General features: G+C 41.1%; 6 protein-coding genes across 6 annotated transcripts; all 6 read left to right on the forward strand.

The window, feature by feature from the left end:
• The first annotated feature begins 6046 nt into the window (after positions 1-6046).
• Positions 6047-6997, forward strand: LOC130684716 (olfactory receptor 56A3-like). Its single transcript, XM_057506617.1, has one exon. It carries the CDS (start codon positions 6047-6049, stop codon positions 6995-6997), a length of 951 nt encoding a protein of 316 aa, XP_057362600.1.
• A 7799-nt stretch (positions 6998-14796) lies between these two features.
• Positions 14797-15747, forward strand: LOC130684717 (olfactory receptor 56A3-like). The gene has a single exon (XM_057506618.1). The coding sequence runs from the start codon at positions 14797-14799 to the stop codon at positions 15745-15747; it is 951 nt and encodes a 316-aa protein (XP_057362601.1).
• A 7802-nt stretch (positions 15748-23549) lies between these two features.
• On the forward strand, positions 23550-24500 carry LOC130684718 (olfactory receptor 56A3-like). Its single transcript, XM_057506619.1, has one exon. It carries the CDS (start codon positions 23550-23552, stop codon positions 24498-24500), a length of 951 nt encoding a protein of 316 aa, XP_057362602.1.
• Positions 24501-32299: 7799 nt separating this feature from the next.
• LOC130684719 (olfactory receptor 56A3-like) lies at positions 32300-33247 on the forward strand. Its single transcript, XM_057506620.1, has one exon. The coding sequence runs from the start codon at positions 32300-32302 to the stop codon at positions 33245-33247; it is 948 nt and encodes a 315-aa protein (XP_057362603.1).
• A 7803-nt stretch (positions 33248-41050) lies between these two features.
• Positions 41051-41998, forward strand: LOC130684720 (olfactory receptor 56A3-like). The gene has a single exon (XM_057506621.1). The coding sequence runs from the start codon at positions 41051-41053 to the stop codon at positions 41996-41998; it is 948 nt and encodes a 315-aa protein (XP_057362604.1).
• Positions 41999-49801: 7803 nt separating this feature from the next.
• LOC130684721 (olfactory receptor 56A3-like) lies at positions 49802-50752 on the forward strand. The gene has a single exon (XM_057506622.1). The coding sequence runs from the start codon at positions 49802-49804 to the stop codon at positions 50750-50752; it is 951 nt and encodes a 316-aa protein (XP_057362605.1).
• The last annotated feature ends 7526 nt before the right edge of the window (positions 50753-58278 follow it).

Genomic DNA, 58278 nt, shown 5'->3' on the forward strand with positions numbered 1-58278 from the left:
TTGGACTACTACCTCTTAGGAAATACTAAATATCAACCACTTTTAACAATATTACATATGGACATCCAATCATCAATCGCATACAGAGAATGATAATGGCCCTTGAGGCCAACATCTAACATATTGTCTAACAAGTGTGCATTTACAGCAAATATAGACAAAGTTTTGTTATGGTTCTGGGGTTGCAGCAATGAGGAACATACTCAAGGTCCATGCTTATAACTGCAAAGGCTCTAAACCTCTAAGAAAGAGGAGTCCAAGAAGCAGTGGAAAGTGTCAATAGATTTCATAACAGTTCTCCCAACACAGCAGCAGAATATGCCAATAGGAAGGACATAGCCAAGGAGCACCTAAGGCAGAGGTCCAATACTATGGCCATTAGGCAGAAGGCTGGGGTGCAAATCTACAAGAGAATTTGAAGGACTAAGCAGAATATGATAACAGGAACTTGAGTTTGAACCAAAGCAGGAACACGATCCTGTGAACTGAAGACATACGGAAGAAAATGGGATTGAAGAAGGGAGGCACTTCATCAGACCAGCACAACCCACAGAAAACGTGTCTGCTTTCTAAAATATTAATCAAAAATAAGTACATAATTACGCCAGAATTTCTAGATGAAATACCAAGCTGTTATTTCTTATCTTGTTGATACTAGCCATTCTGGCTAATGTGAGGTGATATCTCATTGTGTTTTAATTTGCATTTCCCTGATGATTGATGATGTTGAGCATCTTCCCATGTGTCTGTTGGCCACCTGCATGTCTTCTTTGAAAAAAATGTCTGTTCAGGTCCTTGGACCATTTTTAAATAAGGTTATTTCAGGTTTGCTGTTGAGCTTATGAGTTCTTTATACATTTTAGATACTAGCCCCTTATCAGATATATCACTTGTAAATATATCCTCCCATACAATAAATTGTCTTTTCATTTTGCTGATGGTTTCCACTGCTGTGCAGAAACATTTTGGCTTGATATAGACCCATTTGTTCATATCGCTTTCATTTCCCATGCCTCAGATAAATATCCAGAAAATGTGAGTCTAGGAATCACAGGAAAAACCACAAAGCTAGTTCAGCCTCAACACTGGCTCAGGTTGGAGAAATGTCTGTAAGGCTGTTGCAAGGAGTATGGGCCCAGGTGAGTGACACTAGGCGTTTCTATTAACAGCATCAGTATCCAAGACAGGCTGAAACCCACACAAAACACAGATGCAAAGAATTTTCTTAGGTGTAATTTATAATTTTTCTTTCTTTTCTTTATTGACTTTCCCCTTTCCCCACGTCACCCCATTCTACCTCACTAGGTTGTTATGAGGACTAAAGGAAATATCAGGTAACAATCAGAATAATATGACACGGTAAGAAGATGTATGATAATTGCTTCTAGTGTGGTTCTTGAAGTAGCTGTAAGTGTGGTCTCCTTCTCCTAAGGAGGCAGAAAATATTCTTTGATGTGCTGTATTTCTAACACATAGTATAATGCTTTCTACACAGTACGATCAAAATATTCATTCAGTAAAAAAGTAAAAGTAATTTTACCCATGCAATAATCCTGTGTCAGAAAATTTATTATTAAAATATTATCAAACAAACATTAACAAAACAGAAACACCTTGGTGATCTTGTGGAATCCCGAAATAAGATCTCCAGGGATAATCCATTAATAGAACAATAATTTGACTTGATCAAATTGAAAGATTTCCATTGAATAATGGACAGCACACAGTAAATTTGGCAAATACATGTCAGACTACAGGAGACCTTAGCAAAATCAAGCCAACAAGGGACTCTAGTGTTTAAACTTTGCAAGGAGATTTTGTAAATATGCAAGAAAAAACAAAAATAAATAGGAAAAGATGGAAAGGGATGTGAACATGTATGTGAACACTTATGGTTTCACAGCTTCAAAACCAAAAGTGGCTAAACAGAATATGAAGGATGCTCCCTGGTCAGAAGAAATTAAAATTAAAATAATGAGATGCTACTTTACATCCATCAGTTTTCAAAAGACAAGCATCAAATGGTATAAAGAATGTAAAAAATAAAGAAACTTCAGAAATTTCCAGTGGGGTTATATATATTTGGGAGAGAAATTCCAAGTGAAGTTAAATTTTTTTATATGCCACAACTAAAAAAAGTTCCTGCACATGTACCTTCTTGAGGTCCATAAGTAAAGGTGGACCAGAGTATTGACAGTAACATTATTTCTGGTAACAATTCATCTTAGATCACATGCTGTTAGCTACTTACACAGAAAGGGAAAATGCACAGAATGGAAACTGCACAGCAGTCAATAATGAAGATGACTTACACACTGCAACATGGCAGACTTTTAAGATTTAGTCTTAACTGAAAATATAGAACAGTATCAGATACAGAACCTGATGACAGTTCTATAAATTTAATGCCAAAACCACAAATAAGTGAATATATACCTAAACAGTCACATTGCAGATTAATTAGAAAGAAATATGGAAGGGATCCTACAGTTTCCATTTAGCTCAAGGGAAGATAAATAGCAGCAATGTTGGAACATGCAGAAGAAAAAGATATAAACAATAGAGCAAAATATGGGAGGACCTTAAAGAAACAGATGGTGCGTTTTCGATAACTTGAGGAGCATGAATGATTCACATGAAGCTCAAGGTGAAAATAAAAAATAAGGAACAAATCATGTTTCCTAATTTCCACATGTATATAAATATGATTTTAAAATCTTTCACTGTAGCAGAAATTACTACAGGATTTTCTCTCTGAAAATTACAGTGCATTTTCTCAGTAATTCTCTCTTGCTTATTTATCATTGCAATGCCATAACAGAAGTCATGATAAGTTAACATCGCTCCATCCAATAGCATGATTTGGGAGGCTATCTAACAAGCACATAGAGGAAGCCCACACATGGAAGTTTCTGAGTGTGGGTGTGCAAATGAGTATGAACATGTGTGAATGGATATAAGACCCCAAACCTAGGAGAGTCACTAAGTCCCTACAGGACACATAGCCAACAAAGGGCTAAATTAAAAGGGCTTTTTTCTTTTAGAGACAAAGGAAATCATTTTCTTTTCCAATGTGCCTGACTGTCTGTCCCAGGAGGATCCTTTGAGTTCAAGGAAGGAAGGATGGAGAAGTTCCTAGAGGGAGACATCCCTTAGGCTCCAGAGTAATAAATACCCCAGATACGTTGGGACCTAACCAAAACTCCAGGATCAGTGGAGCCAGAGCCTGTGCTTCACACCCTCCGAAAGTACACCTGGGTAGAAGGTACCTGAGATCCAGCTATACCATCATTAGCAAGAAGACAGGAGAGAGCTTGCTCTTCAGTCAGGAGCTGCGTTCCTGTCCATTCCGGAGTTGGCACCGCGAAAGCAGGCTGAAAACAGGGCCGTGCAGCCTGCAGCCTCCCTCAGGTCAGAAGGCACCATGAGAACATCTGACATTCTCTTGCCTTCTCTGAACTTTGCTTGGCACTGCCAGAGATGCAGAGAAGTGGGACTTTGTCCCTAGGAAAGGAGAATAATGCGGGGTGGGGGGGGAGAGCTCTGGAAAGTGTATCATCTGGACCCCAGTGAGAGCATTGGGGTTCTCGATTGTGAGTGTGGGAATTTAGGAGACTTCAGGCAAAGACTCTGCCTACAAATATTTCACTCCTGGGGTTGGAATTAAATTTACTCTAGTTCACTTCAGAGGTTGAGGGTAGAGGATGCAGGTGGGGATCAGAGGGGCTCAGAAAGTAGTTCCTCAGCTTGCAGCTCTATCTAAGGAATTTCTAAATGCCACTGCTGCCAAAAGCAGAAAATTATGTCCATAGGATCCACGAGGTTTCAGTCACTGGGGGCACGCAGTGATGTCCAACACAACACTGGGAGACAGGTCTGCAGGTCACTCTTCTGGAACTCTGTGGAGCTGGGGGGACCCCTGGACACAGGAATACCACAGTGCTGCGCTGTGGACCTTCCCTGCAACCCGGGGAAAAGCCTGGGAGGCTATAGGGTCTCTGCTTTATTCTTGACCTTCAGCATCTCTGGCTTCTTCAAGGTGTCCCTCTCTACAACCAGCCAGTCATTAGCTCTAGGTCCTCAGCCCAGACGGTGCCGTGGAAAGCTCTGATTGCAGACTGACACTGGAAAAGGACAGAGGAAGAAAGACTTATGTGTTCTCACATGCTCTGCTGCTAGGGCTCAGTGGGTAGCTCAGTGTTTGTTGAGTGAAACATACCAACAATAGTATGTTTCTAACGGTATGAAAATATTGGTCCACTCTCCATATACCATTTTATGCAATCTTCCTTACCACACTGACCCCACTCCAAAATTATTTCTCCTCCATCAGAGTCCCTGTCAAGACTCTTAATCGTGTCCAGGGGGAAGTTTGCTTCCTTTTTAATAGAATTGATGGGGAAAGTACACTTTTCATAGAATTACTTATCAAGTCCAAAGGAATCCTAGAAATTACTCCAATCCATCCCACGGTATTAGGCAAGATTAGCATCAGGGTAAAATAGTTTGGACGGTTAAGATGTTGAGATATAATTTCCGTTGTTTGTAATGTGCCAATAGTATAATATATCTCATAGGATGTTAAATGATCAAATGGGATAAAGTCTTAGAATATTTGGGCATAGTTCCCAGCAAGTAGTAAGACTTCCAAACCTAACATAATTTTATGTTACATTAGTGAGACTAATGAGTAATAAGCAGCGTAGTTCTAATACTCCTGATGAAAAATAATTTCTAACCCACAAAATAAATCTTTAACAGAGACTCTGTCCATATACACAGATTTAGGTACAATGGACTCCATGACTTGAAGGATCCCAGAAAGACCTGACCTATATACTATTTGCAAAGCTACAGCCTTCCTTGGACCCTTTCACAATCAGGGGAAGAACCTTAGGATCCTTCACCTTTAATGTAAATGAGGGTACCACATCACTCTATGTACAATCTTTCTTGTCCAACCTACGCCCATGTCAAAGTTAGTCAGTCCTCCCCATCCTGTCCTAATGGTTTGCGCAAGACCCTGTCATTTGTTCTTATGATTCCCCATTGTTCCCAAGAAGGTTTTTGCTTTACCTCCTCGAGAGTAAGAACAGCTCCCTGTTCAGTTCTGTGGCTCTGCTACCTCCCACAGTGCCAGGGGAAAAGGCTGAGTGATAGAAAGCAATGCCAACATTAAAGCAGTGCCTGGAAGCAGGGGACTGCCCACCTGGTCCATGACATTGATGCTTGAAAAGGGAAACAGAAGAGGGCAGGAGTATAAAGATAAACGTCGCCAGCCTCCCACAGCTGCCAGCAGAAAGACTGCCTTCCCGTCTGGTTTAACGGCAGGTATGGTCCTTCCAAAACTCGGCAAAATTGGCCATCATCCTTTTAAAGGTACTTCCAGAAATTAGGAATCCTACAAAAGTGAAGAGCTGATAAACAGAGGGGAAAACAAGTATTAGGGGGATTCCATACCTATCCACTTGAAATACTTTTCAGACGAAACGTCAAATAACTAATTTCAGTTCCATAATTATTTTAAATCTCTAATTAAGGCAAAGTAAATACAGCTGAAAAGACAGAATGAAGGTGACAAAACGAGTGGGGGATACTCTTCTGAGCGCCACTTTGTGCTGGCTCTGATACTTATAGTATATACTGTTAGAGTTAAGTTGCAGGTGTGGTAGCCTATGTGTGCATTAAAAAACAAAAAGAAAGAAACTCAGAAGTACAAATTTAGACTCACCTGTCACAAAAAGTAGTTTCTACATTTATATGCAAGGATATAATTACATTGAAACTGAGCCTTGAACAGATCAAGCATGTATAAACAAATGCTATTACCTCACGCCTCTATGCTGCTTAGAATGAGAGAAATACCCCAGTAGCATGGCACAACAAATAAACAGATGCATTTGCTTACTTTGGATAAACTGCTAGGACGCACACAGTTTACAGAGGAAAGGCATATTATTGGAAATTCATGTTTGTGTAGTCAATAGCCAATTTTTATCCTAATTACAGATTCCCAGAAGAAGGATGTAGGAATACATGACAAAGTATGACCACACAACACAATGTCACCACCTCCACTGAGATTTCAGACTTCCTCCTGAATTGTTTTGTCAGGTCCCCCAGCTGGCAGCTCTGGCTGTCCCTGCCCCTCAGCCTCCTCTTCCTCCTGGCCATGGGGGCCAATGCCACCCTCCTCGTCACCATCCGGATGGAGGCCTCTCTGCACCAGCCCATGTACTACTACCTGCTCAGCCTCCTCTCCGTGCTGGACATGGTGCTCTGCCTCACCGTCATCCCCAAGGTCCTGGCCATCTTCTGGTTTGACCTCAGGTCCATAAGCTTCTCTGCCTGCTTCCTGCAGATGTACATCATGAACAGTTTCCTCGCCATGGAGTCCTGCACCTTCATGGTCATGGCCTATGACCGCTATGTGGCCATCTGCCACCCACTGAGGTACCTGTCCATCATCAATGAGCAATTTGTGGCCAAGGCTGTCATTTTTATTTTGGCCAGGAATGTCCTTCTCACAATGCCTATTCCCATTCTCTCAGCACGGCTCCATTATTGCAGGAGAAACGTCATTGAGAACTGCATCTGCGCCAATATGTCTGTGTCCAGGCTCTCGTGTGATAATGTCACCATCAATCGCATGTACCAGTTTGCTGGAGGCTGGACTCTGCTAGGATGCGACCTCATCCTCATCTTCCTCTCCTACACCCTCATCCTGAGAGCTGTGCTGAGACTCAAGGCAGAGGGAGCTGTGGCCAAGGCCCTGAGCACGTGTGGCTCCCACTTCATCCTCATCCTCTTCTTCAGCACCGTCCTGCTGGTCTTCGTCCTCACACATGTGGCCAAGAAGAAGGTCTGCGCTGAGGTGCCAGTCCTGCTCAATGTCCTCCACCACGTCATCCCTGCAGCCCTCAACCCCATTGTTTATGGAGTGCGCACCCAGGAGATCAAGCAAGGAATCCAGAGGTTACTGAGGAAAGGGTGGTAGGGACACTGGATCTCTGCATTCCTAATGGAAGTTCACTCTGAAGCAATAAAAGGTGAATAGCCTGAAACTTACATTGATGAGTTATTTTCTAAACTCAGAAAATTAGGTATCACACTTTCTTTAATAAAACTTCAGTTTCGTTTTAAGTTTCTCTTTCTCTCACCTCTCCATTGGGAATCTCCTTGTCCCTTTCACCTGTCTTTCCATACACATTGTCTTATTTTGTCCAAAGTATAGACATTCCTGGGGGTAGGTTCTAAAGTGAGAAATTTATGTTCCTATAAGTACAGCTGTTATTGTATCATGACTTTGTATTCTTGAATATACATCTGTGGATATTTGGTGGGTTGTGTTGTGTAATGTGTTCTTATTCCATTTCCACAGAAGGGAGTATATCGGAGACAAGGACATAGGAGTGCATTTCTTTCGTGAATGAAGGGAAGATGCTTCTAGTCATTAATTGGCTCTTTCCCTGTGAGCCTTTGACCACATCAGTGTCTTTTTTTGTCTCTCCATCTCTGTGTCTCCAACTCCATCTCTGCCTCTCTCTCTCTCCTTCTCTAGATGAGGTGACCTTTTGTATTGTGTCCTGTGTACATTTCAAAAGGACAAGATTTCTACCTGGGTTGCTCATGTGTGTAACAATTAGCCATGAGCTTTATTAGATTCTCCTTCCAATGGCTGTGTGCTGTGGACATGCATCTTTTGGATCCAGGGTGTTGTAGTTCATGGTGTGCACACACGGCTGTGCTAATGTGGTAAAGGGTTCTAAAGACTGTAACATATGATCCAGTAATCATATTGAAATATAAATCATGCTGTTCAAACATTGCTTGCTTATTAATTGGACAGGTAGGAAGCACAATATGTCCTAGGATTTCTGTGTACTATTAAGACACAAAAACACATAGAACATTTTTGTTGCTTTCAGGAGCTCAAAGGTTGGTTAGGCGCAACACAATAAGAGTTCTTGGAATACAGTCCTCTCAACAGGTGAGAATGAGGAATGGAATAAGGTATGATGGGCAGTAAGGTACCAGGCAACATAAGAAATCACTGGATAGAGAGTTAAAGGTTCTAACTGTAAGTCTTACACAACTAAAACAATCAGTACTTAGGCCCAAAAGAGCTGGTCTCATAGTATGTCACATTACTCCTCTATGAACAATTTGTTTTAGCAGATCCTTCCTAAACGTAAGCTTTTGTGACTCAGTAATAACTTAGAAGGGTATTACCCTGTTTTGACCATGGAAGCAAAATCTCTCCATAGTCTACTACCAATACTGTACCCAAAGTCTGGGTCTTTTGGTCTTAACATAAAGCACCTCACATACATCCTCAACCAACTTAAGCTTTCATTCCACAAAGCTCTGCCCATTTCTTTCCTCCTCCCTCTCACAGCGAAGAAAAATAAATTGGTATTTCATTTCTCTGCTCTTGGATACCACTATGAGCTACTCTTTGAAAAATAAACATATACTCATAATAAAAAGCAATACCTGAAAAGCATATATTCTAGATTAACATTGAATTACATTTCTGAAAATAAAAAGCAGTCTATCAAGATCCAACTTGGTTAACACCTAGATAAACTTTTACTTTCTCCTTTGAAAAAGAACTCCTCAAAATTTCATTCTCTCAAATATTTCAAAATAATTTAAATGGCTTGGTTTCAAGTGTGCATGACTGAACACCAAGAGGAACATCTTACGTGTATAAAGGTACTAAGGTACTAAGTAGCTTCTAAGGTAAATTTGGACTACTACCTCTTAGGAAATACTAAATATCAACCACTTTTAACAATATTACATATGGACATCCAATCATCAATCGCATACAGAGAATGATAATGGCCCTTGAGGCCAACATCTAACATATTGTCTAACAAGTGTGCATTTACAGCAAATATAGACAAAGTTTTGTTATGGTTCTGGGGTTGCAGCAATGAGGAACATACTCAAGGTCCATGCTTATAACTGCAAAGGCTCTAAACCTCTAAGAAAGAGGAGTCCAAGAAGCAGTGGAAAGTGTCAATAGATTTCATAACAGTTCTCCCAACACAGCAGCAGAATATGCCAATAGGAAGGACATAGCCAAGGAGCACCTAAGGCAGAGGTCCAATACTATGGCCATTAGGCAGAAGGCTGGGGTGCAAATCTACAAGAGAATTTGAAGGACTAAGCAGAATATGATAACAGGAACTTGAGTTTGAACCAAAGCAGGAACACGATCCTGTGAACTGAAGACATACGGAAGAAAATGGGATTGAAGAAGGGAGGCACTTCATCAGACCAGCACAACCCACAGAAAACGTGTCTGCTTTCTAAAATATTAATCAAAAATAAGTACATAATTACGCCAGAATTTCTAGATGAAATACCAAGCTGTTATTTCTTATCTTGTTGATACTAGCCATTCTGGCTAATGTGAGGTGATATCTCATTGTGTTTTAATTTGCATTTCCCTGATGATTGATGATGTTGAGCATCTTCCCATGTGTCTGTTGGCCACCTGCATGTCTTCTTTGAAAAAAATGTCTGTTCAGGTCCTTGGACCATTTTTAAATAAGGTTATTTCAGGTTTGCTGTTGAGCTTATGAGTTCTTTATACATTTTAGATACTAGCCCCTTATCAGATATATCACTTGTAAATATATCCTCCCATACAATAAATTGTCTTTTCATTTTGCTGATGGTTTCCACTGCTGTGCAGAAACATTTTGGCTTGATATAGACCCATTTGTTCATATCGCTTTCATTTCCCATGCCTCAGATAAATATCCAGAAAATGTGAGTCTAGGAATCACAGGAAAAACCACAAAGCTAGTTCAGCCTCAACACTGGCTCAGGTTGGAGAAATGTCTGTAAGGCTGTTGCAAGGAGTATGGGCCCAGGTGAGTGACACTAGGCGTTTCTATTAACAGCATCAGTATCCAAGACAGGCTGAAACCCACACAAAACACAGATGCAAAGAATTTTCTTAGGTGTAATTTATAATTTTTCTTTCTTTTCTTTATTGACTTTCCCCTTTCCCCACGTCACCCCATTCTACCTCACTAGGTTGTTATGAGGACTAAAGGAAATATCAGGTAACAATCAGAATAATATGACACGGTAAGAAGATGTATGATAATTGCTTCTAGTGTGGTTCTTGAAGTAGCTGTAAGTGTGGTCTCCTTCTCCTAAGGAGGCAGAAAATATTCTTTGATGTGCTGTATTTCTAACACATAGTATAATGCTTTCTACACAGTACGATCAAAATATTCATTCAGTAAAAAAGTAAAAGTAATTTTACCCATGCAATAATCCTGTGTCAGAAAATTTATTATTAAAATATTATCAAACAAACATTAACAAAACAGAAACACCTTGGTGATCTTGTGGAATCCCGAAATAAGATCTCCAGGGATAATCCATTAATAGAACAATAATTTGACTTGATCAAATTGAAAGATTTCCATTGAATAATGGACAGCACACAGTAAATTTGGCAAATACATGTCAGACTACAGGAGACCTTAGCAAAATCAAGCCAACAAGGGACTCTAGTGTTTAAACTTTGCAAGGAGATTTTGTAAATATGCAAGAAAAAACAAAAATAAATAGGAAAAGATGGAAAGGGATGTGAACATGTATGTGAACACTTATGGTTTCACAGCTTCAAAACCAAAAGTGGCTAAACAGAATATGAAGGATGCTCCCTGGTCAGAAGAAATTAAAATTAAAATAATGAGATGCTACTTTACATCCATCAGTTTTCAAAAGACAAGCATCAAATGGTATAAAGAATGTAAAAAATAAAGAAACTTCAGAAATTTCCAGTGGGGTTATATATATTTGGGAGAGAAATTCCAAGTGAAGTTAAATTTTTTTATATGCCACAACTAAAAAAAGTTCCTGCACATGTACCTTCTTGAGGTCCATAAGTAAAGGTGGACCAGAGTATTGACAGTAACATTATTTCTGGTAACAATTCATCTTAGATCACATGCTGTTAGCTACTTACACAGAAAGGGAAAATGCACAGAATGGAAACTGCACAGCAGTCAATAATGAAGATGACTTACACACTGCAACATGGCAGACTTTTAAGATTTAGTCTTAACTGAAAATATAGAACAGTATCAGATACAGAACCTGATGACAGTTCTATAAATTTAATGCCAAAACCACAAATAAGTGAATATATACCTAAACAGGCACATTGCAGATTAATTAGAAAGAAATATGGAAGGGATCCTACAGTTTCCATTTAGCTCAAGGGAAGATAAATAGCAGCAATGTTGGAACATGCAGAAGAAAAAGATATAAACAATAGAGCAAAATATGGGAGGACCTTAAAGAAACAGATGGTGCGTTTTCGATAACTTGAGGAGCATGAATGATTCACATGAAGCTCAAGGTGAAAATAAAAAATAAGGAACAAAACATGTTTCCTAATTTCCACATGTATATAAATATGATTTTAAAATCTTTCACTGTAGCAGAAATTACTACAGGATTTTCTCTCTGAAAATTACAGTGCATTTTCTCAGTAATTCTCTCTTGCTTATTTATCATTGCAATGCCATAACAGAAGTCATGATAAGTTAACATCGCTCCATCCAATAGCATGATTTGGGAGGCTATCTAACAAGCACATAGAGGAAGCCCACACATGGAAGTTTCTGAGTGTGGGTGTGCAAATGAGTATGAACATGTGTGAATGGATATAAGACCCCAAACCTAGGAGAGTCACTAACTCCCTACAGGACACATAGCCAACAAAGGGCTAAATTAAAAGGGCTTTTTTCTTTTAGAGAAAAAGGAAATCGTTTTCTTTTCCAATGTGCCTGACTGTCTGTCCCAGGAGGATCCTTTGAGTTCAAGGAAGGAAGGATGGAGAAGTTCCTAGAGGGCGACATCCCTTAGGCTCCAGAGTAATAAATACCCCAGGTACGTTGGGACCTAACCAAAACTCCAGGATCAGTGGAGCCAGAGCCTGTGCTTCACACCCTCCGAAAGTACACCTGGGTAGAAGGTACCTGAGATCCAGCTATACCATCATTAGCAAGAAGACAGGAGAGAGCTTGCTCTTCAGTCAGGAGCTGCGTTCCTGTCCATTCCAGAGTTGGCACCGCGAAAGCAGGCTGAAAACAGGGCCGTGCAGCCTGCAGCCTCCCTCAGGTCAGAAGGCACCATGAGAACATCTGACATCCTCTTGCCTTCTCTGAACTTTGCTTGGCACTGCCAGAGATGCAGAGAAGTGGGACTTTGTCCCTAGGAAAGGAGAATAATGCGGGGTGGGGGGGGAGAGCTCTGGAAAGTGTATCATCTGGACCCCAGTGAGAGCATTGGGGTTCTCGATTGTGAGTGTGGGAATTTAGGAGACTTCAGGCAAAGACTCTGCCTACAAATGTTTCACTCCTGGAGTTGGAATTAAATTTACTCTAGTTCACTTCAGAGGTTGAGGTTAGAGGATGCAGGTGGGGATCAGTGGGGCTCAGAAAGTAGTTCCTCAGCTTGCAGCTCTATCTAAGGAATTTCTAAATGCCACTGCTGCCAAAAGCAGAAAATTATGTCCATAGGATCCACGAGGTTTCAGTCACTGGGGGCACGCAGTGATGTCCAACACAACACTGGGAGACAGGTCTGCAGGTCGCTCTTCTGGAACTCTGTGGAGCTGGGGGGACCCCTGGACACAGGAATACCACAGTGCTGCGCTGTGGACCTTCCCTGCAACCCAGGGAAAAGCCTGGGAGGCTATAGGGTCTCTGCTTTATACTTGACCTTCAGCATCTCTGGCTTCTTCAAGGTGTCCCTCTCTGCAACCAGCCAGTCATTAGCTCTAGGTCCTCAGCCCAGACGGTGCCGTGGCATGCTCTGATTGCAGACTGACACTGGAAAAGGACAGAGGAAGAAAGACTTATGTGTTCTCACATGCTCTGCTGCTAGGGCTCAGTGGGTAGCTCAGTGTTTGTTGAGTGAAACATACCAACAAAAGTATGTTTCTAACGGTATGAAAATATTGGTCCACTCTCCATATACCATTTTATGCAAACTTCCTTACCACACTGACCCCACTCCAAAATTATTTCTCCTCCATCAGAGTCCCTGTCAAGACTCTTAATCGTGTCCAGGGGGAAGTTTGCTTCCTTTTTAATAGAATTGATGCGGAAAGTACACTTTCATAGAATTATTTATCAAGTCCAAAGGAATCCTAGAAATTACTCCAATCCATCCCATGGTATTAGGCAAGATTAGCATCAGGGTAAAATAGTTTGGACGGTTAAGATGTTGAGATATAATTTCCGTTGTTTGTAATGTGCCAATAATATAATATATCTCATAGGATGTTGAATGATCAAATGGGATAAAGTCTTAGAATATTTGGGCATAGTTCCCAGCAAGTAGTAAGACTTCCAAACCTAACATAATTTTATGTTACATTAGTGAGCCTAATGAGTAATAAGCAGCGTAGTTCTAATACTCCTGATGAAAAATAATTTCTAACCCACAAAATAACCCTTTAACAGAGACTCTGTCCATATACACAGATTTAGGTACAATGGACTCCATGACTTGAAGGATCCCAGAAAGACCTGACCTATATACTATTTGCAAAGCTACAGCCTTCCTTGGACCCTTTCACAATCAGGGGAAGAACCTTAGGATCCTTCACCTTTAATGTAAATGAGGGTACCACATCACTCTATGTACAATCTTTCTTGTCCAACCTACGCCCATGTCAAAGTTAGTCAGTCCTCCCCATCCTGTCCTAATGGTTTGCGCAAGACCCTGTCATTTGTTCTTATGATTCCCCATTGTTCCCAAGAAGGTTTTTGCTTTACCTCCTCGAGAGTAAGAACAGCTCCCTGTTCAGTTCTGTGGCTCTGCTACCTCCCACAGTGCCAGGGGAAAAGGCTGAGTGATAGAAAGCAATGCCAACATTAAAGCAGTGCCTGGAAGCAGGGGACTGCCCACCTGGTCCATGACATTGATGCTTGAAAAGGGAAACAGAAGAGGGCAGGAGTATAAAGATAAACGTCGCCAGCCTCCCACAGCTGCCCGCAGAATGACTGCCTTCCCGTCTGGTTTAACGGCAGGTATGGTCCTTCCAAAACTCGGCAAAATTGGCCATCATCCTTTTAAAGGTACTTCCAGAAATTAGGAATCCTACAAAGGTGAAGAGCTGATAAACAGAGGGGAAAACATGTATTAGGGGGATTCCATACCTATCCACTTGAAATACTTTTCAGACGAAACGTCAAATAACTAATTTCAGTTCCATAATTATTTTAAATCTCTAATTAAGGCAAAGTAAATACAGCTGAAAAGACAGAATGACGGTGACAAAACGAGTGGGGGATACTCTTCTGAGCGCCACTTTGTGCTGGCTCTGATACTTATAGTATATACTGTTAGAGTTAAGTTGCAGGTGTGGTAGCCTATGTGTGCATTAAAAAACAAAAAGAAAGAAACTCAGAAGTACAAATTTAGACTCACCTGTCACAAAAAGTAGTTTCTACATTTATATGCAAGGATATAATTACATTGAAACTGAGCCTTGAACAGATCAAGCATGTATAAACAAATGCTATTACCTCACGCCTCTATGCTGCTTAGAATGAGAGAAATACCCCAGTAGCATGGCACAACAAATAAACAGATGCATTTGCTTACTTTGGATAAACTGCTAGGACGCACACAGTTTACAGAGGAAAGGCATATTATTGGAAATTCATGTTTGTGTAGTCAATAGCCAATTTTTATCCTAATTACAGATTCCCAGAAGAAGGATGTAGGAATACATGACAAAGTATGACCACACAACACAATGTCACCACCTCCACTGAGATTTCAGACTTCCTCCTGAATTGTTTTGTCAGGTCCCCCAGCTGGCAGCTCTGGCTGTCCCTGCCCCTCAGCCTCCTCTTCCTCCTGGCCATGGGGGCCAATGCCACCCTCCTCGTCACCATCCGGATGAAGGCCTCTCTGCACCAGCCCATGTACTACTACCTGCTCAGCCTCCTCTCCGTGCTGGACATGGTGCTCTGCCTCACCGTCATCCCCAAGGTCCTGGCCATCTTCTGGTTTGACCTCAGGTCCATAAGCTTCTTTGCCTGCTTCCTGCAGATGTACATCATGAACAGTTTCCTCGCCATGGAGTCCTGCACCTTCATGGTCATGGCCTATGACCGCTATGTGGCCATCTGCCACCCACTGAGGTACCTGTCCATCATCAATGAGCAATTTGTGGCCAAGGCTGTCATTTTTATTTTGGCCAGGAATGTCCTTCTCACAATGCCTATTCCCATTCTCTCAGCACGGCTCCATTATTGCAGGAGAAACGTCATTGAGAACTGCATCTGCGCCAATATGTCTGTGTCCAGGCTCTCCTGTGATGATGTCACCATCAATCGCATGTACCAGTTTGCTGGAGGCTGGACTCTGCTAGGATGCGACCTCATCCTCATCTTCCTCTCCTACACCCTCATCCTGAGAGCTGTGCTGAGACTCAAGGCAGAGGGAGCTGTGGCCAAGGCCCTGAGCACGTGTGGCTCCCACTTCATCCTCATCCTCTTCTTCAGCACCGTCCTGCTGGTCTTCGTCCTCACGCATGTGGCCAAGAAGAAGGTCTGCGCTGAGGTGCCAGTCCTGCTCAATGTCCTCCACCACGTCATCCCTGCAGCCCTCAACCCCATTGTTTATGGAGTGCGCACCCAGGAGATCAAGCAAGGAATCCAGAGGTTACTGAGGAAAGGGTGGTAGGGACACTGGATCTCTGCATTCCTAATGGAAGTTCACTCTGAAGCAATAAAAGGTGAATAGCCTGAAACTTACATTGATGAGTTATTTTCTAAACTCAGAAAATTAGGTATCACACTTTCTTTAATAAAACTTCAGTTTCGTTTTAAGTTTCTCTTTCTCTCACCTCTCCATTGGGAATCTCCTTGTCCCTTTCACCTGTCTTTCCATACACATTGTCTTATTTTGTCCAAAGTATAGACATACCTGGGGGTAGGTTCTAAAGTGAGAAATTTATGTTCCTATAAGTACAGCTGTTATTGTATCATGACTTTGTATTCTTGAATATACATCTGTGGATATTTGGTGGGTTGTGTTGTGTAATGTGTTCTTATTCCATTTCCACAGAAGGGAGTATATCGGAGACAAGGACATAGGAGTGAATTTCTTTCGTGAATGAAGGGAAGATGCTTCTAGTCATTAATTGGCTCTTTCCCTGTGAGCCTTTGACCACATCAGTGTCTTTTTTTGTCTCTCCATCTCTGTGTCTCCAACTCCATCTCTGCCTCTCTCTCTCTCCTTCTCTAGATGAGGTGACCTTTTGTATTGTGTCCTGTGTACATTTCAAAAGGACAAGATTTCTACCTGGGTTGCTCATGTGTGTAACAATTAGCCATGAGCTTTATTAGATTCTCCTTCCAATGGCTGTGTGCTGTGGACATGCATCTTTTGGATCCAGGGTGTTGTAATTCATGGCGTGCACACACAGCTGTGCTAATGTGGTAAAGGGTTCTAAAGACTGTAACATATGATCCAGTAATCATATTGAAATATAAATCATGCTGTTCAAACATTGCTTGCTTATTAATTGGACAGGTAGGAAGCACAATATGTCCTAGGATTTCTGTGTACTATTAAGACACAAAAACACATAGAACATTTTTGTTGCTTTCAGGAGCTCAAAGGTTGGTTAGGCGCAACACAATAAGAGTTCTTGGAATACAGTCCTCTCAACAGGTGAGAATGAGGAATGGAATAAGGTATGATGGGCAGTAAGGTACCAGGCAACATAAGAAATCACTGGATAGAGAGTTAAAGGTTCTAATTGTAAGTCTTACACAACTAAAACAATCAGTACTTAGGCCCAAAAGAGCTGGTCTCATAGTATTTCACATTACTCCTCTATGAACAATTTGTTTTAGCAGATCCTTCCTAAACGTAAGCTTTTGTGACTCAGTAATAACTTAGAAGGGTATTACCCTGTTTTGACCATGGAAGCAAAATCTCTCCATAGTCTACTACCAATACTGTACCCAAAGTCTGGGTCTTTTGGTCTTAACATAAAGCACCTCACATACATCCTCAACCAACTTAAGCTTTCATTCCACAAAGCTCTGCCCATTTCTTTCCTCCTCCCTCTCACAGCGAAGAAAAATAAATTGGTATTTCATTTCTCTGCTCTTGGATACCACTATGAGCTACTCTTTGAAAAATAAACATATACTCACATAATAAAAAGCAATACCTGAAAAGCATATATTCTAGATTAACATTGAATTACATTTCTGAAAATAAAAAGCAGTCTATCAAGATCCAACTTGGTTAACACCTAGATAAACTTTTACTTTCTCATTTGAAAAAGAACTCCTCAAAATTTCATTCTCTCAAATATTTCAAAATAATTTAAATGGCTTGGTTTCAAGTGTGCATGACTGAACACCAAGAGGAACATCTTACGTGTATAAAGGTACTAAGGTACTAAGTAGCTTCTAAGGTAAATTTGGACTACTACCTCTTAGGAAATACTAAATATCAACCACTTTTAACAATATTACATATGAACATCCAATCATCAAGCGCATACAGAGAATGATAATGGCCCTTGAGGCCAACATCTAACATATTGTCTAACAAGTGTGCATTTACAGCAAATATAGACAAAGTTTTGTTATGGTTCTGGGGTTGCAGCAATGAGGAACATACTCAAGGTCCATGCTTACAACTGCAAAGGCTCTAAACCTCTAAGAAAGAGGAGTCCAAGAAGCAGTGGAAAGTGTCAATAGATTTCATAACAGTTCTCCCAACACAGCAGCAGAATATGCCAACAGGAAGGACATAGCCAAGGAGCACCTAAGGCAGAGGTCCAATACTATGGCCATTAGGCAGAAGGCTGGGGTGCAAATCTACAAGAGAATTTGAAGGACTAAGCAGAATATGATAACAGGAACTTGAGTTTGAACCAAAGCAGGAACACGATCCTGTGAACTGAAGACATACGGAAGAAAATGGGATTGAAGAAGGGAGGCACTTCATCAGACCAGCACAACCCACAGAAAACGTGTCTGCTTTCTAAAATATTAATCAAAAATAAGTACATAATTACGCCAGAATTTCTAGATGAAATACCAAGCTGTTATTTCTTATCTTGTTGATACTAGCCATTCTGGCTAATGTGAGGTGATATCTCATTGTGTTTTAATTTGCATTTCCCTGATGATTGATGATGTTGAGCATCTTCCCATGTGTCTGTTGGCCACCTGCATGTCTTCTTTGAAAAAAATGTCTGTTCAGGTCCTTGGACCATTTTTAAATAAGGTTATTTCAGGTTTTCTGTTGAGTTTATGAGTTCTTTATACATTTTAGATACTAGCCCCTTATCAGATATATCACTTGTAAATATATCCTTCCATACAATAAATTGCCTTTTCATTTTGCTGATGGTTTCCTCTGCTGTGCAGAAGCATTTTGGCTTGATATAGTTCATTTGTTTATTTTTGCTTTCATTTCCCTTGCCTGGGGATAAAATCCAGAAAATGTGAGTCTAGGAATCACAGGAAAAACCACAAAGCTAGTTCAGCCTCAACACCGGCTCAGGTTGGAGAAATGTCTGTAAGGCTGTTGCAAGGAGTATGGGCCCAGGTGAGTGACACTAGGCGTTTCTTTTAACAGCATCAGTATCCAAGACAGGCTGAAACCCACACAAAACACAGATGCAAAGAATTTTCTTAGGTGTAATTTATAATTTTTCTTTCTTTTCTTTATTGTCTTTCCCCTTTCCCCACGTCACCCCATTCTACCTCACTAGGTTGTTATGAGGACTAAAGGAAATATCAGGTAACAATCAGAATAATATGACACGGTAAGAAGATGTATGATGATTGCTTCTAGTGTGGTCCTTGATGTAGCTGTAAGTGTGGTCTCCTTCTCCTAAGGAGGCAGAAAATGTTCTTTGATGTGCTCTATTTCTAACACATAGTATAATGCTTTCTACACAGTACGATCAAAATATTCATTCAGTAAAAAAGTAAAAGTAATTTTACCCTTGCAATAATCCTGTGTCAGAAAATTTATTATTAAAATATTATCAAACAAACATTAACAAAACAGAAACACCTTGGTGATCTTGTGGAATCCCGAAATAAGATCTCCAGGGATAATCCATTAATAGAACAATAATTTGACTTGATCAAATTGAAAGATTTCCATTGAATAATGGACAGCACACAGTAAATTTGGCAATTACATGTCAGACTACAGGAGACCTTAGCAAAATCAAGCCAACAGGGGACTCTAGTGTTTAAACTTTGAAAGGAGATTTTGTAAATATGCAAGAAAAAACAAAAATAAATAGGAAAAGATGGAAAGGGATGTGAACATGTAGGTGAACACTTATGGTTTCACAGCTTCAAAACCAAAAGTGGCTAAACAGAATATGAAGGATGCTCCCTGGTCAGAAGAAATTAAAATTAAAATAATGAGATGCTACTTTACATCCATCAGTTTTCAAAAGACAAGCATCAAATGGTATAAAGAATGTAAAAAATAAAGAAACTTCAGAAATTTCCAGTGGGGTTATATATATTTGGGAGAGAAATTCCAAGTGAAGTTAAATTTTTTTATACGCCACAACTATAAAAAGTTCCTGCACATGTACCTTCTTGAGGTCCATAAGTAAAGGTGGACCAGAGTATTGACAGTAACATTATTTCTGGTAACAATTCATCTTAGGTCACATGCTGTTAGCTACTTACACAGAAAGGGAAAATGCACAGAATGGAAACTGCACAGCAGTCAATAATGAAGATGACTTACACACTGCAACATGGCAGACTTTTAAGATTTAGTCTTAACTGAAAATATAGAACAGTATCAGATGCAGAACCTGATGACAGTTCTATAAATTTAATACCAAAACCACAAATAAGTGAACATATACCTAAACAGGCACATTGCAGATTAATTAGAAAGAAATATGGAAGGGATCCTACAGTTTCCATTTAGCTCAAGGGAAGATAAATAGCAGCAATGTAGGTATATGCAGAAGAAAAAGATATAAACAATAGAGCAAAATATGGGAGGACCTTAAAGAAACAGATGGTGCTTATTCGACAACTTGAGGAGCATGAATGATTCACATGAGGCTCAAGGTGAAAATAAAAAATAAGGAACAAATCATGTTTCCTAATTTCCACATGTATATAAATATGATTTTAAAATCTTTCACTGTAGCAGAAATTACTGCAGGATTTTCTCTCTGAAAATTACAGTGCATTTTCTCAGTAATTCTCTCTTGCTTATTTATCATTGCAATGCCATAACAGAAGTCATGATAAGTTAACATCGCTCCATCCAATAGCATGATTTGGGAGGCTATCTAACAAGCACATAGAGGAAGCCCACACATGGAAGATTGTGAGTGTGGGTGTGCAAATGAGTATGAACATGTGTGAATGGATATAAGACCCCAAACCTAGGAGAGTCACTAAGTCCCTACAGGACACATAGCCAACAAACGGCTAAATTAAAAGGGCTTTTTTCTTTTAGAGAAAAAGGAAATCATTTTCTTTTCCAATGTGCCTGACTGTCTGTCCCAGGAGGATCCTTTGAGTTCAAGGAAGGAAGGATGGAGAAGTTCCTAGAGGGCGACATCCCTTAGGCTCCAGAGTAATAAATACCCCAGGTATGTTGGGACCTAACCAAAACTCCAGGATCAGTGGAGCCAGAGCCTGTGCTTCACACCCTCCGAAAGTACACCTGGGTAGAAGGTACCTGAGATCCAGCTATACCATCATTAGCAAGAAGACAGGAGAGAGCTTGCTCTTCAGTCAGGAGCTGCGTTCCTGTCCATTCCGGAGTTGGCACCGCGAAAGCAGGCTGAAAACAGGGCCGTGCAGCCTGCAGCCTCCCTCAGGTCAGAAGGCACCATGAGAACATCTGACATCCTCTTGCCTTCTCTGAACTTTGCTTGGCACTGCCAGAGATGCAGAGAAGTGGGACTTTGTCCCTAGGAAAGGAGAATAATGCGGGGGGGAGAGGGGAGAGCTCTGGAAAGTGTATCATCTGGACCCCAGTGAGAGCATCGGGGTTCTCGATTCTGAGTGTGGGAATTTAGGAGACTTCAGGCAAAGAATCTGCCTACAAATGTTTCACTCCTGGGGTTGGAATTAAATTTACTCAAGTTCACTTCAGAGGTTGAGGGTAGAGGCTACAAGTGGGGATCAGTGGGGCTCAGAAAGTAGTTCCTCAGCTTGCAGCTCTATCTAAGGAATTTCTAAATGCCACTGCTGCCAAAAGCAGAAAATTATGTCCATAGGATCCACGAGGTTTCAGTCACTGGGGGCACACAGTGATGTCCAACACAACACTGGGAGACAGGTCTGCAGGTCGCTCTTCTGGAACTCTGTGGAGCTGGGGGGACCCCTGGACACAGGAATACCACAGTGCTGTGCTGTGGACCTTCCCTGCAACCCGGGGAAAAGCCTGGGAGGCTATAGGGTCTCTGCTTTATTCTTGACCTTCAGCATCTCTGGCTTCTTCAAGGTGTCCCTCTCTGCAACCAGCCAGTCATTAGCTCTAGGTCCTCAGCCCAGACGGTGCCGTGGCAAGCTCTGATTGCAGACTGACACTGGAAAAGGACAGAGGAAGAAAGACTTATGTGTTCTCACATGCTCTGCTGCTAGGGCTCAGTGGGTAGCTCAGTGTTTGTTGAGTGAAACATACCAACAATAGTATGTTTCTAATGGTATGAAAATATTGGTCCACTCTCCATATACCATTTTATGCAAACTTCCTTACCACACTGACCCCACTCCAAAATTATTTCTCCTCCATCAGAGTCCCTGTCAAGACTCTTAATCGTGTCCAGGGGGAAGTTTGCTTCCTTTTTAATAGAATTGATGCGGAAAGTACACTTTCATAGAATTATTTATCAAGTCCAAAGGAATCCTATAAATTACTCCAATCCATCCCACGGTATTAGGCAAGATTAGCATCAGGGTAAAATAGTTTGGACAGTTAAGATGTTGAGATATAATTTCCGTTGTTTGTAATGTGCCAATAATATAATATATCTCATAGGATGTTGAATGATCAAATGGGATAAAGTCTTAGAATATTTGGGCATAGTTCCCAGCAAGTAGTATGACTTCCAAACCTAACATAATTTTATGTTACATTAGTGAGACTAATGAGTAATAAGCAGCGTAGTTCTAATACTCCTGATGAAAAATAATTTCTAACCCACAAAATAACTCTTTAACAGAGACTCTGTCCATATACACAGATTTAGGTACAATGGACTCCATGACTTGAAGGATCCCAGAAAGACCTGACCTATATACTATTTGCCAACCTACAGCCTTCTTTGGACCCTTTCACAATCAGGGGAAGAACCTTAGGATCCTTCACCTTTAATGTAAATGAGGGTACCACATCACTCTATGTACAATCTTTTTTGTCCTACCTACGCCCATGTCAAAGTTAGTCAGTCCTCCCCATCATGTCCCAATGGTTTGCGCAAGACCCTGTCATTTGTTCTTATGATTCCCCATTGTTCCCAAGAAGGTTTTTGCTTTACCTCCTCGAGAGTAAGAACAGCTCCCTGTTCAGTTCTGTGGCTCTGCTACTTCCCACAATGCCAGGGGAAAAGGCTGAGTGATAGAAAGCAATGTCAACATTAAAGCAGTGCCTGGAAGCAGGGGACTGCCCACCTGGTCCATTACATCGATGCTTGAAAAGGGAAACAGAAGAGGGCAGGAGTATAAAGATAAACGTCGCCAGCCTCCCACAGCTGCCAGCAGAATGACTGCCTTCCCGTCTGGTTTAACGGCAGGTATGGTCCTTCCAAAACTCGGCAAAATTGGCCATCATCCTTTTAAAGGTACTTCCAGAAATTAGGAATCCTACAAAAGTGAAGAGCTGATAAACAGAGGGGAAAACAAGTATTAGGGGGATTCCATACCTATCCACTTGAAATACTTTTCAGACGAAACGTCAAATAACTAATTTCAGTTCCATAATTATTTTAAATCTCTAATTAAGGCAAAGTAAATACAGCTGAAAAGACAGAATGAAGGTGACAAAACGAGTGGGGGATACTCTTCTGAGCGCCACTTTGTGCTGGCTCTGATACTTGTAGTATATACTGTTAGAGTTAAGTTGCAGGTGTGGTAGCCTATGTGTGCATTAAAAAACAAAAAGAAAGAAACTCACAAGTACAAATTTAGACTCACCTGTCACAAAAAGTAGTTTCTACATTTATATGCAAGGATATAATTACATTGAAACTGAGCCTTGAACAGATCAAGCATGTATAAACAAATGCTATTACCTCACGCCTCTATGCTGCTTAGAATGAGAGAAATACCCCAGTAGCATGGCACAACAAATAAACAGATGCATTTGCCTACTTTGGATAAACTGCTAGGACGCACACAGTTTACAGAGGAAAGGCATATTATTGGAAATTCATGTTTGTGTAGTCAATAGCCAATTTTTATCCTAATTACAGATTCCCAGAAGAAGGATGTAGGAATACATGACAAAGTATGACCACACAACACAATGTCACCACCTCCACTGAGATTTCAGACTTCCTCCTGAATTGTTTTGTCAGGTCCCCCAGCTGGCAGCTCTGGCTGTCCCTGCCCCTCAGCCTCCTCTTCCTCCTGGCCATGGGGGCCAATGCCACCCTCCTCGTCACCATCCGGATGGAGGCCTCTCTGCACCAGCCCATGTACTACTACCTGCTCAGCCTCCTCTCCGTGCTGGACATGGTGCTCTGCCTCACCGTCATCCCCAAGGTCCTGGCCATCTTCTGGTTTGACCTCAGGTCCATAAGCTTCTTTGCCTGCTTCCTGCAGATGTACATCATGAACAGTTTCCTCGCCATGGAGTCCTGCACCTTCATGGTCATGGCCTATGACCGCTATGTGGCCATCTGCCACCCACTGAGGTACCTGTCCATCATCAATGAGCAATTTGTGGCCAAGGCTGTCATTTTTATTTTGGCCAGGAATGTCCTTCTCACAATGCCTATTCCCATTCTCTCAGCACGGCTCCATTATTGCAGGAGAAACGTCATTGAGAACTGCATCTGCGCCAATATGTCTGTGTCCAGGCTCTCCTGTGATAATGTCACCATCAATCGCATGTACCAGTTTGCTGGAGGCTGGACTCTGCTAGGATGCGACCTCATCCTCATCTTCCTCTCCTACACCCTCATCCTGAGAGCTGTGCTGAGACTCAAGGCAGAGGGAGCTGTGGCCAAGGCCCTGAGCACGTGTGGCTCCCACTTCATCCTCATCCTCTTCTTCAGCACCGTCCTGCTGGTCTTCGTCCTCACACATGTGGCCAAGAAGAAGGTCTGCGCTGAGGTGCCAGTCCTGCTCAATGTCCTCCACCACGTCATCCCTGCAGCCCTCAACCCCATTGTTTATGGAGTGCGCACCCAGGAGATCAAGCAAGGAATCCAGAGGTTACTGAGGAAAGGGTGGTAGGGACACTGGATCTCTGCATTCCTAATGGAAGGTCACTCTGAAGCAATAAAAGGTGAATAGCCTGAAACTTACATTGATGAGTTATTTTCTAAACTCAGAAAATTAGGTATCACACTTTCTTTAATAAAACTTCAGTTTCGTTTTAATTTTCTCTTTCTCTCACCTCTCCATTGGGAATCTCCTTGTCCCTTTCACCTGTCTTTCCATACACATTGTCTTATTTTGTCCAAAGTATAGACATACCTGGGGGTAGGTTCTAAAGTGAGAAATTTATGTTCCTATAAGTACAGCTGTTATTGTATCATGACTTTGTATTCTTGAATATACATCTGTGGATATTTGGTGGGTTGTGTTGTGTAATGTGTTCTTATTCCATTTCCACAGAAGGGAGTATATCGGAGACAAGGACATAGGAGTGAATTTCTTTCGTGAATGAAGGGAAGATGCTTCTAGTCATTAATTGGCTCTTTCCCTGTGAGCCTTTGACCACATCAGTGTCTTTTTTTGTCTCTCCATCTCTGTGTCTCCAACTCCATCTCTGCCTCTCTCTCTCTCCTTCTCTAGATGAGGTGACCTTTTGTATTGTGTCCTGTGTACATTTCAAAAGGACAAGATTTCTACCTGGGTTGCTCATGTGTGTAACAATTAGCCATGAGCTTTATTAGATTCTCCTTCCAATGGCTGTGTGCTGTGGACATGCATCTTTTGGATCCAGGGTGTTGTAGTTCATGGTGTGCACACACAGCTGTGCTAATGTGGTAAAGGGTTCTAAAGACTGTAACATATGATCCAGTAATCATATTGAAATATAAATCATGCTGTTCAAACATTGCTTGCTTATTAATTGGACAGGTAGGAAGCACAATATGTCCTAGGATTTCTGTGTACTATTAAGACACAAAAACACATAGAACATTTTTGTTGCTTTCAGGAGCTCAAAGGTTGGTTAGGCGCAACACAATAAGAGTTCTTGGAATACAGTCCTCTCAACAGGTGAGAATGAGGAATGGAATAAGGTATGATGGGCAGTAAGGTACCAGGCAACATAAGAAATCACTGGATAGAGAGTTAAAGGTTCTAATTGTAAGTCTTACACAACTAAAACAATCAGTACTTAGGCCCAAAAGAGCTGGTCTCATAGTATGTCACATTACTCCTCTATGAACAATTTGTTTTAGCAGATCCTTCCTAAACGTAAGCTTTTGTGACTCAGTAATAACTTAGAAGGGTATTACCCTGTTTTGACCATGGAAGCAAAATCTCTTCATAGTCTACTACCAATACTGTACCCAAAGTCTGGGTCTTTTGGTCTTAACATAAAGCACCTCACATACATCCTCAACCAACTTAAGCTTTCATTCCACAAAGCTCTGCCCATTTCTTTCCTCCTCCCTCTCACAGCGAAGAAAAATAAATTGGTATTTCATTTCTCTGCTCTTGGATACCACTATGAGCTACTCTTTGAAAAATAAACATATACTCACATAATAAAAAGCAATACCTGAAAAGCATATATTCTAGATTAACATTGAATTACATTTCTGAAAATAAAAAGCAGTCTATCAAGATCCAACTTGGTTAACACCTAGATAAACTTTTACTTTCTCATTTGAAAAAGAACTCCTCAAAATTTCATTCTCTCAAATATTTCAAAATAATTTAAATGGCTTGGTTTCAAGTGTGCATGACTGAACACCAAGAGGAACATCTTACGTGTATAAAGGTACTAAGGTACTAAGTAGCTTCTAAGGTAAATTTGGACTACTACCTCTTAGGAAATACTAAATATCAACCACTTTTAACAATATTACATATGGACATCCAATCATCAAGCGCATACAGAGAATGATAATGGCCCTTGAGGCCAACATCTAACATATTGTCTAACAAGTGTGCATTTACAGCAAATATAGACAAAGTTTTGTTATGGTTCTGGGGTTGCAGCAATGAGGAACATACTCAAGGTCCATGCTTACAACTGCAAAGGCTCTAAACCTCTAAGAAAGAGGAGTCCAAGAAGCAGTGGAAAGTGTCAATAGATTTCATAACAGTTCTCCCAACACAGCAGCAGAATATGCCAACAGGAAGGACATAGCCAAGGAGCACCTAAGGCAGAGGTCCAATACTATGGCCATTAGGCGGAAGGCTGGGTGCAAATCTACAAGAGAATTTGAAGGACTAAGCAGAATATGATAACAGGAACTTGAGTTTGAACCAAAGCAGGAACACGATCCTGTGAACTGAAGACATACGGAAGAAAATGGGATTGAAGAAGGGAGGCACTTCATCAGACCAGCACAACCCACAGAAAACGTGTCTGCTTTCTAAAATATTAATCAAAAATAAGTACATAATTACGCCAGAATTTCTAGATGAAATACCAAGCTGTTATTTCTTATCTTGTTGATACTAGCCATTCTGGCTAATGTGAGGTGATATCTCATTGTGTTTTAATTTGCATTTCCCTGATGATTGATGATGTTGAGCATCTTCCCATGTGTCTGTTGGCCACCTGCATGTCTTCTTTGAAAAAAATGTCTGTTCAGGTCCTTGGACCATTTTTAAATAAGGTTATTTCAGGTTTTCTGTTGAGTTTATGAGTTCTTTATACATTTTAGATACTAGCCCCTTATCAGATATATCACTTGTAAATATATCCTTCCATACAATAAATTGCCTTTTCATTTTGCTGATGGTTTCCTCTGCTGTGCAGAAGCATTTTGGCTTGATATAGTTCATTTGTTTATTTTTGCTTTCATTTCCCTTGCCTGGGGATAAAATCCAGAAAATGTGAGTCTAGGAATCACAGGAAAAACCACAAAGCTAGTTCAGCCTCAACACCGGCTCAGGTTGGAGAAATATCTGTAAGGCTGTTGCAAGGAGTATGGGCCCAGGTGAGTGACACTAGGCGTTTCTTTTAACAGCATCAGTATCCAAGACAGGCTGAAACCCACACAAAACACAGATGCAAAGAATTTTCTTAGGTGTAATTTATAATTTTTCTTTCTTTTCTTTATTGTCTTTCCCCTTTCCCCACGTCACCCCATTCTACCTCACTAGGTTGTTATGAGGACTAAAGGAAATATCAGGTAACAATCAGAATAATATGACACGGTAAGAAGATGTATGATGATTGCTTCTAGTGTGGTCCTTGATGTAGCTGTAAGTGTGGTCTCCTTCTCCTAAGGAGGCAGAAAATATTCTTTGATGTGCTCTATTTCTAACACATAGTATAATGCTTTCTACACAGTACGATCAAAATATTCATTCAGTAAAAAAGTAAAAGTAATTTTACCCATGCAATAATCCTGTGTCAGAAAATTTATTATTAAAATATTATCAAACAAACATTAACAAAACAGAAACACCTTGGTGATCTTGTGGAATCCCGAAATAAGATCTCCAGGGATAATCCATTAATAGAACAATAATTTGACTTGATCAAATTGAAAGATTTCCATTGAATAATGGACAGCACACAGTAAATTTGGCAAATACATGTCAGACTACAGGAGACCTTAGCAAAATCAAGCCAACAGGGGACTCTAGTGTTTAAACTTTGAAAGGAGATTTTGTAAATATGCAAGAAAAAACAAAAATAAATAGGAAAAAATGGAAAGGGATGTGAACATGTAGGTGAACACTTATGGTTTCACAGCTTCAAAACCAAAAGTGGCTAAACAGAATATGAAGGATGCTCCCTGGTCAGAAGAAATTAAAATTAAAATAATGAGATGCTACTTTACATCCATCAGTTTTCAAAAGACAAGCATCAAATGGTATAAAGAATGTAAAAAATAAAGAAACTTCAGAAATTTCCAGTGGGGTTATATATATTTGGGAGAGAAATTCCAAGTGAAGTTAAATTTTTTTATACGCCACAACTATAAAAAGTTCCTGCACATGTACCTTCTTGAGGTCCATGAGTAAAGGTGGACCAGAGTATTGACAGTAACATTATTTCTGGTAACAATTCATCTTAGGTCACATGCTGTTAGCTACTTACACAGAAAGGGAAAATGCACAGAATGGAAACTGCACAGCAGTCAATAATGAAGATGACTTACACACTGCAACATGGCAGACTTTCCGATTTAGTCTTAACTGAAAATATAGAACAGTATCAGATACAGAACCTGATGACAGTTCTATAAATTTAATACCAAAACCACAAATAAGTGAACATATACCTAAACAGGAACATTGCAGATTAATTAGAAAGAAATATGGAAGGGATCCTACAGTTTCCATTTAGCTCAAGGGAAGATAAATAGCAGCAATGTTGGAACATGCAGAAGAAAAAGATATAAAAAATAGAGCAAAATATGGGAGGACCTTAAAGAAACAGATGGTGCTTATTCGACAACTTGAGGAGCATGAATGATTCACATGAGGCTCAAGGTGAAAATAAAAAATAAGGAACAAATCATGTTTCCTAATTTCCACATGTATATAAATATGATTTTAAAATCTTTCACTGTAGCAGAAATTACTACAGGATTTTCTCTCTGAAAATTACAGTGCATTTTCTCAGTAATTCTCTCTTGCTTATTTATCATTGCAATGCCATAACAGAAGTCATGATAAGTTAACATCGCTCCATCCAATAGGATGATTTGGGAGGCTATCTAACAAGCACATAGAGGAAGCCCACACATGGAAGTTTCTGAGTGTGGGTGTGCAAATGAGTATGAACATGTGTGAATGGATATAAGACCCCAAACCTAGGAGAGTCACTAAGTCCCTACAGGACACATAGCCAACAAAGGGCTAAATTAAAAGGGCTTTTTTCTTTTAGAGACAAAGGAAATCATTTTCTTTTCCAATGTGCCTGACTGTCTGTCCCAGGAGGATCCTTTGAGTTCAAGGAAGGAAGGATGGAGAAGTTCCTAGAGGGCGACATCCCTTAGGCTCCAGAGTAATAAATACCCCAGGTATGTTGGGACCTAACCAAAACTCCAGGATCAGTGGAGCCAGAGCCTGTGCTTCACACCCTCCGAAAGTACACCTGGGTAGAAGGTACCTGAGATCCAGCTATACCATCATTAGCAAGAAGACAGGAGAGAGCTTGCTCTTCAGTCAGGAGCTGCGTTCCTGTCCATTCCGGAGTTGGCACCGCGAAAGCAGGCTGAAAACAGGGCCGTGCAGCCTGCAGCCTCCCTCAGGTCAGAAGGCACCATGAGAACATCTGACATCCTCTTGCCTTCTCTGAACTTTGCTTGGCACTGCCAGAGATGCAGAGAAGTGTGACTTTGTCCCTAGGAAAGGAGAATAATGCGGGGGGGAGGGAGGAGAGCTCTGGAAAGTGTATCATCTGGACCCCAGTGAGAGCATCGGGGTTCTCGATTCTGAGTGTGGGAATTTAGGAGACTTCAGGCAAAGACTCTGCCTACAAATGTTTCACTCCTGGGGTTGGAATTAAATTTACTCTAGTTCACTTCAGAGGTTGAGGGTAGAGGCTGCAGGTGGGGATCAGTGGGGCTCAGAAAGTAGTTCCTCAGCTTGCAGCTCTATCTAAGGAATTTCTAAATGCCACTGCTGCCAAAAGCAGAAAATTATGTCCGTAGGATCCACGAGGTTTCAGTCACTGGGGGCACGCAGTGATGTCCAACACAACACTGGGAGACAGGTCTGCAGGTCGCTCTTCTGGAACTCTGTGGAGCTGGGGGGACCCCTGGACACAGGAATACCACAGTGCTGCGCTGTGGACCTTCCCTGCAACCCGGGGAAAAGCCTGGGAGGCTATAGGGTCTCTGCTTTATTCTTGACCTTCAGCATCTCTGGCTTCTTCAAGGTGTCCCTCTCTGCAACCAGCCAGTCATTAGCTCTAGGTCCTCAGCCCAGACGGTGCCGTGGCAAGCTCTGATTGCAGACTGACACTGGAAAAGGACAGAGGAAGAAAGACTTATGTGTTCTCACATGCTCTGCTGCTAGGGCTCAGTGGGTAGCTCAGTGTTTGTTGAGTGAAACATACCAACAATAGAATGTTTCTAACGGTATGAAAATATTGGTCCACTCTCCATATACCATTTTATGCAAACTTCCTTACCACACTGACCCCACTCCAAAATTATTTCTCCTCCATCAGAGTCCCTGTCAAGACTCTTAATCGTGTCCAGGGGGAAGTTTGCTTCCTTTTTAATAGAATTGATGGGGAAAGTACACTTTCATAGAATTATTTATCAAGTCCAAAGGAATCCTAGAAATTACTCCAATCCATCCCACGGTATTAGGCAAGATCAGCATCAGGGTAAAATAGTTTGGACGGTTAAGATGTTGAGATATAATTTCCGTTGTTTGTAATGTGCCAATAATATAATATATCTCATAGGATGTTGAATGATCAAATGGGATAAAGTCTTAGAATATTTGGGCATAGTTCCCCACAAGTAGTAAGACTTCCAAACCTAACATAATTTTATGTTACATTAGTGAGCCTAATGAGTAATAAGCAGCGTAGTTCTAATACTCCTGATGAAAAATAATTTCTAACCCACAAAATAACTCTTTAACAGAGACTCTGTCTATATACACAGATTTAGGTACAATGGACTCCATGACTTGAAGGATCCCAGAAAGACCTGACCTATATACTATTTGCCAAGCTACAGCCTTCCTTGGACCCTTTCACAATCAGGGGAAGAACCTTAGGATCCTTCACCTTTAATGTAAATGAGGGTACCACATCACTCTATGTACAATCTTTCTTGTCCAACCTACGCCCATGTCAAAGTTAGTCAGTCCTCCCCATCCTGTCCTAATGGTTTGCGCAAGACCCTGTCATTTGTTCTTATGATTCCCCATTGTTCCCAAGAAGGTTTTTGCTTTACCTCCTCGAGAGTAAGAACAGCTCCCTGTTCAGTTCTGTGGCTCTGCTACGTCCCACAGTGCCAGGGGAAAAGGCTGAGTGATAGAAAGCAATGCCAACATTAAAGCAGTGCCTGGAAGCAGGGGACTGCCCACCTGGTCCATGACATCGATGCTTGAAAAGGGAAACAGAAGAGGGCAGGAGTATAAAGATAAACGTCGCCAGCCTCCCACAGCTGCCCGCAGAATGACTGCCTTCCCGTCTGGTTTAACGGCAGGTATGGCCCTTCCAAAACTCGGCAAAATTGGCCATCATCCTTTAAAAGGTACTTCCAGAAATTAGGAATCCTACAAAGGTGAAGAGCTGATAAACAGAGGGGAAAACAAGTATTAGGGGGATTCCATACCTATCCACTTGAAATACTTTTCAGACGAAACGTCAAATAACTAATTTCTGTTCCATAATTATCTTAAATCTCTAATTAAAGCAAAGTAAATACAGCTGAAAAGACAGAATGACGGTGACAAAACGACTGATCATATTCTTCTGAGCGCCACTTCGTGCTGGCTCTGATACTTATAGTATATACTGTTAGAGTTAAGTTGCAGGTGTGGTAGCCTATGTGTGCATTAAAAAACAAAAAGAAAGAAACTCACAAGTACAAATTTAGACTCACCTGTCACAAAAAGTAGTTTCTACATTCATATGCAAGGATATAATTACATTGAAACTGAGCCTTGAACAGATCAAGCATGTATAAACAAATGCTATTACCTCACGCCTCTATGCTGCTTAGAATGAGAGAAATACCCCAGTAGCATGGCACAACAAATAAACAGATGCATTTGCCTACTTTGGATAAACTGCTAGGACGCACACAGTTTACAGAGGAAAGGCATATTATTGGAAATTCATGTTTGTGTAGTCAATAGCCAATTTTTATCCTAATTACAGATTCCCAGAAGAAGGATGTAGGAATACACGACAAAATATGACCACACAACACAATGTCACCACCTCCACTGAGATTTCAGACTTCCTCCTGAATTGTTTTGTCAGGTCCCCCAGCTGGCAGCTCTGGCTGTCCCTGCCCCTCAGCCTCCTCTTCCTCCTGGCCATGGGGGCCAGTGCCACCCTCCTCGTCACCATCCGGATGGAGGCCTCTCTGCACCAGCCCATGTACTACCTGCTCAGCCTCCTCTCCATGCTGGACATGGTGCTCTGCCTCACCGTCATCCCCAAGGTCCTGGCCATCTTCTGGTTTGACCTCAGGTCCATAAGCTTCTTTGCCTGCTTCCTGCAGATGTACATCATGAACAGTTTCCTCGCCATGGAGTCCTGCACCTTCATGGTCATGGCCTATGACCGCTATGTGGCCATCTGCCACCCACTGAGGTACCTGTCCATCATCAATGAGCAATTTGTGGCCAAGGCTGTCATTTTTATTTTGGCCAGGAATGTCCTTCTCACAATGCCTATTCCCATTCTCTCAGCACGGCTCCATTATTGCAGGAGAAACGTCATTGAGAACTGCATCTGCGCCAATATGTCTGTGTCCAGGCTCTCCTGTGATAATGTCACCATCAATCGCATGTACCAGTTTGCTGGAGGCTGGACTCTGCTAGGATGCGACCTCATCCTCATCTTCCTCTCCTACACCCTCATCCTGAGAGCTGTGCTGAGACTCAAGGCAGAGGGAGCTGTGGCCAAGGCCCTGAGCACGTGTGGCTCCCACTTCATCCTCATCCTCTTCTTCAGCACCGTCCTGCTGGTCTTCGTCCTCACACATGTGGCCAAGAAGAAGGTCTGCGCTGAGGTGCCAGTCCTGCTCAATGTCCTCCACCACGTCATCCCTGCAGCCCTCAACCCCATTGTTTATGGAGTGCGCACCCAGGAGATCAAGCAAGGAATCCAGAGGTTACTGAGGAAAGGGTGGTAGGGACACTGGATCTCTGCATTCCTAATGGAAGGTGACTCTGAAGCAATAAAAGGTGAATAGCCTGAAACTTACATTGATGAGTTATTTTCTAAACTCAGAAAATTAGGTATCACACTTTCTTTAATAAAACTTCAGTTTCGTTTTAAGTTTCTCTTTCTCTCACCTCTCCATTGGGAATCTCCTTGTCCCTTTCACCTGTCTTTCCATACACATTGTCTTATTTTGTCCAAAGTATAGACATACCTGGGGGTAGGTTCTAAAGTGAGAAATTTATGTTAATATAAGTACAGCTGTTATTGTATCATGACTTTGTATTCTTGAATATACATCTGTGGATATTTGGTGGGTTGTGTTGTGTAATGTGTTCTTATTCCATTTCCACAGAAGGGAGTATATCGGAGACAAGGACATAGGAGTGCATTTCTTTCGTGAATGAAGGGAAGATGCTTCTAGTCATTAATTGGCTCTTTCCCTGTGAGCCTTTGACCACATCAGTGTCTTTTTTTGTCTCTCCATCTCTGTGTCTCCAACTCCATCTCTGCCTCTCTCTCTCTCCTTCTCTAGGAGATGAGGTGACCTTTTGTATTGTGTCCTGTGTACATTGCAAAAGGACAAGATTTCTATCTGGGTTGCTCATGTGTGTAACAATTAGCCATGAGCTTTATTAGATTCTCCTTCCAGTGGCTGTGTGCTGTGGACATGCATCTTTTGGATCCAGGGTGTTGTAGTTCATGGTGTGCACACACAGCTGTGCTAATGTAGTAAAGGGTTCTAAAGACTGTAACATATGATCCAGTAATCATATTGAAATATAAATCATGCTGTTCAAACATTGCTTGCTTATTAATTGGACAGGTAGGAAGCACAATATGTCCTAGGATTTCTGTGTACTATTAAGACACAAAAACACATAGAACATTTTTGTTGCTTTCAGGAGCTCAAAGGTTGGTTAGGCGCAACACAATAAGAGTTCTTGGAATACAGTCCTCTCAACAGGTGAGAATGTGGAATGGAATAAGGTATGATGGGCAGTAAGGTACCAGGCAACATAAGAAATCACTGGATAGAGAGTTAAAGGTTCTAATTGTAAGTCTTACACAACTAAAACAATCAGTACTTAGGCCCAAAAGAGCTGGTCTCATAGTATGTCACATTACTCCTCTATGAACAATTTGTTTTAGCAGATCCTTCCTAAACGTAAGCTTTTGTGACTCAGTAATAACTTAGAAGGGTATTACCCTGTTTTGACCATGGAAGCAAAATCTCTTCATAGTCTACTACCAATACTGTACCCAAAGTCTGGGTCTTTTGGTCTTAACATAAAGCACCTCACATACATCCTCAACCAACTTAAGCTTTCATTCCACAAAGCTCTGCCCATTTCTTTCCTCCTCCCTCTCACAGCGAAGAAAAATAAATTGGTATTTCATTTCTCTGCTCTTGGATACCACTATGAGCTACTCTTTGAAAAATAAACATATACTCACATAATAAAAAGCAATACCTGAAAAGCATATATTCTAGATTAACATTGAATTACATTTCTGAAAATAAAAAGCAGTCTATCAAGATCCAACTTGGTTAACACCTAGATAAACTTTTACTTTCTCATTTGAAAAAGAACTCCTCAAAATTTCATTCTCTCAAATATTTCAAAATAATTTAAATGGCTTGGTTTCAAGTGTGCATGACTGAAAACCAAGAGGAACATCTTACGTGTATAAAGGTACTAAGGTACTAAGTAGCTTCTAAGGTAAATTTGGACTACTACCTCTTAGGAAATACTAAATATCAACCACTTTTAACAATATTACATATGGACATCCAATCATCAAGCGCATACAGAGAATGATAATGGCCCTTGAGGCCAACATCTAACATATTGTCTAACAAGTGTGCATTTACAGCAAATATAGACAAAGTTTTGTTATGGTTCTGGGGTTGCAGCAATGAGGAACATACTCAAGGTCCATGCTTACAACTGCAAAGGCTCTAAACCTCTAAGAAAGAGGAGTCCAAGAAGCAGTGGAAAGTGTCAATAGATTTCATAACAGTTCTCCCAACACAGCAGCAGAATATGCCAACAGGAAGGACATAGCCAAGGAGCACCTAAGGCAGAGGTCCAATACTATGGCCATTAGGCGGAAGGCTGGGGTGCAAATCTACAAGAGAATTTGAAGGACTAAGCAGAATATGATAACAGGAACTTGAGTTTGAACCAAAGCAGGAACACGATCCTGTGAACTGAAGACATACGGAAGAAAATGGGATTGAAGAAGGGAGGCACTTCATCAGACCAGCACAACCCACAGAAAACGTGTCTGCTTTCTAAAATATTAATCAAAAATAAGTACATAATTACGCCAGAATTTCTAGATGAAATACCAAGCTGTTATTTCTTATCTTGTTGATACTAGCCATTCTGGCTAATGTGAGGTGATATCTCATTGTGTTTTAATTTGCATTTCCCTGATGATTGATGATGTTGAGCATCTTCCCATGTGTCTGTTGGCCACCTGCATGTCTTCTTTGAAAAAAATGTCTGTTCAGGTCCTTGGACCATTTTTAAATAAGGTTATTTCAGGTTTTCTGTTGAGTTTATGAGTTCTTTATACATTTTAGATACTAGCCCCTTATCAGATATATCACTTGTAAATATATCCTTCCATACAATAAATTGCCTTTTCATTTTGCTGATGGTTTCCTCTGCTGTGCAGAAGCATTTTGGCTTGATATAGTTCATTTGTTTATTTTTGCTTTCATTTCCCTTGCCTGGGGATAAAATCCAGAAAATGTGAGTCTAGGAATCACAGGAAAAACCACAAAGCTAGTTCAGCCTCAACACCGGCTCAGGTTGGAGAAATATCTGTAAGGCTGTTGCAAGGAGTATGGGCCCAGGTGAGTGACACTAGGCGTTTCTTTTAACAGCATCAGTATCCAAGACAGGCTGAAACCCACACAAAACACAGATGCAAAGAATTTTCTTAGGTGTAATTTATAATTTTTCTTTCTTTTCTTTATTGTCTTTCCCCTTTCCCCACGTCACCCCATTCTACCTCACTAGGTTGTTATGAGGACTAAAGGAAATATCAGGTAACAATCAGAATAATATGACACGGTAAGAAGATGTATGATGATTGCTTCTAGTGTGGTCCTTGATGTAGCTGTAAGTGTGGTCTCCTTCTCCTAAGGAGGCAGAAAATATTCTTTGATGTGCTCTATTTCTAACACATAGTATAATGCTTTCTACACAGTACGATCAAAATATTCATTCAGTAAAAAAGTAAAAGTAATTTTACCCATGCAATAATCCTGTGTCAGAAAATTTATTATTAAAATATTATCAAACTAACATTAACAAAACAGAAACACCTTGGTGATCTTGTGGAATCCCGAAATAAGATCTCCAGGGATAATCCATTAATAGAACAATAATTTGACTTGATCAAATTGAAAGATTTCCATTGAATAATGGACAGCACACAGTAAATTTGGCAAATACATGTCAGACTACAGGAGACCTTAGCAAAATCAAGCCAACAGGGGACTCTAGTGTTTAAACTTTGAAAGGAGATTTTGTAAATATGCAAGAAAAAACAAAAATAAATAGGAAAAGATGGAAAGGGATGTGAACATGTATGTGAACACTTATGGTTTCACAGCTTCAAAACCAAAAGTGGCTAAACAGAATATGAAGGATGCTCCCTGGTCAGAAGAAATTAAAATTAAAATAATGAGATGCTACTTTACATCCATCAGTTTTCAAAAGACAAGCATCAAATGGTATAAAGAATGTAAAAAATAAAGAAACTTCAGAAATTTCCAGTGGGGTTATATATATTTGGGAGAGAAATTCCAAGTGAAGTTAAATTTTTTTATATGCCACAACTAAAAAAAGTTCCTGCACATGTACCTTCTTGAGGTCCATGAGTAAAGGTGGACCAGAGTATTGACAGTAACATTATTTCTGGTAACAATTCATCTTAGGTCACATGCTGTTAGCTACTTACACAGAAAGGGAAAATGCACAGAATGGAAACTGCACAGCAGTCAATAATGAAGATGACTTACACACTGCAACATGGCAGACTTTCCGATTTAGTCTTAACTGAAAATATAGAACAGTATCAGATACAGAACCTGATGACAGTTCTATAAATTTAATACCAAAACCACAAATAAGTGAACATATACCTAAACAGGAACATTGCAGATTAATTAGAAAGAAATGTGGAAGGGATCCTACAGTTTCCATTTACCTCAAGGGAAGATAAATAGCAGCAATGTTGGAACATGCAGAAGAAAAAGATATAAAAAATAGAGCAAAATATGGGAGGACCTTAAAGAAACAGATGTTGCTTATTCGATAACTTGAGGAGCATGAATGATTCACATGAGGCTCAAGGTGAAAATAAAAAATAAGGAACAAATCATGTTTCCTAATTTCCACATGTATATAAATATGATTTTAAAATCTTTCACTGTAGCAGAAATTACTACAGGATTTTCTCTCTGAAAATTACAGTGCATTTTCTCAGTAATTCTCTCTTGCTTATTTATCATTGCAATGCCATAACAGAAGTCATGATAAGTTAACATCGCTCCATCCAATAGCATGATTTAGGAGGCTATCTAACAAGCACATAGAGGAAGCCCACACATGGAAGATTCTGAGAGTGGGTGTGCAAATGAGTACGAACATGTGTGAATGGATATAAGACCCCAAACCTAGGAGAGTCACTAAGTCCCTACAGGACACATAGCCAACAAACGGCTAAATTAAAAGGGCTTTTTTCTTTTAGAGACAAAGGAAATCATTTTCTTTTCCAATGTGCCTGACTGTCTGTCCCAGGAGGATCCTTTGAGTTCAAGGAAGGAAGGATGGAGAAGTTCCTAGAGGGCGACATCCCTTAGGCTCCAGAGTAATAAATACCCCAGGTATGTTGGGACCTAACCAAAACTCCAGGATCAGTGGAGCCAGAGCCTGTGCTTCACACCCTCCGAAAGTACACCTGGGTAGAAGGTACCTGAGATCCAGCTATACCATCATTAGCAAGAAGACAGGAGAGAGCTTGCTCTTCAGTCAGGAGCTGCGTTCCTGTCCATTCCGGAGTTGGCACCGCGAAAGCAGGCTGAAAACAGGGCCGTGCAGCCTGCAGCCTCCCTCAGGTCAGAAGGCACCATGAGAACATCTGACATCCTCTTGCCTTCTCTGAACTTTGCTTGGCACTGCCAGAGATGCAGAGAAGTGTGACTTTGTCCCTAGGAAAGGAGAATAATGCGGGGGGGAGGGAGGAGAGCTCTGGAAAGTGTATCATCTGGACCCCAGTGAGAGCATCGGGGTTCTCGATTCTGAGTGTGGGAATTTAGGAGACTTCAGGCAAAGACTCTGCCTACAAATGTTTCACTCCTGGGGTTGGAATTAAATTTACTCTAGTTCACTTCAGAGGTTGAGGGTAGAGGCTGCAGGTGGGGATCAGTGGGGCTCAGAAAGTAGTTCCTCAGCTTGCAGCTCTATCTAAGGAATTTCTAAATGCCACTGCTGCCAAAAGCAGAAAATTATGTCCGTAGGATCCACGAGGTTTCAGTCACTGGGGGCACGCAGTGATGTCCAACACAACACTGGGAGACAGGTCTGCAGGTCGCTCTTCTGGAACTCTGTGGAGCTGGGGGGACCCCTGGACACAGGAATACCACAGTGCTGCGCTGTGGACCTTCCCTGCAACCCGGGGAAAAGCCTGGGAGGCTATAGGGTCTCTGCTTTATTCTTGACCTTCAGCATCTCTGGCTTCTTCAAGGTGTCCCTCTCTGCAACCAGCCAGTCATTAGCTCTAGGTCCTCAGCCCAGACGGTGCCGTGGCAAGCTCTGATTGCAGACTGACACTGGAAAAGGACAGAGGAAGAAAGACTTATGTGTTCTCACATGCTCTGCTGCTAGGGCTCAGTGGGTAGCTCAGTGTTTGTTGAGTGAAACATACCAACAATAGAATGTTTCTAACGGTATGAAAATATTGGTCCACTCTCCATATACCATTTTATGCAAACTTCCTTACCACACTGACCCCACTCCAAAATTATTTCTCCTCCATCAGAGTCCCTGTCAAGACTCTTAATCGTGTCCAGGGGGAAGTTTGCTTCCTTTTTAATAGAATTGATGGGGAAAGTACACTTTCATAGAATTATTTATCAAGTCCAAAGGAATCCTAGAAATTACTCCAATCCATCCCACGGTATTAGGCAAGATTAGCATCAGGGTAAAATAGTTTGGACGGTTAAGATGTTGAGATATAATTTCCGTTGTTTGTAATGTGCCAATAATATAATATATCTCATAGGATGTTGAATGATCAAATGGGATAAAGTCTTAGAATATTTGGGCATAGTTCCCCACAAGTAGTAAGACTTCCAAACCTAACATAATTTTATGTTACATTAGTGAGCCTAATGAGTAATAAGCAGCGTAGTTCTAATACTCCTGATGAAAAATAATTTCTAACCCACAAAATAACTCTTTAACAGAGACTCTGTCTATATACACAGATTTAGGTACAATGGACTCCATGACTTGAAGGATCCCAGAAAGACCTGACCTATATACTATTTGCCAAGCTACAGCCTTCCTTGGACCCTTTCACAATCAGGGGAAGAACCTTAGGATCCTTCACCTTTAATGTAAATGAGGGTACCACATCACTCTATGTACAATCTTTCTTGTCCAACCTACGCCCATGTCAAAGTTAGTCAGTCCTCCCCATCCTGTCCTAATGGTTTGCGCAAGACCCTGTCATTTGTTCTTATGATTCCCCATTGTTCCCAAGAAGGTTTTTGCTTTACCTCCTCGAGAGTAAGAACAGCTCCCTGTTCAGTTCTGTGGCTCTGCTACCTCCCACAGTGCCAGGGGAAAAGGCTGAGTGATAGAAAGCAATGCCAACATTAAAGCAGTGCCTGGAAGCAGGGGACTGCCCACCTGGTCCATGACATCGATGCTTGAAAAGGGAAACAGAAGAGGGCAGGAGTATAAAGATAAACGTCGCCAGCCTCCCACAGCTGCCCGCAGAATGACTGCCTTCCCGTCTGGTTTAACGGCAGGTATGGCCCTTCCAAAACTCGGCAAAATTGGCCATCATCCTTTAAAAGGTACTTCCAGAAATTAGGAATCCTACAAAGGTGAAGAGCTGATAAACAGAGGGGAAAACAAGTATTAGGGGGATTCCATACCTATCCACTTGAAATACTTTTCAGACGAAACGTCAAATAACTAATTTCAGTTCCATAATTATCTTAAATCTCTAATTAAAGCAAAGTAAATACAGCTGAAAAGACAGAATGACGGTGACAAAACGACTGATCATATTCTTCTGAGCGCCACTTCGTGCTGGCTCTGATACTTATAGTATATACTGTTAGAGTTAAGATGCAGGTGTGGTAGCCTATGTGTGCATTAAAAAACAAAAAGAAAGAAACTCACAAGTACAAATTTAGACTCACCTGTCACAAAAAGTAGTTTCTACATTCATATGCAAGGATATAATTACATTGAAACTGAGCCTTGAACAGATCAAGCATGTATAAACAAATGCTATTACCTCACGCCTCTATGCTGCTTAGAATGAGAGAAATACCCCAGTAGCATGGCACAACAAATAAACAGATGCATTTGCTTACTTTGGATAAACTGCTAGGACGCACACAGTTTACAGAGGAAAGGCATATTATTGGAAATTCATGTTTGTGTAGTCAATAGCCAATTTTTATCCTAATTACAGATTCCCAGAAGAAGGATGTAGGAATACACGACAAAATATGACCACACAACACAATGTCACCACCTCCACTGAGATTTCAGACTTCCTCCTGAATTGTTTTGTCAGGTCCCCCAGCTGGCAGCTCTGGCTGTCCCTGCCCCTCAGCCTCCTCTTCCTCCTGGCCATGGGGGCCAGTGCCACCCTCCTCGTCACCATCCGGATGGAGGCCTCTCTGCACCAGCCCATGTACTACCTGCTCAGCCTCCTCTCCATGCTGGACATGGTGCTCTGCCTCACCGTCATCCCCAAGGTCCTGGCCATCTTCTGGTTTGACCTCAGGTCCATAAGCTTCTTTGCCTGCTTCCTGCAGATGTACATCATGAACAGTTTCCTCGCCATGGAGTCCTGCACCTTCATGGTCATGGCCTATGACCGCTATGTGGCCATCTGCCACCCACTGAGGTACCTGTCCATCATCAATGAGCAATTTGTGGCCAAGGCTGTCATTTTTATTTTGGCCAGGAATGTCCTTCTCACAATGCCTATTCCCATTCTCTCAGCACGGCTCCATTATTGCAGGAGAAACGTCATTGAGAACTGCATCTGCGCCAATATGTCTGTGTCCAGGCTCTCCTGTGATAATGTCACCATCAATCGCATGTACCAGTTTGCTGGAGGCTGGACTCTGCTAGGATGCGACCTCATCCTCATCTTCCTCTCCTACACCCTCATCCTGAGAGCTGTGCTGAGACTCAAGGCAGAGGGAGCTGTGGCCAAGGCCCTGAGCACGTGTGGCTCCCACTTCATCCTCATCCTCTTCTTCAGCACCGTCCTGCTGGTCTTCGTCCTCACACATGTGGCCAAGAAGAAGGTCTGCGCTGAGGTGCCAGTCCTGCTCAATGTCCTCCACCACGTCATCCCTGCAGCCCTCAACCCCATTGTTTATGGAGTGCGCACCCAGGAGATCAAGCAAGGAATCCAGAGGTTACTGAGGAAAGGGTGGTAGGGACACTGGATCTCTGCATTCCTAATGGAAGGTGACTCTGAAGCAATAAAAGGTGAATAGCCTGAAACTTACATTGATGAGTTATTTTCTAAACTCAGAAAATTAGGTATCACACTTTCTTTAATAAAACTTCAGTTTCGTTTTAAGTTTCTCTTTCTCTCACCTCTCCATTGGGAATCTCCTTGTCCCTTTCACCTGTCTTTCCATACACATTGTCTTATTTTGTCCAAAGTATAGACATACCTGGGGGTAGGTTCTAAAGTGAGAAATTTATGTTCCTATAAGTACAGCTGTTATTGTATCATGACTTTGTATTCTTGAATATACATCTGTGGATATTTGGTGGGTTGTGTTGTGTAATGTGTTCTTATTCCATTTCCACAGAAGGGAGTATATCGGAGACAAGGACATAGGAGTGCATTTCTTTCGTGAATGAAGGGAAGATGCTTCTAGTCATTAATTGGCTCTTTCCCTGTGAGCCTTTGACCACATCAGTGTCTTTTTTTGTCTCTCCATCTCTGTGTCTCCAACTCCATCTCTGCCTCTCTCTCTCTCCTTCTCTAGGAGATGAGGTGACCTTTTGTATTGTGTCCTGTGTACATTGCAAAAGGACAAGATTTCTATCTGGGTTGCTCATGTGTGTAACAATTAGCCATGAGCTTTATTAGATTCTCCTTCCAGTGGCTGTGTGCTGTGGACATGCATCTTTTGGATCCAGGGTGTTGTAGTTCATGGTGTGCACACACAGCTGTGCTAATGTGGTAAAGGGTTCTAAAGACTGTAACATATGATCCAGTAATCATATTGAAATATAAATCATGCTGTTCAAACATTGCTTGCTTATTAATTGGACAGGTAGGAAGCACAATATGTCCTAGGATTTCTGTGTACTATTAAGACACAAAAACACATAGAACATTTTTGTTGCTTTCAGGAGCTCAAAGGTTGGTTAGGCGCAACACAATAAGAGTTCTTGGAATACAGTCCTCTCAACAGGTGAGAATGTGGAATGGAATAAGGTATGATGGGCAGTAAGGTACCAGGCAACATAAGAAATCACTGGATAGAGAGTTAAAGGTTCTAATTGTAAGTCTTACACAACTAAAACAATCAGTACTTAGGCCCAAAAGAGCTGGTCTCATAGTATGTCACATTACTCCTCTATGAACAATTTGTTTTAGCAGATCCTTCCTAAACGTAAGCTTTTGTGACTCAGTAATAACTTAGAAGGGTATTACCCTGTTTTGACCATGGAAGCAAAATCTCTTCATAGTCTACTACCAATACTGTACCCAAAGTCTGGGTCTTTTGGTCTTAACATAAAGCACCTCACATACATCCTCAACCAACTTAAGCTTTCATTCCACAAAGCTCTGCCCATTTCTTTCCTCCTCCCTCTCACAGCGAAGAAAAATAAATTGGTATTTCATTTCTCTGCTCTTGGATACCACTATGAGCTACTCTTTGAAAAATAAACATATACTCACATAATAAAAAGCAATACCTGAAAAGCATATATTCTAGATTAACATTGAATTACATTTCTGAAAATAAAAAGCAGTCTATCAAGATCCAACTTGGTTAACACCTAGATAAACTTTTACTTTCTCATTTGAAAAAGAACTCCTCAAAATTTCATTCTCTCAAATATTTCAAAATAATTTAAATGGCTTGGTTTCAAGTGTGCATGACTGAACACCAAGAGGAACATCTTACGTGTATAAAGGTACTAAGGTACTAAGTAGCTTCTAAGGTAAATTTGGACTACTACCTCTTAGGAAATACTAAATATCAACCACTTTTAACAATATTACATATGGACATCCAATCATCAAGCGCATACAGAGAATGATAATGGCCCTTGAGGCCAACATCTAACATATTGTCTAACAAGTGTGCATTTACAGCAAATATAGACAAAGTTTTGTTATGGTTCTGGGGTTGCAGCAATGAGGAACATACTCAAGGTCCATGCTTACAACTGCAAAGGCTCTAAACCTCTAAGAAAGAGGAGTCCAAGAAGCAGTGGAAAGTGTCAATAGATTTCATAACAGTTCTCCCAACACAGCAGCAGAATATGCCAACAGGAAGGACATAGCCAAGGAGCACCTAAGGCAGAGGTCCAATACTATGGCCATTAGGCGGAAGGCTGGGGTGCAAATCTACAAGAGAATTTGAAGGACTAAGCAGAATATGATAACAGGAACTTGAGTTTGAACCAAAGCAGGAACACGATCCTGTGAACTGAAGACATACGGAAGAAAATGGGATTGAAGAAGGGAGGCACTTCATCAGACCAGCACAACCCACAGAAAACGTGTCTGCTTTCTAAAATATTAATCAAAAATAAGTACATAATTACGCCAGAATTTCTAGATGAAATACCAAGCTGTTATTTCTTATCTTGTTGATACTAGCCATTCTGGCTAATGTGAGGTGATATCTCATTGTGTTTTAATTTGCATTTCCCTGATGATTGATGATGTTGAGCATCTTCCCATGTGTCTGTTGGCCACCTGCATGTCTTCTTTGAAAAAAATGTCTGTTCAGGTCCTTGGACCATTTTTAAATAAGGTTATTTCAGGTTTTCTGTTGAGTTTATGAGTTCTTTATACATTTTAGATACTAGCCCCTTATCAGATATATCACTTGTAAATATATCCTTCCATACAATAAATTGCCTTTTCATTTTGCTGATGGTTTCCTCTGCTGTGCAGAAGCATTTTGGCTTGATATAGTTCATTTGTTTATTTTTGCTTTCATTTCCCTTGCCTGGGGATAAAATCCAGAAAATGTGAGTCTAGGAATCACAGGAAAAACCACAAAGCTAGTTCAGCCTCAACACCGGCTCAGGTTGGAGAAATATCTGTAAGGCTGTTGCAAGGAGTATGGGCCCAGGTGAGTGACACTAGGCGTTTCTTTTAACAGCATCAGTATCCAAGACAGGCTGAAACCCACACAAAACACAGATGCAAAGAATTTTCTTAGGTGTAATTTATAATTTTTCTTTCTTTTCTTTATTGTCTTTCCCCTTTCCCCACGTCACCCCATTCTACCTCACTAGGTTGTTATGAGGACTAAAGGAAATATCAGGTAACAATCAGAATAATATGACACGGTAAGAAGATGTATGATGATTGCTTCTAGTGTGGTCCTTGATGTAGCTGTAAGTGTGGTCTCCTTCTCCTAAGGAGGCAGAAAATATTCTTTGATGTGCTCTATTTCTAACACATAGTATAATGCTTTCTACACAGTACGATCAAAATATTCATTCAGTAAAAAAGTAAAAGTAATTTTACCCATGCAATAATCCTGTGTCAGAAAATTTATTATTAAAATATTATCAAACTAACATTAACAAAACAGAAACACCTTGGTGATCTTGTGGAATCCCGAAATAAGATCTCCAGGGATAATCCATTAATAGAACAATAATTTGACTTGATCAAATTGAAAGATTTCCATTGAATAATGGACAGCACACAGTAAATTTGGCAAATACATGTCAGACTACAGGAGACCTTAGCAAAATCAAGCCAACAGGGGACTCTAGTGTTTAAACTTTGAAAGGAGATTTTGTAAATATGCAAGAAAAAACAAAAATAAATAGGAAAAGATGGAAAGGGATGTGAACATGTATGTGAACACTTATGGTTTCACAGCTTCAAAACCAAAAGTGGCTAAACAGAATATGAAGGATGCTCCCTGGTCAGAAGAAATTAAAATTAAAATAATGAGATGCTACTTTACATCCATCAGTTTTCAAAAGACAAGCATCAAATGGTATAAAGAATGTAAAAAATAAAGAAACTTCAGAAATTTCCAGTGGGGTTATATATATTTGGGAGAGAAATTCCAAGTGAAGTTAAATTTTTTTATATGCCACAACTAAAAAAAGTTCCTGCACATGTACCTTCTTGAGGTCCATGAGTAAAGGTGGACCAGAGTATTGACAGTAACATTATTTCTGGTAACAATTCATCTTAGGTCACATGCTGTTAGCTACTTACACAGAAAGGGAAAATGCACAGAATGGAAACTGCACAGCAGTCAATAATGAAGATGACTTACACACTGCAACATGGCAGACTTTCCGATTTAGTCTTAACTGAAAATATAGAACAGTATCAGATACAGAACCTGATGACAGTTCTATAAATTTAATACCAAAACCACAAATAAGTGAACATATACCTAAACAGGAACATTGCAGATTAATTAGAAAGAAATGTGGAAGGGATCCTACAGTTTCCATTTACCTCAAGGGAAGATAAATAGCAGCAATGTTGGAACATGCAGAAGAAAAAGATATAAAAAATAGAGCAAAATATGGGAGGACCTTAAAGAAACAGATGGTGCTTATTCGATAACTTGAGGAGCATGAATGATTCACATGAGGCTCAAGGTGAAAATAAAAAATAAGGAACAAATCATGTTTCCTAATTTCCACATGTATATAAATATGATTTTAAAATCTTTCACTGTAGCAGAAATTACTACAGGATTTTCTCTCTGAAAATTACAGTGCATTTTCTCAGTAATTCTCTCTTGCTTATTTATCATTGCAATGCCATAACAGAAGTCATGATAAGTTAACATCGCTCCATCCAATAGCATGATTTAGGAGGCTATCTAACAAGCACATAGAGGAAGCCCACACATGGAAGATTCTGAGAGTGGGTGTGCAAATGAGTACGAACATGTGTGAATGGATATAAGACCCCAAACCTAGGAGAGTCACTAAGTCCCTACAGGACACATAGCCAACAAACGGCTAAATTAAAAGGGCTTTTTTCTTTTAGAGACAAAGGAAATCATTTTCTTTTCCAATGTGCCTGACTGTCTGTCCCAGGAGGATCCTTTGAGTTCAAGGAAGGAAGGATGGAGAAGTTCCTAGAGGGCGACATCCCTTAGGCTCCAGAGTAATAAATACCCCAGGTATGTTGGGACCTAACCAAAACTCCAGGATCAGTGGAGCCAGAGCCTGTGCTTCACACCCTCCGAAAGTACACCTGGGTAGAAGGTACCTGAGATCCAGCTATACCATCATTAGCAAGAAGACAGGAGAGAGCTTGCTCTTCAGTCAGGAGCTGCGTTCCTGTCCATTCCGGAGTTGGCACCGCGAAAGCAGGCTGAAAACAGGGCCGTGCAGCCTGCAGCCTCCCTCAGGTCAGAAGGCACCATGAGAACATCTGACATCCTCTTGCCTTCTCTGAACTTTGCTTGGCACTGCCAGAGATGCAGAGAAGTGTGACTTTGTCCCTAGGAAAGGAGAATAATGCGGGGGGGAGGGAGGAGAGCTCTGGAAAGTGTATCATCTGGACCCCAGTGAGAGCATCGGGGTTCTCGATTCTGAGTGTGGGAATTTAGGAGACTTCAGGCAAAGACTCTGCCTACAAATGTTTCACTCCTGGAGTTGGAATTAAATTTACTCTAGTTCACTTCAGAGGTTGAGGGTAGAGGCTGCAGGTGGGGATCAGTGGGGCTCAGAAAGTAGTTCCTCAGCTTGCAGCTCTATCTAAGGAATTTCTAAATGCCACTGCTGCCAAAAGCAGAAAATTATGTCCGTAGGATCCACGAGGTTTCAGTCACTGGGGGCACGCAGTGATGTCCAACACAACACTGGGAGACAGGTCTGCAGGTCGCTCTTCTGGAACTCTGTGGAGCTGGGGGGACCCCTGGACACAGGAATACCACAGTGCTGCGCTGTGGACCTTCCCTGCAACCCGGGGAAAAGCCTGGGAGGCTATAGGGTCTCTGCTTTATTCTTGACCTTCAGCATCTCTGGCTTCTTCAAGGTGTCCCTCTCTGCAACCAGCCAGTCATTAGCTCTAGGTCCTCAGCCCAGACGGTGCCGTGGCAAGCTCTGATTGCAGACTGACACTGGAAAAGGACAGAGGAAGAAAGACTTATGTGTTCTCACATGCTCTGCTGCTAGGGCTCAGTGGGTAGCTCAGTGTTTGTTGAGTGAAACATACCAACAATAGAATGTTTCTAACGGTATGAAAATATTGGTCCACTCTCCATATACCATTTTATGCAAACTTCCTTACCACACTGACCCCACTCCAAAATTATTTCTCCTCCATCAGAGTCCCTGTCAATACTCTTAATCATGTCCAGGGGGAAGTTTGCTTCCTTTTTAATAGAATTGATGGGGAAAGTACACTTTCATAGAATTATTTATCAAGTCCAAAGGAATCCTAGAAATTACTCCAATCCATCCCACGGTATTAGGCAAGATTAGCATCAGGGTAAAATAGTTTGGACGGTTAAGATGTTGAGATATAATTTCCGTTGTTTGTAATGTGCCAATAATATAATATATCTCATAGGATGTTGAATGATCAAATGGGATAAAGTCTTAGAATATTTGGGCATAGTTCCCCACAAGTAGTAAGACTTCCAAACCTAACATAATTTTATGTTACATTAGTGAGCCTAATGAGTAATAAGCAGCGTAGTTCTAATACTCCTGATGAAAAATAATTTCTAACCCACAAAATAACTCTTTAACAGAGACTCTGTCTATATACACAGATTTAGGTACAATGGACTCCATGACTTGAAGGATCCCAGAAAGACCTGACCTATATACTATTTGCCAAGCTACAGCCTTCCTTGGACCCTTTCACAATCAGGGGAAGAACCTTAGGATCCTTCACCTTTAATGTAAATGAGGGTACCACATCACTCTATGTACAATCTTTCTTGTCCAACCTACGCCCATGTCAAAGTTAGTCAGTCCTCCCCATCCTGTCCTAATGGTTTGCGCAAGACCCTGTCATTTGTTCTTATGATTCCCCATTGTTCCCAAGAAGGTTTTTGCTTTACCTCCTCGAGAGTAAGAACAGCTCCCTGTTCAGTTCTGTGGCTCTGCTACCTCCCACAGTGCCAGGGGAAAAGGCTGAGTGATAGAAAGCAATGCCAACATTAAAGCAGTGCCTGGAAGCAGGGGACTGCCCACCTGGTCCATGACATCGATGCTTGAAAAGGGAAACAGAAGAGGGCAGGAGTATAAAGATAAACGTCGCCAGCCTCCCACAGCTGCCCGCAGAATGACTGCCTTCCCGTCTGGTTTAACGGCAGGTATGGCCCTTCCAAAACTCGGCAAAATTGGCCATCATCCTTTAAAAGGTACTTCCAGAAATTAGGAATCCTACAAAGGTGAAGAGCTGATAAACAGAGGGGAAAACAAGTATTAGGGGGATTCCATACCTATCCACTTGAAATACTTTTCAGACGAAACGTCAAATAACTAATTTCAGTTCCATAATTATCTTAAATCTCTAATTAAAGCAAAGTAAATACAGCTGAAAAGACAGAATGACGGTGACAAAACGACTGATCATATTCTTCTGAGCGCCACTTCGTGCTGGCTCTGATACTTATAGTATATACTGTTAGAGTTAAGATGCAGGTGTGGTAGCCTATGTGTGCATTAAAAAACAAAAAGAAAGAAACTCACAAGTACAAATTTAGACTCACCTGTCACAAAAAGTAGTTTCTACATTCATATGCAAGGATATAATTACATTGAAACTGAGCCTTGAACAGATCAAGCATGTATAAACAAATGCTATTACCTCACGCCTCTATGCTGCTTAGAATGAGAGAAATACCCCAGTAGCATGGCACAACAAATAAACAGATGCATTTGCTTACTTTGGATAAACTGCTAGGACGCACACAGTTTACAGAGGAAAGGCATATTATTGGAAATTCATGTTTGTGTAGTCAATAGCCAATTTTTATCCTAATTACAGATTCCCAGAAGAAGGATGTAGGAATACACGACAAAATATGACCACACAACACAATGTCACCAACTCCACTGAGATTTCAGACTTCCTCCTGAATTGTTTTGTCAGGTCCCCCAGCTGGCAGCTCTGGCTGTCCCTGCCCCTCAGCCTCCTCTTCCTCCTGGCCATGGGGGCCAATGCCACCCTCCTCGTCACCATCCGGATGAAGGCCTCTCTGCACCAGCCCATGTACTACTACCTGCTCAGCCTCCTCTCCGTGCTGGACATGGTGCTCTGCCTCACCGTCATCCCCAAGGTCCTGGCCATCTTCTGGTTTGACCTCAGGTCCATAAGCTTCTTTGCCTGCTTCCTGCAGATGTACATCATGAACAGTTTCCTCGCCATGGAGTCCTGCACCTTCATGGTCATGGCCTATGACCGCTATGTGGCCATCTGCCACCCACTGAGGTACCTGTCCATCATCAATGAGCAATTTGTGGCCAAGGCTGTCATTTTTATTTTGGCCAGGAATGTCCTTCTCACAATGCCTATTCCCATTCTCTCAGCACGGCTCCATTATTGCAGGAGAAACGTCATTGAGAACTGCATCTGCGCCAATATGTCTGTGTCCAGGCTCTCCTGTGATAATGTCACCATCAATCGCATGTACCAGTTTGCTGGAGGCTGGACTCTGCTAGGATGCGACCTCATCCTCATCTTCCTCTCCTACACCCTCATCCTGAGAGCTGTGCTGAGACTCAAGGCAGAGGGAGCTGTGGCCAAGGCCCTGAGCACGTGTGGCTCCCACTTCATCCTCATCCTCTTCTTCAGCACCGTCCTGCTGGTCTTCGTCCTCACACATGTGGCCAAGAAGAAGGTCTGCGCTGAGGTGCCAGTCCTGCTCAATGTCCTCCACCACGTCATCCCTGCAGCCCTCAACCCCATTGTTTATGGAGTGCGCACCCAGGAGATCAAGCAAGGAATCCAGAGGTTACTGAGGAAAGGGTGGTAGGGACACTGGATCTCTGCATTCCTAATGGAAGGTGACTCTGAAGCAATAAAAGGTGAATAGCCTGAAACTTACATTGATGAGTTATTTTCTAAACTCAGAAAATTAGGTATCACACTTTCTTTAATAAAACTTCAGTTTCGTTTTAATTTTCTCTTTCTCTCACCTCTCCATTGGGAATCTCCTTGTCCCTTTCACCTGTCTTTCCATACACATTGTCTTATTTTGTCCAAAGTATAGACATACCTGGGGGTAGGTTCTAAAGTGAGAAATTTATGTTCCTATAAGTACAGCTGTTATTGTATCATGACTTTGTATTCTTGAATATACATCTGTGGATATTTGGTGGGTTGTGTTGTGTAATGTGTTCTTACTCCATTTCCACAGAAGGGAGTATATCGGAGACAAGGACATAGGAGTGAATTTCTTTCGTGAATGAAGGGAAGATGCTTCTAATCATTAATTGGCTCTTTCCCTGTGAGCCTTTGACCACATCAGTGTCTTTTTTTGTCTCTCCATCTCTGTGTCTCCAACTCCATCTCTGCCTCTCTCTCTCTCCTTCTCTAGATGAGGTGACCTTTTGTATTGTGTCCTGTGTACATTGCAAAAGGACAAGATTTCTACCTGGGTTGCTCATGTGTGTAACAATTAGCCATGAGCTTTATTAGATTCTCCTTCCAGTGGCTATGTGCTGTGGACATGCATCTTTTGGATCCAGGGTGTTGTAGTTCATGGTGTGCACACACAGCTGTGCTAATGTGGTAAAGGGTTCTAAAGACTGTAACATATGATCCAGTAATCATATTGAAATATAAATCATGCTGTTCAAACATTGCTTGCTTATTAATTGGACAGGTAGGAAGCACAATATGTCCTAGGATTTCTGTGTACTATTAAGACACAAAAACACATAGAACATTTTTGTTGCTTTCAGGAGCTCAAAGGTTGGTTAGGCGCAACACAATAAGAGTTCTTGGAATACAGTCCTCTCAACAGGTGAGAATGAGGAATGGAATAAGGTATGATGGGCAGTAAGGTACCAGGCAACATAAGAAATCACTGGATAGAGAGTTAAAGGTTCTAATTGTAAGTCTTACACAACTAAAACAATCAGTACTTAGGCCCAAAAGAGCTGGTCTCATAGTATGTCACATTACTCCTCTATGAACAATTTGTTTTAGCAGATCCTTCCTAAACGTAAGCTTTTGTGACTCAGTAATAACTTAGAAGGGTATTACCCTGTTTTGACCATGGAAGCAAAATCTCTTCATAGTCTACTACCAATACTGTACCCAAAGTCTGGGTCTTTTGGTCTTAACATAAAGCACCTCACATACATCCTCAACCAACTTAAGCTTTCATTCCACAAAGCTCTGCCCATTTCTTTCCTCCTCCCTCTCACAGCGAAGAAAAATAAATTGGTATTTCATTTCTCTGCTCTTGGATACCACTATGAGCTACTCTTTGAAAAATAAACATATACTCACATAATAAAAAGCAATACCTGAAAAGCATATATTCTAGATTAACATTGAATTACATTTCTGAAAATAAAAAGCAGTCTATCAAGATCCAACTTGGTTAACACCTAGATAAACTTTTACTTTCTCATTTGAAAAAGAACTCCTCAAAATTTCATTCTCTCAAATATTTCAAAATAATTTAAATGGCTTGGTTTCAAGTGTGCATGACTGAACACCAAGAGGAACATCTTACGTGTATAAAGGTACTAAGGTACTAAGTAGCTTCTAAGGTAAATTTGGACTACTACCTCTTAGGAAATACTAAATATCAACCACTTTTAACAATATTACATAAGAACATCCAATCATCAAGCACATACAGAGAATGATAATGGCCCTTGAGGCCAACATCTAACATATTGTCTAACAAGTGTGCATTTACAGCAAATATAGACAAAGTTTTGTTATGGTTCTGGGGTTGCAGCAATGAGGAACATACTCAAGGTCCATGCTTATAACTGCAAAGGCTCTAAACCTCTAAGAAAGAGGAGTCCAAGAAGCAGTGGAAAGTGTCAATAGATTTCATAACAGTTCTCCCAACACAGCAGCAGAATATGCCAACAGGAAGGACATAGCCAAGGAGCACCTAAGGCAGAGGTCCAATACTATGGCCATTAGGCAGAAGGCTGGGGTGCAAATCTACAAGAGAATTTGAAGGACTAAGCAGAATATGATAACAGGAACTTGAGTTTGAACCAAAGCAGGAACACGATCCTGTGAACTGAAGACATACGGAAGAAAATGGGATTGAAGAAAGGAGGCACTTCATCAGACCAGCACAACCCACAGAAAACGTGTCTGCTTTCTAAAATATTAATCAAAAATAAGTACATAATTACGCCAGAATTTCTAGATGAAATACCAAGCTGTTATTTCTTATCTTGTTGATACTAGCCATTCTGGCTAATGTGAGGTGATATCTCATTGTGTTTTAATTTGCATTTCCCTGATGATTGATGATGTTGAGCATCTTCCCATGTGTCTGTTGGCCACCTGCATGTCTTCTTTGAAAAAAATGTCTGTTCAGGTCCTTGGACCATTTTTAAATAAGGTTATTTCAGGTTTTCTGTTGAGTTTATGAGTTCTTTATACATTTTAGATACTAGCCCCTTATCAGATATATCACTTGTAAATATATCCTTCCATACAATAAATTGCCTTTTCATTTTGCTGATGGTTTCCTCTGCTGTGCAGAAGCATTTTGGCTTGATATAGTTCATTTGTTTATTTTTGCTTTCATTTCCCTTGCCTGGGGATAAAATCCAGAAAATGTGAGTCTAGGAATCACAGGAAAAACCACAAAGCTAGTTCAGCCTCAACACCGGCTCAGGTTGGAGAAATATCTGTAAGGCTGTTGCAAGGAGTATGGGCCCAGGTGAGTGACACTAGGCGTTTCTTTTAACAGCATCAGTATCCAAGACAGGCTGAAACCCACACAAAACACAGATGCAAAGAATTTTCTTAGGTGTAATTTATAATTTTTCTTTCTTTTCTTTATTGTCTTTCCCCTTTCCCCACGTCACCCCATTCTACCTCACTAGGTTGTTATGAGGACTAAAGGAAATATCAGGTAACAATCAGAATAATATGACACGGTAAGAAGATGTATGATGATTGCTTCTAGTGTGGTCCTTGATGTAGCTGTAAGTGTGGTCTCCTTCTCCTAAGGAGGCAGAAAATATTCTTTGATGTGCTCTATTTCTAACACATAGTATAATGCTTTCTACACAGTACGATCAAAATATTCATTCAGTAAAAAAGTAAAAGTAATTTTACCCTTGCAATAATCCTGTGTCAGAAAATTTATTATTAAAATATTATCAAACAAACATTAACAAAACAGAAACACCTTGGTGATCTTGTGGAATCCCGAAATAAGATCTCCAGGGATAATCCATTAATAGAACAATAATTTGACTTGATCAAATTGAAAGATTTCCATTGAATAATGGACAGCACACAGTAAATTTGGCAAATACATGTCAGACTACAGGAGACCTTAGCAAAATCAAGCCAACAGGGGACTCTAGTGTTTAAACTTTGAAAGGAGATTTTGTAAATATGCAAGAAAAAACAAAAATAAATAGGAAAAGATGGAAGGGGATGTGAACATGTATGTGAACACTTATGGTTTCACAGCTTCAAAACCAAAAGTGGCTAAACAGAAAATGAAGGATGCTCCCTGGTCAGAAGAAATTAAAATTAAAATAATGAGATGCTACTTTACATCCATCAGTTTTCAAAAGACAAGCATCAAATGGTATAAAGAATGTAAAAAATAAAGAAACTTCAGAAATTTCCAGTGGGGTTATATATATTTGGGAGAGAAATTCCAACTGAAGTTAAATTTTTTTGTACGCCACAACTATAAAAAGTTCCTGCACATGTACCTTCTTGAGGTCCATAAGTAAAGGTGGACCAGAGTATTGACAGTAACATTATTTCTGGTAACAATTCATCTTAGGTCACATGCTGTTAGCTACTTACACAGAAAGGGAAAATGCACAGAATGGAAACTGCACAGCAGTCAATAATGAAGATGACTTACACACTGCAACATGGCAGACTTTTAAGATTTAGTCTTAACTGAAAATATAGAACAGTATCAGATGCAGAACCTGATGACAGTTCTATAAATTTAATACCAAAACCACAAATAAGTGAACATATACCTAAACAGGCACATTGCAGATTAATTAGAAAGAAATATTGAAGGGATCCTACAGTTTCCATTTAGCTCAAGGGAAGATAAATAGCAGCAATGTAGGTATATGCAGAAGAAAAAGATATAAAAAATAGAGCAAAATATGGGAGGACCTTAAAGAAACAGATGGTGCTTATTCGACAACTTGAGGAGCATGAATGATTCACATGAGGCTCAAGGTGAAAATAAAAAATAAGGAACAAATCATGTTTCCTAATTTCCACATGTATATAAATATGATTTTAAAATCTTTCACTGTAGCAGAAATTACTGCAGGATTTTCTCTCTGAAAATTACAGTGCATTTTCTCAGTAATTCTCTCTTGCTTATTTATCATTGCAATGCCATAACAGAAGTCATGATAAGTTAACATCGCTCCATCCAATAGGATGATTTGGGAGGCTATCTAACAAGCACATAGAGGAAGCCCACACATGGAAGATTCTGAGTGTGGGTGTGCAAATGAGTATGAACATGTGTGAATGGATATAAGACCCCAAACCTAGGAGAGTCACTAACTCCCTACAGGACACATAGCCAACAAAGGGCTAAATTGAAAGGGCTTTTTTCTTTTAGAGACAAAGGAAATCATTTTCTTTTCCAATGTGCCTGACTGTCTGTCCCAGGAGGATCCTTTGAGTTCAAGGAAGGAAGGATGGAGAAGTTCCTAGAGGGCGACATCCCTTAGGCTCCAGAGTAATAAATACCCCAGGTATGTTGGGACCTAACCAAAACTCCAGGATCAGTGGAGCCAGAGCCTGTGCTTCACACCCTCCGAAAGTACACCTGGGTAGAAGGTACCTGAGATCCAGCTATACCATCATTAGCAAGAAGACAGGAGAGAGCTTGCTCTTCAGTCAGGAGCTGCGTTCCTGTCCATTCCGGAGTTGGCACCGCGAAAGCAGGCTGAAAACAGGGCCGTGCAGCCTGCAGCCTCCCTCAGGTCAGAAGGCACCATGAGAACATCTGACATCCTCTTGCCTTCTCTGAACTTTGCTTGGCACTGCCAGAGATGCAGAGAAGTGGGACTTTGTCCCTAGGAAAGGAGAATAATGCGGGGGGGAGGGAGGAGAGCTCTGGAAAGTGTATCATCTGGACCCCAGTGAGAGCATCGGGGTTCTCGATTCTGAGTGTGGGAATTTAGGAGACTTCAGGCAAAGACTCTGCCTACAAATGTTTCACTCCTGGGGTTGGAATTAAATTTACTCTAGTTCACTTCAGAGGTTGAGGGTAGAGGCTGCAGGTGGGGATCAGTGGGGCTCAGAAAGTAGTTCCTCAGCTTGCAGCTCTATCTAAGGAATTTCTAAATGCCACTGCTGCCAAAAGCAGAAAATTATGTCCGTAGGATCCACGAGGTTTCAGTCACTGGGGGCACGCAGTGATGTCCAACACAACACTGGGAGACAGGTCTGCAGGTCGCTCTTCTGGAACTCTGTGGAGCTGGGGGGACCCCTGGACACAGGAATACCACAGTGCTGCGCTGTGGACCTTCCCTGCAACCTGGGGAAAAGCCTGGGAGGCTATAGGGTCTCTGCTTTATTCTTGACCTTCAGCATCTCTGGCTTCTTCAAGGTGTCCCTCTCTGCAACCAGCCAGTCATTAGCTCTAGGTCCTCAGCCCAGACGGTGCCGTGGCAAGCTCTGATTGCAGACTGACACTGGAAAAGGACAGAGGAAGAAAGACTTATGTGTTCTCACATGCTCTGCTGCTAGGGCTCAGTGGGTAGCTCAGTGTTTGTTGAGTGAAACATACCAACAATAGAATGTTTCTAACGGTATGAAAATATTGGTCCACTCTCCATATATCATTTTATGCAAACTTCCTTACCACACTGACCCCACTCCAAAATTATTTCTCCTCCATCAGAGTCCCTGTCAAGACTCTTAATCGTGTCCAGGGGGAAGTTTGCTTCCTTTTTAATAGAATTGATGGGGAAAGTACACTTTCATAGAATTATTTATCAAGTCCAAAGGAATCCTAGAAATTACTCCAATCCATCCCACGGTATTAGGCAAGATTAGCATCAGGGTAAAATAGTTTGGACGGTTAAGATGTTGAGATATAATTTCCGTTGTTTGTAATGTGCCAATAATATAATATATCTCATAGGATGTTGAATGATCAAAAGGGATAAAGTCTTAGAATATTTGGGCATAGTTCCCAGCAAGTAGTAAGACTTCCAAACCTAACATAATTTTATGTTACATTAGTGAGACTAATGAGTAATAAGCAGCGTAGTTCTAATATTCCTGATGAAAAATAATTTCTAACCCACAAAATAACTCTTTAACAGAGACTCTGTCCATATACACAGATTTAGGTACAATGGACTCCATGACGTGAAGGATCCCAGAAAGACCTGACCTATATACTATTTGCCAACCTACAGCCTTCTTTGGACCCTTTCACAATCAGGGGAAGAACCTTAGGATCCTTCACCTTTAATGTAAATGAGGGTACCACATCACTCTATGTACAATCTTTTTTGTCCAACCTACGCCCATGTCAAAGTTAGTCAGTCCTCCCCATCATGTCCTAATGGTTTGCGCAAGACCCTGTCATTTGTTCTTATGATTCCCCATTGTTCCCAAAAAGGTTTTTGCTTTACCTCCTCGAGAGTAAGAACAGCTCCCTGTTCAGTTCTGTGGCTCTGCTACGTCCCACAATGCCAGGGGAAAAGGCTGAGTGATAGAAAGCAATGCCAACATTAAAGCAGTGCCTGGAAGCAGGGGACTGCCCACCTGGTCCATTACATCGATGGTTGAAAAGGGAAACAGAAGAGGGCAGGAGTATAAAGATTAACGTCGCCAGCCTCCCACAGCTGCCCGCAGAATGACTGCCTTCCCGTCTGGTTTAACGGCAGGTATGGTCCTTCCAAAACTCGGCAAAATTGGCCATCATCCTTTAAAAGGTACTTCCAGAAATTAGGAATCCTACAAAGGTGAAGAGCTGATAAACAGAGGGGAAAACAATATTAGGGGGATTCCATACCTAACCACTTGAAATACTTTTCAGACGAAACATCAAATAACTAATTTCAGTTCCATAATTATTTTAAATCTCTAATGAAGGCAAAGTAAATACAGCTGAAAAGACAGAATGAAGGTGACAAAACGAGTGGGGGATACTCTTCTGAGCGCCACTTTGTGCTGGCTCTGATACTTGTAGTATATACTGTTAGAGTTAAGTTGCAGGTGTGGTAGCCTATGTGTGCATTAAAAAACAAAAAGAAAGAAACTCACAAGTACAAATTTAGACTCACCTGTCACAAAAAGTAGTTTCTACATTCATATGCAAGGATA

Source organism: Manis pentadactyla, chromosome 9 (genome assembly GCF_030020395.1).
Source record: "Manis pentadactyla isolate mManPen7 chromosome 9, mManPen7.hap1, whole genome shotgun sequence".
Lineage (NCBI taxonomy): Eukaryota > Metazoa > Chordata > Mammalia > Pholidota > Manidae > Manis > Manis pentadactyla.

What these genes read in the sequence shown, in the direction of transcription:
- LOC130684716 (XM_057506617.1), top strand. Translation starts at nt 6,047, where the DNA reads ATGACCACACAACACAATGTCACCACCTCCACTGAGATTTCAGACTTC.
- LOC130684720 (XM_057506621.1), top strand. Translation starts at nt 41,051, where the DNA reads ATGACCACACAACACAATGTCACCACCTCCACTGAGATTTCAGACTTC.
- LOC130684719 (XM_057506620.1), top strand. Translation starts at nt 32,300, where the DNA reads ATGACCACACAACACAATGTCACCACCTCCACTGAGATTTCAGACTTC.
- LOC130684717 (XM_057506618.1), top strand. Translation starts at nt 14,797, where the DNA reads ATGACCACACAACACAATGTCACCACCTCCACTGAGATTTCAGACTTC.
- LOC130684718 (XM_057506619.1), top strand. Translation starts at nt 23,550, where the DNA reads ATGACCACACAACACAATGTCACCACCTCCACTGAGATTTCAGACTTC.
- LOC130684721 (XM_057506622.1), top strand. Translation starts at nt 49,802, where the DNA reads ATGACCACACAACACAATGTCACCAACTCCACTGAGATTTCAGACTTC.